Source organism: Vigna unguiculata, chromosome 11 (genome assembly GCF_004118075.2).
Source record: "Vigna unguiculata cultivar IT97K-499-35 chromosome 11, ASM411807v1, whole genome shotgun sequence".
NCBI classification, from domain to species: Eukaryota; Viridiplantae; Streptophyta; class Magnoliopsida; order Fabales; family Fabaceae; genus Vigna; species Vigna unguiculata.
In genome coordinates this window covers 23556413-23628501 of record NC_040289.1, presented here as the reverse complement: position 1 = coordinate 23628501, position 72089 = coordinate 23556413, and the positions used below count along the sequence as shown (strand labels likewise).

Genomic DNA, 72089 nt, shown 5'->3' with positions numbered 1-72089 from the left:
GTTTAGGAAGTCCAGTGGAGTGTGCGAGTTGTGGCTCGTACGACGAGGTTTCAGGTGATTGCCCTCTTCAGTGCATTTTGATAGAGTTTTGGTAGTCTAGGAACAACTACAAACTTATGTTTGTTTTGGGAAGCTCCACTTGGTGTCACGGTGAAATGCTGTGGCAAAGTTATTCCCACGTGTGGACTATGAGGTGGTGGCCTGTAGTCGGAGGGGCAAGTAGACACTCGTGCAGCAAAGATCGATCATTGATCTTACCTAAAGGGTATAGAAATGATAGACGTCTAATGGAAGTTTGCAAATGGAGATCTAAGGAAAAAAGGGAGGATTATACTAACCCGGGTTATGTTATAGAGATGATGTAATTTATATTTATTATGATATGTGTTCGATTTATTTAAATAAGCTCACTCTATCTGTGTGTGTTTGGCGATGATCATCTAACTCGTTACATGGGAGCAGATGTTGATGCAGGTGAGCATGCAGATGCATAGAGATAAAGTGGGGATCACTATGGGACAGTTTTCTTAGATTTCATTATGGATTTTTCTTTTGTAACCTTTATTTTGAAGGATTTGTTTTGTAATAATTGAATATTGCGGTTTTAATTACTACTTATGCGACATTTGAAGATTTAATTTTCCTGCGTTTTGGGAAATTATGATAATAAATGTGATGTTTTATAGATATGGCGTTGTATCTGCAGCCTTTTCCGTGGGTGTTTCTTTATTTCTTTGATACAAGGCCAAGAAGTCCAACTACCTGGTTGTCGCTTGTAAGTCGACCGGGAATAAATAGATTGAATGCGTTTACCCAATCTTTCAAACACTTTAAAGATGGGTTCTTTAGAGGGTGGTAAAGCGAGTTGGACGTTCAAACTTTTACACCAATGATGGGAGCACTAAGTTTCCCTTCTTCTGGACTGGCAACCCTTTGAGGTATAAGGAAATGGCGAGGGAGAAATTGTCGGTGGCCGACAAGGAGGTGGTGGATGTTGTGATGCTATTTAGCGATAAGATGCCCGCTAAGGGCTTAGTTAGGGTTTATAACTCGGTTCATCCGATTATTGATATTGAAGGTATCTTTTTGTATTTATGAGTATTATATTGTGTTTGAGTTGACTAATGCATGCGCATTGTTGTTTACATGTCATATGGTGCAGATGGGAAAGAAAAATCTAACACTGTTTCAGACGTTGCGGAAAGAGAAGGCGGGAAGAGTTAAGGTCGCTGGGAACACTGAGGTTCCTAATTTACAAGAGTCCTTGGTTGATGTGCATGTGCACGGGGGGACGAAGAGGAAGGCTGAGTTGTTGACTAGGCCCTACAAAGGAAAAGACGTGAAGAAAGTGTGGGCCGCTTTATTAGGGCCGAGGTCATCTGGTAATGAGAAAGGACCGGAGGCTGGACTGATCGAGCTTTCAGAGACGGTTGTACGGAGAGATATCTAAATCAATGTGTTAGAGACGCTGATCAACTCAATTGATAGTATGGAGCCTAATGCTCTAGTGAGGACTATGGTGGAGTTTAGCAGCAAGGCGCTAATATTGGGGTGTCGGGTGGGGTCCTTCTACCAAAGGGAGTTGAAGGAAGGGAACTGGGCAAAGCTCGAAGAGTTGCAAGGGCAAGTTGATAAGCATGTCGAGGAGAAGGAAGCTTGGGAGAAGGAAAAGGAGGAATGGCAAGAAGAGAGGAAGAGGCTGGCAACTTGGAGAGTACATTGCCTGGACTCGGAGGAGAAATTGAAGGGAAGAATTGCAGATCTGGAGACCGATTATGATGAGTTGAAGGAGAAACATGACGGTCTGGAGGTGGAGCTGGACGATTTGAAGGGTTGCATTATCCAGGAGCACATCAATGGATTCCAGAAGAGGTTACGACAAGAAGCCTTCTTTTACAAAGATGTTGATGTTTTCGATATCAGATTCGATGTTAACTAAGACGTGATTGATGGTCAGCTCGTAGACGAGGTGGAGTCTAGTCTTGAGGAGGATGCAGGGAAGATGGCGGAGAAACCGTTTGCAAATCTTGATGATGTCGTGGCTGCGAAAGATGTCGAACAAGAGGCGACTTAAGATTGTTATTTTAATGCTTTCGATTTGATATTAATTCTAAGTTTGTATTAATCCGTAATACTTTTTCGTTAATCTGTACATTATCCACTTTTTCGTTAATGTTGTTACTGTGAATGTGATTTGATGTATGCAGTATTTGATTTATAGTCCATTTAATTCGATAAGTAGTATAAGGTTTTTGAATGCGATTGTTGTAATAGTTGTGATATAAGGATGTTCAACCCAGGCCGCTTAATTGCTATAAGGATGTTTAAATTCATATACAGGGTTGTCGACTCATGCCGCTTATTTGTTTCAAGGGTAGGGAACTTAAACCATTTAAATTAAATAACAAGTGTTCGACCTAGGCCGCTTACTTGTGGTAAGGGTGTGGAACTTAAACAATTTAAATTAAATAACAAGTGTTTAACCTAGGCCGTTTACTTGTGGTAAGGGTGGGGAACTTAAACGATTTAAATTAAATAACAAGTGTTCGACCTAGGTCGCTTACTTGTGGTAAGGTTGGGGAACTTAAACGATTTAAATTAAATAACAAGTGTTCGACCCAGGCTGCTTACTTGTGGTAAGGGTGGGGAACTTAAGGAATGTAAAGGATGGATGAAGAGGTGATCATGTAATTAAGAACACTTTGTTTTATTCATAATTTTTTTTTGGGTGCCTCATTAAAAACTCCCTGGCCAAAACCCTCATTAGGGTAAAATGTCAGGCGAGGAAAAAGAGTACACCCAGGGTTACAAGTATTCGGTACAGTAAGTATTCTAACTGAAGTAAAATTTGAGATGAGACACGTTCCATGTATTCGGTATCTCTTCACCTGATAATTGTTCAAGCTTGTAAGCACTGCCTCCAGCATCCTCACGAATTCGGTACGAGTCGTCCTAATTGGCGGAGAATTTGCCATCCTTCTTTCTTGGGCTGTTGGCCATCCTCCAAACTAGGTCCCCTTTAGTGAATGATCGCGGGCATAAGTTCACGTTATATTTTTTGGCCACTCTCTGTTTAGCTACTAAGTTGCATATTTGCGCTTTGTCTCTTAATTCAGATAGGAGGATGAGGTGGGTGCACATATTTTGGTGGTTTTGATATGGGTCATATAGTTCTCGACGTATAGATGGTTCGCCAATTTCTACCAGAATCATGGCCTCTGCGTCGTATACTAAGCTAAAAGGAGATTCGTTTGTTGCTGATTGGGTGGTACACCTATAGGCCCACAATACTTTTACTAATTCTTTTGGCCATCGGCCCTTGGCACTATCCAATCGTTTGTGCAATTCTACTAGTATAACTTTGTTGGCTGCTTTGGCTTGCCCGTTGGTCTGCAAATGTTTGACAAAGCTGGTTACATGTTTGATGTCGAGGCTAGTGTAGAACTTAACGAGTACTTTGTCTATGAATTGTCCGTCGTTGTTGGTTATGATCGTTTGTGGGATGCCATATCGACATATGATATCTTTCCAGACGAACTGCTGGACTTGTTGAGCTCTAATGGTGGCTAATGGTTTGGCCTCTATCCATTTAGTGAAGTAGTCGATGGCTACTATAAGGAATTTTACATGGCCTTTTTCCGGGGAAAACAGGCTGAGGATGTCCATTCCACACTTTGCGAAGGGCCATGGGGAGAGTATGGAGTGGAGTTGTTCTTGCTTTTGATGGATGAGGTTGCCATGCTTCTGGCAAGGTATGCATTTTTCGACAAAGGTGTGGGAGTCTGCCTCCTTGCTTGGCCAAAAGTAGCTAGCGTAGAGGATTCTGATGGTCATGCTTCGTGCACCAGAGTGATATCTGCATATGCCTTCGTGCAATTCTTTTATTATGTAATGGGCTTGTTCGGTTGTGATGCATTTGAGGATTGGCTTGTCGTATCCCCGCTTGTATAAGTCATTGCCTATCATCGTGTACCTAACAGCTTTAGCCAGCCAACTCTTCTTAGCGTCAGGAGGAGGGTTATCAGTTTGGAATTATTGGAAGTAAGGAGTTGTCTAGTTGTCAGTTTGGTTCTGGGCTAGGTTAAGGCAAGCGTTTGTTGTGGATGGTGCAGATAGTGTTTGTTGTAAAAAGGATCTATGTCGGCTCTTTAGCTTAGTGCTGGCTAGTTTAGAAAATACGTCGGCCGTGACATTTTCAGTTATGGGGATGTGTTGGATGCATACTCATTCAGAAGCAAACTGGATGACATTTCGGACTAGGTGATAATATTGCAAGATGGTAGGGTCTTTGATCTAGAATTCGTCGTTTAGATGGCCCATTGTGAGTTTAGAATCGGTTTTGCACGTGAGTGTTTTGACGCCAACTTCGCGGGTGAGGGATTAGCCAGCGAGGATGGCTTCATATTCGACTTGATTGTTGGAGGTCTTGAAGGGGAAGTAGAGGAATTTTTCAATGAGGATGTCGATGGGGCCTTCAAGGACAATAATGACCGCTTCCCCCTTCGGATTCGAAGAACCATCAACGTAGAGTGTCCACTGGTCTTCTGCAGGGGTGTGTTGCGGGTCGTTGATGAAGTCGAGGAGGCATTGAGCTTTGATGGTGTCGTGGAGTTCGTAGTAGATGTTGAACTCATATAGTTCTACGGTGAGTCAACGATAGACTAGGCAAATAGGTCCGTGTTGCTAATGAGGGTAGGTGTAAGTATTTCACGTTGTTCGTGTTGAAGACCGATGCCCAGTTTGAGGGTGCGCCCATTAGGGAGTTCTAGGGGTATAGTTTCATTGACATGCTTGAGGCGTGCATCGCGGCCTACTCTAGGGTCCAAATACTCTCCAGATAAGGCTATGTTAGAGCTAGGTGGACGTTCAATGTTGTTTGTTTGAAGGATAGGTAGTTGTGGTCGTAGACTGGCCATGTAGCATTCTCGGGCGAGTCGTTGGTCACCGTGGATGGTAAGGATATCTCCAGATGGGGAGGGGAATTTCATGGCCAGATGAGGGGTAGATATAACGGCACCTAGAGCATTGAAGGATGGTTGGCCGAGGAGGACATTGTATGATGTAGGCGCGTCGATGACAAGGAAACGGATAGGGATTGTTTTGGTTTGAGTGCCATCGTGAAAGATGGTGTGGAGGTCGTGTAGCCATGAGTGGTGACCTTCTCCCCGGAGAAGCCGTATATGGGTTCATCATAGGGAACCATGGTAGTGGTGGGAAGCTGTAGTTTCTCGTGTGTCGTCCAATATAGGATGTCAATTGAACTGCCTTGGTCGATAAGGACTTTCTTAACTATGTAGTTTTCAAGCTCGACCGTGATGACCAAGGGGTCATCCTACTGGTGATCGACGCCATGGAAGTCATTGTTTGTAAAGGTGATGGGAGGCATGCAGCGCCTGTGGTGGGAGTGGGTTTTGTGGTTAATGGACTGGAGTTGGCGAAGAGGCTTCTTTCTGGCTGAGGAGGTGGATCCGCCACTAGCAAAGCCGCCAAAGATGGTGTTAATTGTGCCGCGTAGTGGGGGATCGGTCGGGGCAACATCAGTGTGGGCAGGTTGGAGGTCATGGCTGGTGGGTTGGTGAGGACGTTTGTTGTGGCGAGAATCGCGAGGAGGTGTTGGTGGTCGGATCGTGGAGGATGTGGATTGTCGTCTCTACGGATGAAGCGACGGAAATGGCTAGCACGAACCAATTCTTCAATCTTATCTTGGAGTGCTTTGCATTTGTCGGTGGTATGGCCATTGTTACGGTGATAGCGGCAGTATTTGGTCATGTCAGTGTTGGAAGGATTGTATGTTTTGCGCGGTGGTGGGATGAGGTCAGCTTGAAGAGCTTCATCAAGAAGGCGGGATCTATGAACATTCAGTGATACGTATCTGGTGAAGCGAGGTTTTCGGGGTTCTCTAGGTTTGGGATCAGGCCGTGAAGGTGGTTTGGGGGGGGGTAGCAGAGGGTGTGTAGTCGTTGCAGAACTTTGTGTAGAGGGTTTGCATCTCTTCCATGCGAATATAGTCTGCAGCGTGGAGCTTCAGTTCGTGCATGGATGCGGGTGGGTGTAGGTAGACATTGTTGACGAATGGGCGAGGTTTGAGAGTGAGTGCAATATATTACAATATCATCTCTTGGTTAAGATGGGCTATGTAGAGGGTGACCTTGCTGAAACGGTCGATGAAGGTCTGCAGCGTCTCATCTTGTTCCTGTCTGATGCCGAGGAGAGAGAGGGTTGTGATTTGATGTGGACGGCTGCCGGTGAAATGAGTAGTGAACATGTGGGAGAGGGTGTCAAAGTAGTCAATGGAGTATGGAGTAGAGTTCTGAACCATTCGAGTGCGGCCAAGTCCGAGGTGGTACCGGCAGGTGCTACAAGACCTGCTTCAGTTTGCTTGGTGACTTCAGCTCTGCTGCACGGAGAAACCATCTTCGAGAGAGTGCAGGTTGATCTGTAAAGTATTACTTCGTGCCCCACGGTGGGCGTCAAATGTTCCTATGGAGAACAAATAAGAAATGTCAGACACAAGTGCTACCTTACCTCAATCCACAATCTCCTCAATAGGCTTCCTTCCAGTTGACATATGCTATCTATTGGTGTCTCGGCTTGGACCGGGTTGGACCCAAGAGGGGTTACCTGCAAAGAAGACTCTGATGCTCAAGTCAGCAAAGAATTCTCAGGAAAGTAAAATCTCGTGATTAAGGGATTAATGAATGCATACCTTTAATTGCTGGCGTCCACGCGTATTTATAGCTTACTAATTAAGTCTAATCACGTTTTGGGTTGGGCATTTGTTTGGGTCGCAAGTGGGCTTGGGCCAAGCCCAGGACCCCTAGATCGATCATTGTGAGCATTAGAAGCCTTGCAAGTAATGTTCAAGTGTATAAGGACCGTTAAGTTCTCGTTTCCTTTTCTACAATAGACGGCTAAGGCCGCCTACTCTCGTTCATTTGATTTATCTAGTAACTATTCGTATCTCTGGGTTATGTAGGTAGGTTTTGTTGTTATATTTATGTTAGGTCGTCTAGGTGCGGTACAATTATCATTTATGCATATTTTTTACTTTAATAAGAAATTAACAAAAATACAATTCCAAAAACTTAATATTATGTTGTATTCGATCAAATACTTCTCACTAAATTGAATTGATATAGATGAGATATCATCTATTTAATTCAAATACTACCCCATATGCCAATAAAAAGTAATATGAGATATTTCATAGAACCTATTAAACAAATATAAAATTGTTTCACGGAAATTATTAATGATATATTCTAATATTAAAATTTGATTTTTTTATATTATAATATATATATATATATATATATATATATGTATATATATATATATACATATGTATATATATATATATATATATATATATATACATATGTATATATATATATATATATATAAAAGACCCACTTTATTTCTATTCCTTTTTTGTCCTAGGTTTTAAAGGCCTACCCTATGCAGATGGGCCTGATGGCTGGCCCATAGGGTGCCAAAGCCCCTAAAGCAGCCAAGACCCCAATTCTGCACTCACTTTGCCAAAAACAAGGTTTGACTCATTTCCCTTTTCCAAAACAGAAGCTCTGCTAGGGTTTACATCTCCGTCATCTTCAAGCTAGCTCAACCTCGTTTCTTCTTCACGTAAGTTGTACCTCACTCACCTTCTTCCATTTCCAACTTATTTTTCGTGATTCCAACTTAGGGTTATCCTTATAACCTTGTTCCCTCTCTGTCCATCATCTTTCCAGCTCTAAAATCTGCTCTGGAAGCTACTGCGTTCGTGGGCTTAGGGTCGAAATAGTTTGCTAGCTCTTTCCAGGTAAGGAAAGTTGGGGTTACTAAGTTTAAATCGATTCTTTACCATTTTTGGGCTTATTTCGTGTTTTTGATGTATGTATGGTGTATGTGATATCTCGTATGAAATCTGTGTTTTGCTCCGATGGAATATTGTTGTTGGCCTGCGTGAAACAGTTGAGGGTTCTGGTTTTCTCGCCCAAGCGAGTGTATCTCGCCTTAGCGAGATCTGCAGCAACTCGCCCATATTGGTTGCACGAGTTGTCGCTCAAGCGACGGGCTCCCGTTTTGAGCGAGAGTCTATCTCACTCAGGCGAGGAGGTCTTGCCTAAGCGAGAGAATGCGTAAGTCACTATGTCACTCTGCTCGAGCTCTCGCCTGAGCGAGAGGCTCTCTCTCGCCTAAGCGAGACCTTTGAGCCTAAGCGAAGAGCTGGGCGAGGGTGCTTGGCCATTTGGTTGTTTCTCTATTCTTGGATGGTTGGCACTTGCGTGAATTTAATTGTTATGTTAAAAGCATTGGATGAATGATTATGCATGAGTGATGTCGTTCATGGGTTGTGAATGATGGATTTGGTATGATCTTGGAATGTGATTTAAATGAGATGGTTGGTATTAAAGTGGCATGGTATTGGTATGAGATGAAATTTTATATTCATGGATTGGAAAGAATAAGTTAGTATGGATTCAACATGTGATATAAATGATGTAACATCCCTAAGGAATATTACTTAATTAAAATAAACAAATATATAAAGTGAAATTCAAAAGTCGTAATTTTATTATTCCCAAAGCGGAAAAATTTAAAATGTGTAAACGTGCGCCAAAATTTATATGCAAGTAAATCATAATATCGATACAATTCCAAAATTTCAAAACATAATGAAAGCATGGTAGAAATATCCCTAGCTCTAATCCCAGCTAGCCCTCACTTCGTCGCCTAAGCACCTTCAGCATCACCTGTATCATCACTTGCTCCCGTGTAATGAATTACACGATCATCGCCAATCACAAACAGAAAGAGTGAGCTGATAAAAATTAGAAATAACAGATAAATTAACATAATATATATAATAAGACACCCATCTTATTCATTCTACTTAGTTCTTGGCCAAATCCCTAATTCCCCAAGGCTTAACAGCCTTTAATACACATAACATGGTTAGTCCTAGACTCAAGATTTATGATGCTCACACGAACTTGCCCGCTCGTGGTCCTGCCTATACGAATCTCCATGCTTGTAGTCCTACTCTACGGACCTGCCCGCCCGTAGTCCAACACACATGATTCTCCAGCTACGTACCTCCCCGCACGCAAATTCTCTCAAGTGTGAGCTGAACCATACAAACCTACCTTGGCCATATCCTCACATGAGAGTAACTGGATATGAACCTTTCCGCTCATATCATCATGTGTTCCTCACCATCCATGAACGTACCTGCTCATGGCCCAGCATCCCCTGATTCATGTTCGCATCAAATTCCTCCAAACAACACACACATACCACAAATCTCACTTAGGCAAGAAGCTTTAGCTCAAGCTATCAAGCCTGACTCACTTAAGCTAGGCTCTCTCGCATGAGCGGGCTTGTGACAGTGACAAAATACGAAATCTCGCTTGGGCGAGGCCATTCTCGCTTAGGCGAGGGCACCCTTTGCCTAAAACCAAGTCTCTCGCCTAGGCGACGAGTCCTGCAACCACACGCAATCCCTCTCGATTTCTCGCTTAGGCGATTCACTTTCGCCTGAGCGAGATGCCTTGTCGACCAAAACCTGGGCTTCCCGCTTGAGCGAGACGTTCGAGCAGAAACAAGTTCAAGTCTTTGATACCTTCGCCTAGGCGAGCCTTGCTCGCTTGAGCGAAATTATTAGAGTTTCTCACTGTTCACACACGTAAAACATCATAACACAATGCCAAACCACAAACACAATGCCAAACCACAATTTGCCTATTACCCAACAACCCAATTGTCTATTTTTACAAGTCATTCACCAAAACATGTTATAAAGCCCGAATTAGACTCTCAAAACGTGAGATAAGACCATACCCAATCATGCATTGCAGAACCCTTATCTTATTCATACAAAATTTAAGGGGTTAATCAAGCAGTGTGCAAACCCCACAAAATTCCAACCTCATCACATAGAGCACGAAAATTCATGGCACACAAGCATCAAATTAAGCAATTTATTCGTGAAATTTAAAATCAAAGCATAGAGCTCCCCTAACCCGAAAATCCTTGCTCCAATTTGATCTTCTAACCTTGGCTTAGTGATACCCAAGAACCCTCCTTTGCTCTCCCAAAACAACTACAGCTTTTCTCTCAATTCTAACTCACTCTTCCCTTTTGAATTTCGTCCTCCTCTCAAAACTCTAGGTTTTTCAATCTCAAAACCTTTCCACTGGCCTTATGTTGCCCTTTTTATATGTCCTTAATTATGGTAAAAATGGTAAAACGAAAATAATTAAAATTATCCTTAATGATTTGATATTTTGGGTGTTAATGGTCATTTAAGGACCTTTGGTGGCTGCCTTTTCAGCCCCTTTCAGGATGTCTAGGGTTTCCCCTCCCCTTTCATATTCAAGTAAAGGTAAAATTTAGCAAAAAGAGATTTTTAATTTCGTCCTTAATAAGGTTTGAACCCACCACCATTCAAACACAAAGCAAGTGCACAACCATTTCAACCAATCATGTTTCGTGATAATTCCTATAATTTTAGGATTTCATTATCACTACTCCTATTCAATCATAACCTTAGGATATTGCACAAAATAAAATATCATACAATTGGCATGCATAGGACTCGAACCCAAGTCCTTTCACACAACCAAGTACTCTCAATCACTTGAGCTAGTACTTTTCCACATCACAACAATTAACATTAAATTTCATAAAGGCTTCTACTACCCGCATTTATTAATAATTATTTATTTAATTATTTTAATTCTTGAGTCTTACATTCCCCCCACCTCAAAATACTTTCGTCTTCAAAAATTCGACTTACCAGGAAATAAGTGCGGGTAGGATTGCTTCATGCGATCCTCCATCTCGTAGGTCATCGCCTGAGTGGTCTCATCCCAGAGGACATTCACCGTCCGAATCTCCTTTCCTCTAAGCTTCTTCACTTGATAGTCTAGTATTCTGACCGATCCCGTATTCACTGTCCGATCCTCCTTGATTTGGATGTCATCCGATTCCAGCACATATGAGGGATCTGCTACATATTTCCTCAACTTTGAAACGTTAAATACGTTATGCAGGTTCACCAGATGCGGTAGCAAGGCAATGTCATACGCTATCGTGCTTATCCTCCTCAAGATCTGATATGGCCCAACAAACCTCAAAGTTAACTTCCTTGATTTCATAGCCCTTCCAATGCTGGCAATCAGTGTGACTCAGAGGAACACATGATCTCCTGCCTCAAACTCCAAAGGCCTCCTCATCTTATCTGCGTAAGACTTTTGCCTGCTTTGAGTTGCCTTCATTCTCTCCTGAATGGCTTTGACCGTCTCAGAGGTCTGTTGTAAGAACTTTGGACCCAACACCAGCGAGTCACCATCCTGATTCCAACACAGCGAGCTTCTACATCGACGTCCATATAAAGCCTCATATGGTGCCATACCAATACAGAAGTGATAGTTGTTGTTGTACGTGAATTCCACTAATAGAACATCTCACTCCAACTCCCTATATGATCCAGCACACAAGCTCGTAGTAGATCCTCCAATGACTGGATTGTCCGCTCAAACTGCCCATCCGTTTGGGGATGATATTCAGAACTCATCTGCAACTAAGTCCCCAAAGCTGTTTGCAGAGACTACCAAAAGCGAGAAGTAAACCTCAGATCTTTGCCAGCACTCCACGAAATCTAACTACCTCTCTAATGTACAACTCGGCCAGCTTGTCCATTGACATCTTTTGATTAATTGCCAAGAAATGTGCACACTTAGTCAACTTGTCAACAATTACCCAGATTGTGTCATGCCCTTTAGTAGATCTTGGTAAATGAGTCACGAAGTCTATGGAGATACTATCCCATTTCCACTGCGGAATATCTAGTGGCTGCAACGTAACACCTGGTCTCTGGTGTTCAATCTTTGCCTTTTAACACACCAATCATGATGCCACAAAGTCGGCGACAACAATCTTCATTCCGTTCCACCAGAAGGACTGTTTTAGATCCTTGTACATCTTAGTCATACCTGGATGTATACTAAGATGGCTTTTGTGACCCTCTTCTAGAATTTTTTTCCTTAACCTCCAATTTCCTGGTACACATACCTGGTCTCGGAAATGCAAGATACCATCTGCTCCCATCCTGTAGTCTTTGCCCTTCTTAGTACCCAACCAACTCACAAACTATTGTAGCTTAGTATCCTTCTTCTACTCACCTCGGATCATTTCCAAGATGTCACTGGTCAATGTCATCACATTGCACCTGATAGAACCCTCCTCCAGCTGAATACCCAAATTCATATCTCTGAGCTTCTCAATTAATTCCAGCTCTTTAACCATCATTGCTGACACATGCATCCTCTTTCAGCTCAAGGCGTCCACCACTACATTTGTTTTACCTGGATGGTAAACTAGCTCAAAATCATAGTCCTTGAGATACTCTATCTACCGTCGTTGTCTTATATTCAACTCCTTCTTATCAAATAGGTACTTTAGGCTTTTGTGATCGCTGAAAACCTGGAACTGGGAGCCATATAAGTAATGTCTCCATGTCTTAAGAGCGAACACTACCGCAACCAACTCTAGATCATGGGTGGGGTACTTATTTTCATGAACTTTTAACTGCCTTGAGGCATAGGCTACTAGCCTTTTCTCCTGCATCAACATACACCCTAAACCCTGATAAGACACATCGCAATACACCTCAAATTTCTTACTTGTGTCGGGTATAGCCAATACCGAAGATGTTGTCAACCTCTTCTTCATCTCCCCAAAACTCTCTTCACACTTCTTTGTCCAGGAGAATGGTTGGTCTTTTCTAGTGAGTTGGGTCAAAGGACTTACCATTTTAGAGAACCCCTCCACAAACCTCCTGTAGTACCCAGCCAATCCCAAGAAACTCCGTACCTCGATTACCGTTCGTGGCATTTCCCATCTTAACACTGTATCAATCTTGCTGGGATCTACCGCAATACCCTGTGAAGAGATCACATGCCCCAAATACTGTACTTCTTCCAGCTAGAACTTGCACTTAGATAGCTTACCATAGAGCTTATGTTCATTGAGTATTGCCAATACAACTCTCAGATGATATGCATGCTCCTTCCTATTCTTGGAGTAGATGAGAATGTCATCTATGAACACCACCACAAACTTGTCCAAATAAGGCCGAAATATCCGATTCATGTAATGCATGAAGACTGCTGGAGCATTAGTCACTCCAATTCACTAGTGCAAAATAAGTATATTAGATCAGTTCTGGAGCGCATATTAGATCAGTTACGCAACCGATCTAATATCTTTTACTGAAAAGAAAAAAAAAACATTTTTGGAAGTGACCATGTGAAGGGGCAAAGCAGAAACGAATCACCAAAGACCACCAACAAACCACCACGGACCAACATCAATGAACCACCAAGTGAACCACCAACGAACCACCATGGAAAACACCGCACCCCAACCGCAAACTTGACTAAGAGACTTCACGAAACACCATGGTGACCAGCGACACACATTCGGTAAAGCAGCGGCGTCACAAATTTGCTTCATTTGCAAAGGAGATGGAAAAACACCAAGCACCGAAAAAAACCCTAGGCATGAGAAAATGAGGGAAAAAAACACTAACTTGTTGCATTGGTTGTTAAAGAGTGGCATGGAAGAGAAGAAGAAGCTTGTTGAAGCACGATGCGATGGTGGTAGGGCACGGCGACGGTGGTCATTGGCGCTTGGAAGAGAAGAAGAAGCAATGGAGGCGCAAGAGAAAAGACCAAAGCAAGCATGAGAGAGAAGACGAAGTTTGAAAAATGAAAAGGGTTTTCGCAATTTGTAGTGCAAAAAACATATTAGATCGGTTGTTTTTTTAACCGATCTAATATGTACATATTAGATCGGTTCTTTATATAATCGATCTAATATATACATATTAGATCGGTTCTCCCTATAACCAATTTAAAATACTTTCCATAATTTACAAAATTGCCACCGTGTTTTAAATTAAAATCGGTTCCGCTTCAAACGATCTTATATCCTGTTCTAATATCTCCATTTTGCACTAGTGTTGCATTACTACATACTTGTAATGTCCATATCTCAACCTGAATATTGTCTTCTGGACATCTTACAGTTTGACCAAGATCTGATGATATCCAGACCTCAAGTAAATTTTGGAAAACACACCTACTCCTCTCAATTGATCAAGCAAATCATCGATCCTCGGCATTCGGTACTTGTTCCTTATCGTCAACTTATTCAACTGCTGGTAGTCTACACATAACCAAGAACTCCCATCCTTCTTTTTTACCAGTAACATAGGAGCTCCCCATGGCGAGGCACTTGGTCTGATAAACTTCTTCTCCAAGAAATCCTCGATCTGCTTTTTTAACTCTGCCAACTCTGTTGGTGCCATTCTGTAAGGAGTTGTCGATACTGGACCTGCTCCAGGGATTAGATCAATAGAGAAATCTATGTCCCTACTTGGTGACAATTCAGGTATTTCGTCGAGAAATATGTCGGCATACTCGTCCACCACAAGTATACATCTGATTTGTTCTTCTGAGCTCTACTTTTCTCTTTGAGCCACTATCAAGAAACAAGTAGCTCCATCTTCAATCTCTTTCAAGGCTCTGTGAGTGGAGATCAACTCAATTCCCTCTAACTTTGGAAACACCATAGTGCATTGTCCACAATCAATGATTATGTCATTGCTTGACAACTAGTCCATTCCCAAGATTACGTCTAGTCCTTCCAAAGGCAAGCACACAAGGTTCACCTTGAACCTTCGACCCTCCACTTCAATTAAGCATCTAATACAGGCAGAAGTTGTTGAAACCTATCCAGATTGTAAGATCCACTAAATTTAAATAATTAAATAAATAATTATTTAATAAATGCGGGTAAGAGAAGCCTTTATGGCATTAAATGCTAACCTTCATGATGTGGAAGAGTACTAGCTCAAGTGGTTGAAAGTACTTTGTTTGTGTGAGAGGACTTGGGTTCGAGTCCTATTTATGCCAATGGTGTGTTATTTAATTTTATTATTTTTTCTAATGACATGTTTGGAGCGTGATGAGCAAGTAGATAGTTTTAGATGTATAAATATTGGCATGAAAAATGACTTGGTTAAGTTGGTTGTGCACTTGAATTTCAATTGTATGGTCATGGGTTCTAACCTTGGCTTGAACAAAATAATTTTCCTTTTTGTAAAAACTTAGCCTAGCATGGAAGTGAAAAGGGCACGAAAACCCTAGAGTACATGGCAACAAGGGTGGCTGAAAAATAGAAGGCATTAGGCCATTAAGTGATGATTAATGATGGATGGATTAATTGCTATTTCCGTTTTGGTGCAATCAAACCATATTAAGAGCACAATAAAAATCGAATTATGAGTAAGAGAAAGGGTTTGGTGAGGCTGTCATTGTGGTTGCAGAAGGCTTGACTTGAGGGAAAGGTAAAGGAGGACATTGGTGATCAAGGGAGACCTTGCAAGAGTCAAGGCTAAGCTAAGGAAATCCAGGTTAGGAGAGTTCCTATTACGTGTTTTTAATTTTTGCTATTGTATAAAGATGTGTTCTGGATCATGGTTGAAATGTAAAACTTTTGAATTCTTGTTTGTTCGGGTTTTCTTGATTTTCCAGAAACTGCCTGGTGGCGCATGAACTGCCGCCAGGCGGCGCATGCGTTTTGCACCAAGTTTCTGGGTTTCATTATGAATCATTGGGCAGCTGAAGAAGACCCACTAGGCAGCACGAACTGGGTTGTCCAATTTTCTCTGTTGTTAATGTTTCTATGGTGTGATGATGCTGGAATGGAGTTTCTATTGTGTGTTGAATCATTGGCTTGATGAATCATTATTTAAAATTGTATAGTTGCAAAAATTGCATGAATCTTTGTTTGATTGGGTATGAGAGGCTACACTGGAATGGGTGATGAGATAATATGTATCATATATGCTGATTGGTACTCTGTGGAATATCACGAATGAAATGTAAGATAATATTGAATTGAATAACTTGTTTGTTAATGGCAATGTGTCAAACGCATAAAAGGGTGGTACTTGGGGGAGTTAGGGCTCCCATCGTTGCAGGAAGAATCTGGATTAAATCCAGAATTTTGGGAGCCGCCTGGTGGCTAGTAGCTGCTGCTAGGCAATGCCCCGTTAAGCTAGAAGTGTGAATATTGTGTGTATTGTGAGTGATTGTGTGTGCGTGGGATATAACATGAAAATGAAGGAGAAGGTAATATCGAGATATAGGTGTAAGTAAATAATTTGCATGCTGATATGAACCTCCGTTATTAGAAAACTGTAACTATGTGATATATATGGTTTGGTTAAATGATTGCGAAATACTCATGTAAATGATGATGATTGAGTAATAGAAGATTTTATAGTTATGGAAAAGTGGGTTTGACGTTGTGAAACTGTGAATACTTTGGGAATGAGATTGTGTCTGGAGCATGATTGAATAGATGTCTGAGCAATAATGTCGAAACTGCGCTGACAAGAATTATATGAAATTCTGACTGTAAAATTATAAGACTTGGAGTACATTGAGTGTATGTGGCAGGTTAAGAGTATAAATTGATGAAAAGTACATGTGCATGATGATAATTGAATTGGTATGATTTAATTGTGTAAATGTGAATTGGACATGAGTTATTGGATATGTTGAGTTAGGTTATAGCATTAGGTCTGAAATACTATGATTGGTATGAGAATGATGTATGGGATGTTTGGGGTCTCTTAAGACCTAAGAAAATGCCAAAAAACCAGTAGCATTGCGCTACTAGTATGGCGCTTGGCGGCACGGGGTGAGCCGCCAAGCGGTAGAGTCACAAATCAGAGGTAGTATTCACTCTGCGTGCAGGGTGCCTGGCGACATGGATGGTTTCGCTAGGCAGAATGGTGAAACAGAAGGCTTGGAAGGAGGTTGGCGCCTGGCGGCACGAGATGGGTGTGCCAGGCGATGACGGACAACGAGGCGCCTGACGGTAGGGTGAAGTCCGCTAGGCGGTGACGGTGCAGTGATGATTTTGCTAGCGCTCAGCGCTTGGCGGTGTGTTATGCCCGCCAGGCGATCTGGACCCAGATTCCACCTAGCAGCGTGAGATGCGCGCCATGCGGTTTTGGTTCAGTGATGGTGCGCGAGGAAAGGTTTCTACACCGCTTTAAGGGGTGTTCATGATGTGATGCTTTGGTTGGGGGCCCAGTTATGAGTGTATCTTGTATTGGGGTAACACGTGACCACTTTAGGTTATAGCCATATGGTTGAGGAAGTCCAGTGGAGTGTGCGGGTTGTGGCTCGTACGACGAGGTTTCGGATGATTGCCCTTTTCAGTGCATTGATAGAGTTTTGGTAGTCTGGGAACAACTACAAACTTAGGTTTGTTTTAGGGAACTTCATTTGGTGTCACAGTGAGATGTTGTGGCAAAGTTATTCCCATGTGTGGACTATCAGGTGGTGGCCTGTAGTCAGAGGGGCGAGTAGACACTCGTGCAGCAAAGATCGATCATTGATCTCACCTAAAGGGTATAAAAATGATAGACGTCTAATGCAAGTACTGGAAATGGAGAAGTAAGAAAAAGGGAGAGGAATACTAACTCGGGTTTTTATGTTGAGAAGTTGTATTTAATAGTATATTTGTTTTGTTTTATTTAAATGAGCTCACTCTATCTATGTGTGTGTGGCGATGATCATGTAACTCGTTAGATGGGAGCAGATGTTGATGCAGGTGAGTAGGCTGACGCATAGAGACGGAGTGGGGACTTCTTGGGGTTTTCATGGATTTTATTTTATTAGACTATTGATTTATTGTAATAGTTTTATAGTCAATTAGAATTGTAATACGATATTATCGCGAATTATTCTATCTGTTTAGGCGCGTTGAACTTAAGGTTTTAAAATTTTCCCGCGTTTTGGGAATGGTTAATAATAAATGACGTTGTTTAATTAAATTTTATTTTGTTTTATTTTTAATAAGTAATTTTCGGCTAGGACGTTACACAGATGTTGGCGTAGATACTAGTAATTCGCATCCCAAATCACGAGTCAACAATCCCAGTTTTTTCATACAATCATGGGATATGAAGGAGTGTGAAGCTTCTGAATCAAACAACAGTAACACACTGTTACCCCATAAAAAGCAATAGTCAAGAATAAGATTACCTGACCGGGTGGCCTCTGTATTGGTCATGGAAAATACCCGGCCTACTGCTATCTATCTCTCAGAAGAAGGTGGCTGAGATCGTGAACCAGAGGCGGTCTTCTTATTAGGACACTTATTAGCAAAATGTCCCGACTGATCACAAGCATAACACTTACGAGTGCTAGCACTACTTCCCCCATTGCCCGTCGGCTGAGTACAATCTTTCCTCAGGTGCTCCCCCCCAAGTTATAGCATCGTAGCCTCTGAGAAGCTGATTGGGGTCTACTGTAGGGCTTCTTCTATTGTCTACCCTCAGTGTTGATCTTCTGATGTCGACTGACCCTGTTGGGCCCCATCTTCAGCTGCTCGACGCTCTTGGCCTGCTCAACCAAGACGTGAAACTCTTTGACCCTCCGTGGCACAATGAATCGCTGCAGCTCATGTTTCAGCCCCCCTCGAACTTCCTACAGTGCCATTCCTCAGTAACCGTTTGCGAGTAGAACCGTTCGCGCTCATGCTTAGCGTTGTCGGGGAAGTACTTCTCTAAGAACCTCCTCCTGAAGTTAACCCAGTTTACCTCTTCCTCATGGGTCTACATCTGCTGTTGCATCCCATCCACCAGTACTTTGCCTCTGTCACCAACAGAAAGGTGGGAAAGGTGATTTTCTGAGCCTTAGAGCACTCTATCACCCTCAAGATCTTCTCATATTAACGCAGCCACGCATTTGCCTCATCCGGGGTGGCTTTGCCAGTAAACTTCGCCGGCTTGTGGCGCATGAAGTCCTCCATCGTCACAGGTCTGACAGGGGGAATCATCGCCCTTGGCTGTGCTACAACGGGCTGCATCGCATCTACCATCCTATGATTTGCATTCGCGATTTCATCAGCCCCAACATTATTCATACGCCTCCTATTTGTCATTGCATGTGCACGCCACATTTTTCAGTTGTTAACATTAAACAACTCCAATTATAAAAGGAAACATGCAATTGTTAACAATCAATAACATACACAAGTTCCACAGAGGAAACACGATCAGCTCACTCCCAAACTCCCAAAAATTTTAAAAACATTTGCTCTGATACCAAATGTAACATCCCTAAGGAATATTACTTAATTAAAATAAACAAATATATAAAGTGAAATTCAAAAGTCGTAATTTTATTATTCCCAAAGCGGGAAAATTTAAAATGTGTAAAAATGCGCCAAAATTTATATGAAAGTAAATCATAATGTCGATACAATTCCAAAATTTCAAAACATAATGAAAGCATGGTAGAAATATCCCTACCTCTAATCCCAACTAGCCTTCACTCTATCGCCTGAGCACCCTCAGCATCACCTGTATCATCACCTGCTCCCGTGTAACAAATTACACGACCATCGCCAATCACAAACAGAAAGGGTGAGCTGATAAAAATTAGAAATAATAGATAAATTAACAAAATATATATAAATAAGATACCCATCTTATTCATTCTACTTAGTTCTTGGCCAAGTCCCTAATTCCCCAAGGCTTAGCAACCTTTAATACACATAACATGGTTAGTCCTAGACTTAGGATTTATGATTCTTAAGGAGTGAGTTTATACTCTAATCCTTTGCTCGTAATATTATATTGTGTGACGTGTCATTTGAGTAAGTCTAATTATTAAATGGGACGTTACAAAATATATATATATATATATATATATATATATATATATATATATATATATATATATATATAACCATAGTTGTTTTAATATTTATTCACAAATATATTCAAACAAAAATGCAGTCAAATTGTTTTAGTGACATACTATTACATAATGTTATATCATAATATTTAGAAAAAACTTTAACAATTGTTATAATATTAAAAAGCTAACATTAAATCATACGGTTACACAACAATTAGTTCCATACCATTTACCATTCAAACGAAAATTAAAATAGTATACTTGAACAACAGAACAATTTAAAAGTAGTACTAAAATATTCAAACACAAATTACATTGATATATTTATTGTTCTTCTTAGCTGTGCCAAATTTCAGAACATTCCAAGCTATGTATCCATTTTCTTTACAGAATGTTCTTCTACTTGCCCACTTGATTTAACAGCACGAACGAATTCCATCAGTGTTAACCAAATAATACCATTTCCTTTGTTGATCCAGAGCAGTACCAACAAAAGAAGACTCCAAATACTATCTCCATGCAAAAACAGAGAATAACAAATTATAGCAATCAATGTAGAAGGTCTTATTAATCTAACTACAAAAAATAATATAAATTGGACCAGTTATTTTCTTAAAATGTGATAATTTTAACCGTCATAATTTGCGCTAGTAGCAATTTCCAAAACAACTACAATTCATATCTCCACAAAATATAATGTAGCAGTTTCAAATGAATTACTACAACAACCACCATTTTTTATATTGTATAATGCGGCAGTTTCTTGGGGTAAACTATAATGGTTAAAAATGCCATAATTTTTTAAATGTAAATTAAATATATTGTAAACAGTTACATTTAAAAACACCACAATTTTGCATTATATTACAATGGTTATAATTTCCACTATTATCAAAAGACGTAATTAATATATTTCATAATTTATTTTTATTCACTTATATTTATAATTTCATCATTTATATATATTTTTTGATAATGAAATTTTAAAATATATAAAAAATAAGGATAATACAAAAAAATTAACAAATATTATCTTTCATTAAACATAATAAAATTACATCAAAGTCCATGTTCGAATATAAAAAAAATACAAGGTTACATGTTCATCATGCAATTCTACAACTAAAGTTTTCATCTAATTCTAATTTTTTTTGTTTTTGTTCTTGCGGAGAACAAATAAGATATGTCAGACACAAGTGTTACCTTACCCCAATCCACAATATCCTTAGTAGGCTTCCTCCCGGCTGCTATATGTCATTTGTGGATATCTCGGTGTGGACCGGTTTGGACTCGAGAGGGGTTACCTGTATAAGAGACTTCGACGCTCAAGTCAGCCAAGAACTCTCAAAAAGTCAAATCTCGTAATTAAGGGAGTAATGAATGCGTACCTTTAATTGTTGGGGTCCATACATATTTATAGATTATTAATTATGTTTAGTCACGTCATGGGCTGGGCCCCTATTTGGGTCGTAGGTGGGCTTGGGTCTTAGGCCAGTCCCCTTAGTTCGATTATCGTGGGCCCTTAGGGGCCTTGCTGGTAGTGCTTTGAATTTGTCAAGTTCTTGCTTAATTATCCTAAGTTAGCGGCTTAGGCCGGTTACCCTTTAACGACTTAGGTCGGGTACTGTTACTTGTTCATACATGGTGATTATTTGCGTCTTTGGGGGCTATGTAGACAGATTTTACAGCTATAATCAAGTTAAGCCGGTTAGGAGTGGTACAGTTTTCACCACTTCATCTGATAATATCATTTAGAGATGACACACCACTCCGAACATCTGGTGCCTATAATGAACAAAGAATAAGAATATAATTAATTGAATTAAATAACAATACAATAAATTTAAGTAATATTCAACCTCAAAAATAATGTTTCTTTTAACTATAGTGGTAAAAAATGATATATGATTTATTGAGTAGTGAGAATTTAAAAACAAAAATGAAAAAGGGAACTTACTCCCAAGGGACATCAACCACTACTAGAATCCAATCTCCATCTTTATGATATCTAAGAACATATTCAGAGCCAATGAACCATCACCAAGATCCCTGAAAGCTCTATCACTACATCCCTCTGTTCGAGCAACTCCATGTGAACTAGTTATAATAATATGATAAGTAGAACAAAAATGATATTTGAACATTTTTTTTGAACTTAAATTTGACATGGCTGACGTGGCACGCCATTTTTTATTCAAACATTAACTTTCTTTTAATGAAAGAAAACCATTGCACATGTGGGAGTTAAATTTTGTTGTCCCAAAAACCAAACGATGCAGAGATAGAGAGAGAGAAAAGGCAACGCAGAGAGAGAGAGAGAGAGAGAAAGAAAAGGCATAGAGAAGCAAAGAAGTAGTGCTTGCCGGAGAACACATCGGCCACTAGAAGTCATCCACGGCGAGGCTTCCACCAGTTTTGGGTTCCAATGTTGGCCGCGATTTTTTTCATACATAATAAACTCACAATTAGTTTCATAAGTGGGGAGTGCAAGAAAACTAAGTGGGGAGTTCTGTTGGATATTTTGGTTCACAAACACAGTTTTTTTAAGCAATGGAAATTTCAAATATTTTTCGATTATGTTACAAACCCAATCACTTTATGATGTTACAAATATTTTTCCATGAAAACATAATTCGTGGTTGGGTTATGTCGACGGTGAACCTATATGGTAATGCAAAAATTATGGATATTATTGGTAAGTGGTGAGTACAATACTACTTTATGGGGAGTTTTCATGAAAACTTAAATCAAAAAGGGGTCAAAAGTGGGGACTCAAAAATAATTAGGTGGGGAGTTATGTTGAAATTTTTTGTTCATAAACCCAAGACTTCAAACCAATGACAAAGTTATGCACACCACAAAGTGATCAAAGTCACGTTCGAATGCTAGATAATTCCTTCCATCAATACATAATTCACCATTGGATTTTGAATACGGTGAACCTATATAAAAATGCGATAATATGGATATTATTGGTTCGTGGGGAGTCAAGAACTCTTTAATGGGGAGTTGTCATGAGTATTTTGGTCTTCGACACCCAACTTTAAAGAAATCAATCTTCATCGCTAATTACATTTCCTCACACAACAACCTTAACATAGTGTGTCTGTATTTCCATCACCATCACATTCCATGATGGGTATACAATGTTGGCCACAAAATTCTGATAAAAAAACTTTAAATCAGAAATGGGTCACAAGTGGGGACTCAAAAACAATTAGGTGGGGAGTTATCTTGAATTTTTTGGTTCACAGACCCAAGACTTGAAACCAATTATAAAGTTATGCGCACCGCAAAGTCAACAAAGTCACGTTAGAATGCTAGATAATTCCTTCCATCAATACATAATTTGCTACTGGATTATGAATACGGTGAACCTATGTAGAAATGCGATAATATGGATATTATTGGTTCGTGGGGAGTAAAGAACTCTTTAATGGGGAATTGTCATGAGTATTTTGGACTTAGACACCCAATTTTAAAGAAATCAATCTTCATTGCTAATTACATTTCCTCACACAACAACCTTAATGTAGTGTGTCTGTATTTCCATCACCATCACATTCCATGATGGGTATACAATGTTGGCCACAAAATTCTGATAAAAAAAATTAAATTAGAAATGGGTAAAAAGTGGGGACTCAAAAACAATTAGGTGGGGAGTTATCTTGAATTTTTTGGTTCACTGTGCAAACACTTCCAAACACACCTTTCACTTGAAACCCAAAACTGGTGGAAGCCTCGCCGTGGATGACTTCTAGTGGCCGATGTGTTCTCTGGCAAGCACTACTTCTTTGCTTCTCTCTGCCTTTTCTCTCTCTCTCTCTTTCTCTCTCTTTCTCTCTCTTTCTCTCCCTCTCTCTCTCTCTCTTTGTTGCTTCTTTGCTTCTATAACACTAACACTCACTGTGCCTTTTCTCTCTATGTCTCTGTGTCCTTTGGTTTTTGGGAAAAAAAATTTTAACTCTCGCACATGCAACAGTTTTCTTTCATTAAAAAAAAGTTAATGTTTGAATAAAAAAAGGTCATGCCACATCAGCTATGTCAAATTTAAGTTAAAAAAAATGTTCAAATATCATTTCCGTAAGCAGAATTATCACCATCCAACCAGCAAACATGAAATTAAATGCAACACCAATACTTATTCCTAACATTAGCATAGGCTAGAAGAATAAAGTCATATCATAATTTATAACTACCGAGTCTAGTTTTGGGCGTAGAGATTATAAATAAACTTGTCTTCATGGGTATTGCCCGAATTCGTCCCCATTTTGACGAAGAATCCTTGCTTTAACTGGGTATGGGTATGAGTATGAGTATAGGAAATCCCTGACTTTTTCAATTGGGTATGAGGATGGGTATAGGCATTACATATCCTCGCCATAATATTTGTCCCCGCCATATCTCCGTCTTCGTTTAAATTATTAAAATATTAATAATTAATTAAGTAACCATATATATATATATATATATATATATATATATATATATATATATATATATATATATATATATATATATATACTTTCAGCTTAATACCAAATTTGGTCCTCTAATTTCATTTGAATTTTTAGAAAGATCCCTAATTTTTCATTTGTTCAATTTAGTCCTCCAATTTCTTAAAAATGTTCAATTTATTCTTTTTCATTAAATTGATGTTAACGTCGTATCCGTACAGTGTCACGTGTCATGTTATTGTCACATGACAGTGTTTGTTTTCAATTTGGTCCCTTAATTATAATGTTTATCAAATTTGGGCCTCTCTTTTCTTTTTTAAATGAAGCAATTGGTCCTTCTCCAATTTGAGACTAAATTAGTAATTAAACTTAATTACAACTTATATAAACATGGTAATATATTTTTTAAACATTTATATATCAAATTTTCCACCTAAATATTTAAATTATTTTTTTTTTACATTTTTACATAAAAAAATTCCCTATTTAAACTTATAATTTTTTTAAAATATTAAAAATGTAAATGTAAAGTGACACTTGTAATCTTTAAATAGTTTTAACGTTACAAGTGTCACTTTATATTTACATTTTTTAATATTTTTAAAATATGATAAGTTTAAATAGGGCTTATTTTTATGTACAAATGTAAAAGTAAAATAATTTGAATATTTAGATGTAATGATTTGATATATAATTTTTTTAAAAAAAATTTAACATGTATATATAAATTAATATATAAGTTGTAATTAATTTTAATTACTAATTTGGTCTCAAATTTAAGAGGGAACAAATTACTTCATTTTAGGAAAATAGAGGACCAAATTTGATAAAATTATAAATAAGGGGACAAAATTGGAAACAAGCATTGTCAGGTGACAATAACACACTACAAAAATAATTGTTTTTAGCGGGGGTTATATTTGGCGTTTCAGGGGATTTTAACCCCCATTAATGGTTTTACCAGGGGTTTAAGCTTCCCCTGGAAGTGCAAGCGTGGCTAACGGATTACCGGGGGTTTTTAGCAACCCCTGGAAATAGCGCAACTTACCGGGGGTTTCAAAAACCCCCATTAATACATAGGGTTTAGAAAACCCCCATTAATGCATGGGGTTCTGAAAACCCCCAATAATGCATGGGGTTCTGAAAACCCTCATTAATGCCTAGGGTTCTGAAAACCCCTAATGCCTGGGGTTCTGAAAACCCCACTAATGCCTGGGGTTCTGAAAACCCCCATTAATGCCTAGGGTTCTGAAAACTCCCACTAATGCCTGGGGTTCTGAAAACCCCCACTAATGCCTGGGGTTCTGAAAATCCCCGTTAATTCCTCGAAAACCCCTATTAATACCAAAAAGTTAGTGCTCATATTATTATGACATTGTTATAATGCTAAAGTTGTACTTTCCTGGTAATTGATTTATTTAATTAATTATTTGAGTACGAAAAGAACCTTATTCTATAAAATTTCCTATTTATTACTTAACATTTTGGTATCAATCAATACAAATAAGCAAAACCTTCAATGCCACTTCAAAATAAGCAATCAATACAAATATTCATTCAAATGATACCAATACAAATATTCATTCAAATGGTACCAATAGTGGACTAGCAGTCATAATGCTCTTAACATAATAAGTGTTGGAGAGGTAACATTTGAATGACATTGACATAATAAGCAATGCACTATCTACCTACAATAAAACCAAAATTAACCAAAAGTTTCCTAGAAGCATATTTGTTGACAAATTTCAAAAGTAAACGAAATATATCGTCTAATGCGGTGTTGGATGTTGATCATTTGTTTCTTCGTTAGGAACACTTCCTTGATCAGATACCTAACATATGAAAAATAATGATAATTAATAACTTTCCAAATAATAATATCAAACATATATTAATTTAATCAAGATTTAAATATTACTGTTGGTGCATGATGCACAGTAAAATCACGAGGCAACTCTCCTTGATAATTTTGTACCAAAAAATTAACCATTGCCTTCATTTCATTGAGTTGGGATGTCAATGTAGAAACCTATTTTAAAACACAAAATTAATTAAATTAATCAAAATAATCAAAATAGAGAAAATAACTCTTATTTTCTACTTTTGAAGAAACAAATGGAGCTCTTTTGACAATCTTGGTTTACATAACATATTACTTTAAACATATTCAAACGTCAAATTTGATAAAAGTAATGCATAAAAGTTAACCTGATTTTGTAACTGAGCATTAGAAGGATAACTTGAAGATGCTCCACTATATGAATGACCCTTGGAGCCAAACACTTTAGATGGGCAAGGACCCAAACCCAAACCCCTAACACGTCCACAGTGCTCTTGGCTTCCGAAAGCAAAAGCTAAGGAATCAGTACTTGATATTTCTTTTGATACAGATGATGATGATGTTGATTCATATACTTGAATTTTTTCCTACAAAGAACATAAGAAGAAACTAATTAAAATAACACAAAGTATGGTTGACAATTATAGACTTTATTAGAATTGAACTTACACTGATTTCCCTCGCTTCATCACTCACAAAGGCTCCATTAGCATGTTTATGTGTTGCTATCCATACCTCTCCTCTACTAACCTTGTGGCCACACTCTTTTTCCTATAAAATTAAAGAAAAAAAATATAACACATAAAGCCAAAAATTGAAACAAAAAGTTCACATCAAGATATGTAGTATTATCACCATTTCATCTCTTTTCCTTGCAATGCTCTTAGATCCACATGTGTGAGCAATGGTTTGCTTTGCCCTATTATCTTTGTTTTTCAGAGCATGCTCCTAATCATCAACGTATAAAAATTAATAATCATTAACTTGAACGATGTTGATGAAAAATAGTTTCAATATACCTTTGTTTTTGAATTTAGTCGATAATCCACAAAAGAAGCCCAATGATCTCTATCTATTCCTGCTGGAACCATTGTTATCAATTAATCTCTAGTACGTGTTCCATCATTTCTAAGTTGCCACAATTCCTATCGGTGGTCTCTCCACTTTATGTTAAGTGATTTGAGGATGTGACTTATATGAACATCAGAATGGACATCAAACTTAGCCTTCAAAACATAAAACAGTTAAAATTAACAAGAGTTATAGTATAATTAAATCATACATTAAGCTTTTACAATGTTGACCTGAATAGTATTCTTAACTACGTCTTCTTTATAATCTTTAGGAATCTTCTTCCAACTAGAATAACTAATAGGAAGAGAATTAGAGTTTCTTGCAATGCTACCCAAGAACCTATTCAATAATGCTCCACCATCTGCAATTGGTTGACCCTCATTATTCCACTGCACAACAATCCTTTCATTAGGAGGTAAATGCCACACATCATTGGTTCGTAGTTGTTTTGTAATTCTCTTTCCTTGATCATCTACGGAATGTGAGAAAACAATTGTTACTAATTTATTATAAATACAAATATATGTATAATATATTATGTAGTACTTTGTATATAGTTCCTTACCAATGACATTAACAAACCATGCTCTTTTTCGGGTTGCAGGCCTTTGTTCATCTACTTGCAACTCAGTCTCCTCATTTTCTTCCTCTTCATTTTCAGAATATGAATGTGATATAGTTGGTATTGTTGGTTCAGAAACATGAAATGATTGATATGGTGGCTGAGAATTAGATTGAGGCGCAATTGGGGGCTGGCTAGTTGAAGATATCCTCACTTTCAAGGTTCCTGAAAATAAATTGGTTCGATATTCCTAAAACTGAATATAAAATCAATTTGATATATACAAAATCTAATGTAAAACAAATTATATACATAATACTTATTCATGAAAATTGATAAAACAAATTACTTGGCCGAGGTGCAGATGGAGGTGGAGGGCAAGCATACTTAGGACCTTGTTGAATACTTGCTTGAGATGCAGATGGAAGTGGGGGGGGGGGGGGGAAATGAAAATGTAGGACCTTGTTGAATATTTACTTGAGATGTAATTGGGGTTGGAATTTGTACTTCAAGTCTTGGAGGTTGAGTACTAGGAAGTGAAGAATGAGTACTCACTTCTTCAGATTTTGACTTAGACTTACTTGAGGTTGAAAAGTTCATCTTCAAGTCTCCTAACAATAGATAAATATTGATAAAGTTAGATTGGAAATACTTAGATTGGATCACTATAAGTCTATTTAGAACACATGCTAATAATTACTTGTATCACCTCATTATATTAACATCATTTATAATATATTTTCAATACCAAATGTCTGCATGCTCACAATAAAGTGGGGAAAGTGGTCTTATTCAAGAGTTGAAGGAGTATTGTGACCATGAAGTGAAATTAAAGTAGATTCGTTGCAGCATAAATATGACTATAAATATGACTATGTAAAAAGTATTACAAGCTTTGTAATATTACACATAACAGTAGTGACTTTAAATTATTTGCACTTAGTGGACACCATTACATAACAGACCAAGACTCATAATAAGTAGCGAATACCCTGCATGCATAAAGGAAGATAAGATATAAAAAATAAAGAGATATAAGAAAGTAACTATTAACTACAACATATAAAATAGTATCATTCATAAGTCAACTTAAGAACAACCTATTTCATCAATGTACCTAAAGAAGAAGATATAACGAGATTTTGTGACAACAAAACCTGACATCTCACAAACCAAAATAAAAAGAAACAAATAATATTTACAAGTCACATCAAAGCTAATATTTAGACGTTCAATAGTCATAAACCATAAGCAATGTCAGTTTCTAAATGATAAGTAATAGAAGAATAATCTGCAACCAAACAAATTTAAGACGTAGAAATATCCCAACAGTTTGTAAATGTTAAAACCAATGCAAACTATTCAATGGGAGAATTAATGGTACCAATGCCTGAAGACAGCTATTGCAGAGATGGAAAGATGGAAACAGTATCTCAAAACAAATTGTGGGCTAGCAATGAAACAAAACCAAAACAGTATCTGAATGGTGTGGTCAACTAGAGTGATCATTTATAGGCTAACCAACTGTTTAAATTGTCACTGGTTGTGTCTGTAGTTTGTTTCCTTCATGTATCACTAAAGGTCATGTGATTGATCATTCTTTTAAGAGGATTGAATTGCCTTGCGCTTGTTTGGATCACCTTTCTTTGCTTTAAATTTCGGCCAAAACTGTTTTCTTAGCATTTTGTGGGGAGTGTATGAGATTTCAAGGAGCAAAACAATCCAACTTGACAACGCCACTGATATAGCTGTGTAAAAAGCTAATTCTAGCTCTCAGTGGTTTGTATCTCTTATTTTAGAGATCCCATTGGAACCTTACTGAGGCCAAAAACTTAGTTTTAAATGTTTTAGAGAACTAGAAGCTTCATTTTAAAAATGTAATTTTTGCCCTCCTTATTGCTTGACTACAGGGAACATAGTTTGTCTACTATTTAGGTCTTACTAGGTCACTATTTTATGTTTAAATTTTGAAAGAAAGTCAGTGTTCAAAACATTATATGCCAATACACTTGCTATCAATTTAATGTTTTAGTCACTTTGATTTATAACCTACTTTTGCACCAACCTCTAACCTGTATATTCCATCCATAAAAAAGTAGCCTAGATTCTCAATTAGGAGTTAATAAAATCTAAATGACATAGAAAGCAGGTTTTAGTTTGGTGTGTGAGAATCAATTCAATTTAGTACAGGAGATCTAATTGATGTAACTCAAATAAATGTTTTTAATTGGGAAAATAAAATAAAAGCTTAAGTATTTTCCTTCCATGTTTATATTTAGTTTATACTATGAATGTGAATTTTTATTTAAGTAGTCAAGTTTATAGAATGTTACCTAGCATCATTCTTATATTTAGGGGGGCATATTAGGAAAAAAATCTCAATTTAATATTTCTGGAGGAATAATTGTTAACTTTTTAGAATGGAAATGCTACTCCCCCACCCTCACATACACTTTAAAGAGTAGAGTTTCAGCGGTCCTTTATTATAGATGTTCAGAAGTATTTTTATTTTATGTCAATATAAATATTTAAAGATAGTAGACCCTTGAAGGCTTCAGTAGCAAGCTGCAGTGTATTAAGGAAGTGACATAATTACCTGAATGAGATTGATGATGAGCTGCAGGTGTAACTACATGTCCCCATGTAGAAGATTTATTGGTTGACATTTTCTTCTTGGTTGATATTTTCTTCATCTTCCGGTGGTCTACAAATAAGATAAACACATCAAATTAAACAATGAAGGATAATAGTTTAAGATGAATTAGTAAAATGACTCAACAATTGAAAAAAGGAAAAAAAACCTTGCTAGTTGTATATTTCCATCCTCGTTAGAAAATAATATTTCTAGGTTTTGTTGTTCAAATGGCTCACATTCATGAAAGTTGTCAACATCATCTCCACCCATGTTGTATAAGTCTCTAGGCTTTACATGTACAGGTATGCACCAATTTTTATCCAACTCATCGTCTACATAATACACCATTTGAGCTTCTGATGCCTTAATGTATGGCTCGTCATCATCATTATCACCAGTATGGATTAAGCGTGCAAAACTTACTAATGTAAATCCATACTCATCACTCATAATCCCTCTAGAAGTAGTTGTATTAGCCCAATTACATTTGAATAAAACAATTGAGAATCGACCATGGTAGTTTATCTCAATTATGTCTACCAATCGACCATAATACGGCCCACCTCCAAACTGCATTTGATTATCACTACTACTTGCATAACTCCTTATCCCAAATGTACCAAACACTCCACTGTTTTGTGTTTTAAGCCATAGATCACGCTCCAATATACGAAATTTGAACCCATTAACATTGTAGGCACTATATCGCTTTGCACAATCAATAGGACCCATGGCCAAGAACTTTAAATCATCTGAATGGATATCAAATGATTCATTCCTTATCTAAAACACAAAAAGTAAGAATCATATAAATTATAACATACTCATAAATCAAAGATTTCTAGAGAAAATATACATACACGACGTGAAAACCACTCAACAAATTCTTTATGAACCCTTTTGTCTATCACAGAGGAAGATCGTGTGCGGCTTCTTAGTTGTGTTCGTATAATGCCTCTAAATTCCCTATGTGAAACACGTAAAATATGTTATTTAATGTTAAATGAAAAACCAAATATATAAAAACACCTTGCTCTATAAATACTTACTGTATAAATGGGTCAACTATGGGGCAATTTGTTAGCACATGACGATGTGCTTGCAGCTTTTCCTTTGTAGATAGAGTGAAATAAGTAAAACTCCCAACTGGTTTTCCGATTGGTGGGAACAATGTACTTACATTACAAGACACATTATTAGGTTCATCATCAACACGATGCAATCGATTGAATACAGTCTCAATTCCATCTAAATATCTAGAACAAAATGTTAAAGACTCTTCAGCCATGTATCCTTCAGCTATTGATCCTTCTGCTTGTGCTTTATTACGGACATACGACTTCAATTTTCCAAGATACCTCTCAATGGGATACATCCATCGGTATTGGACGGGTCCTCCAAGCTTAGCATCTTCCACTAAATGAACAATTAAATGAACCATGACCGTAAAAAAGGAAGGAGGAAATAACATCTCCATGTGACACAATGTGAGAACAATTCTACCTTGTAGTTGGTCAAGTTCATCCATTTTCAAAACTTTATTACACAATTGTCTAAAAAACAAACACAAATCAATCAAAATTGAGCAAACTTCATTAGGGAGTGTCTTTCTAATTGCCAAAGGTAGAAGTTGCTCCATCAAAACATGTGAGTCATGACTTTTTAATCCTCCAAGCTTACGTTGTTTGACATCAATGCATCTACTAATGTTACTAGAGTAGCCATCTGGAACTGTTATGTTCTTCAAAGTTTTGAGAAAGATATCTTTATTTGCATTTGTCAATGTATATATAGCAGGGAGATATCTACCATTCTCATCAGGCCAAAGATCAGGTCTAATACCCCAGAGTTGTAAATCTTTTCGTGCTTTTAGATTGTCTTTACATTTATTTGAACTATCATTCAACAATGTATACACAACATTATCACATACATTTTTTTCAATGTGCATGACATCCAAATTGTGATGCAATAAGTTGTCTACCCAATAAGGAAGTTCAAAAAATATACTTTTTTTTCGCCATTGTTGAGTGTCTAACTTAGCATGATTAACTCCCGTTGTCTTTTGGCCCGTTCTTCAAGTAATGGTTCTTTCCCAAATTCAACATTAAGATTCTGAACTTGTTGTAACACATCATATCCTGAGATCGCCAAAGGTGGATTTCTATTTTCTATTGTTCCATCAAATCTCATTCGAGCCAGTCTAAATCTATGTCTTCCATCTAAACAACGACGATGACTCATGAAACAAAATTTACCACCTTTAATAAGTTTCTTAGGAGTTGTGTCAAAATTACATCTAGGACATGCCAACCCAGTATGTGTGTTCCATCCAGATAAGGTTCCAAGACCCGGAAAATCACTAATGGTCCACAATATAGCTGCATGCATATCAAACACTTCACTTCCATATGAATCAAAAGTTTTGATACCAGTGTTCCATAGCTCTTTCAACTCTTCTATTAGTGGCTGTAAATATACATCAATATCATTTCCTGGAGCTCGCTTTCCAGGAATGATCATGGAGAGAATGAATGAACTTTGTTCCATACACATCCAAGGCGGAAGGTTGTACGGTATGAGTACAACTGGCCAAATACTGTGGCTAGTGCTTAGATTACCATATGGATTAAACCCATCCGTAGCCAAACCAAGTCTCACATTTCGAGGGTCTGAGGCAAATTGAGGATGCTTAAAGTCAAATGTCTTCCATGCTTTAGAATCTCTTGGATGCCTTAAGATGACTTCATTTGTACTTCCCGATGAATGCCATTGCATATGCTCAACTATTTTGGAAGACATAAACATCCTCTGTAAGCGTGGCTTCAAAGGAAAATACCTCAACACCTTTGCAGGAATCTTTTTTCTTTTATTACTTGTAGCACCAATTGTACCTTTTCTTTTTGCCTTCCATCTAGACGTTTTACATTTCTTACAAAAGTCCCGATTTGCGTCTTCTCCAAAGTACAACATGCAATCATTCAGACAAGCATCGATTTTGGTGTAATGAAGACCAAGCTTGTTAATGATTTTCTTTGCTTCATAGAATGAGCGTGGAATTTTAGCATGTTCAAAGACATCTGCCAACAACTCTAATATCATGGACATTCCCTTGTCACTTATTTTGCAAAGACATTTGATGTGATACAACTTGATCAAGAATGAAAGTTTAGAATATTTATCACACCCTTCATATAAACTCTCTTGACCATCTTTCATTAAATCAACAAAATCTCCAATATCATCATTCCCGGCATGGCTCGACTCTGGACCCATTTCTTTATCGTCCACCGTGTCATTGCTATATTGATGATACCCAAATGCATCATTAACCATGTCAAACATTGGATTTATTTCATTATCTTCTGGCGGCATTACACGTGTTTCATCAGTCACATTTACTCTCCTCTCCCCATGTAGAAGCCACATTGTATATCCTCTTGGAAAAGGTTTAAGAATCAAGTGCTCGTACACTAATTCACGATCCTGCCATTTGTTAAAGTTGCATTTTTGACATGGGCATACTATTTTCCCCCTTACACCACTATTAGCAAATGCAAAGTCCAAAAATTTGTTTAAGCCATCCATATATTGAGGTGTGTTTCTTGGCATGTCTATCCAAGATTTATCCATTGGAAATAGGGTCTGTTCAAGCCAAAATAATTCATACATTATTTTAGGATAACAATAATGAATATAATAAAGGAGAATAATGAATTCTCCTTTCCTATCTAAAGTAAAAATTTGTTGAAAAAACCATATGTATATATAATTTTTGTGTGAAGAAAGCAAAGGTGAGAGACAGAAACATGTAGAACTATTATTACTGGTGTTATTATTAGTAAATATTAAGACCAAAATGGTTAACTAGTTGTACCGGTAGATAGAAACTTAAACATTATTACAAATATGGAATGAATTTGGAATATATAATAAAATAGAAGGATAAAATATAATGATTAAACTATAATACATAATATATAAGGATAAGAAATTCTTACATTAACTATATTTCCAGAAACTGAATTAGTTGGTGAATTTGCAAAGAGTCTTCATCCTTTTCCTTCTTCACGTATTGTTGTATAATAAAGATGAAAAGGCATTGATGATTAAATTAGAGTCCCAAGAGAGAGAAAATTCCAAATAAAGTTCAAGCTTTCTTTGCGTTTGACATCAATGCTTCTTCTGCTACGCTCAAACACAAAGCCAATGTTCAAGGAAAGAAAGTTTGCATGTGTGAACTTTGTTTTCCAACATCAGACACAGACAAAGATATATGGAAGGTTATGAATGTAACTATAATTCGAATGTTTTCTCTGTACAAATGACATAATACACAAAAATAAATATTGTTTTTTAAATTTTACAGTTAAAAAATAATATCTTAATTGTGTCATCTATTCTTACTGCATTTATATATATATATATATATATATATATATATATATATATATATATATATATATATATATATATATAAGGTTATGAATGTAACTATAATTCGAATGTTTTCTCTGTACAAATGATATAATACACAAAAATAAATATTGTTTTTTAAATTTTACAGTTAAAAATAATATCTTAATTGTGTCATCTATTCTTACTGCATTTATATATATATATATATATATATATATATATATATATATATATATATATATATATATATATATATATATATATACTAATGTTAGAAGAGATGTTGAAAGTATTTGTTTTAAAAGGAGATGCCTATTTTGGAGACAACACACTTGAAATACAAAATATTTATCATAGCAACATATATACAATTTTTAACATGGAGAGTGATGTTAAATAGGAAGTCTATCAAAGATAATTTAATTAGAAGGGAATCACATTATACAAAACAGAGCATGTGAAATGTTATGAATGTAACTATAATTCGAATGTTTTCTCTGTACAAATGACATAATACACAAAAATAAATATTGTTTTTTAAATTTTACAGTTAAAAAATAATATCTTAATTGTGTCATCTATTCTTACTGCATTTATTTATATATATATATATATATATATATATATATATTAATATTTAATTGTGAATTTTAAATATTAACAATAATTGAATGATATATAATTAAGATTACCAAAAATTTTTTTTAGAAGATGACAAAATGAAGTAATACTCGATAGAGATTTTAAAAGATTAAAAAGATCTATCTCATATTAAAAATCATGCATATTTGAATGTTAGAATTTTTGATAAATTTGACTGATTTTGTATTTCATGAAACAATTTCCCTGATGTGGGACTTTTTTCTATTTACATTAAAATGATAAATGAAATAAGAAAATAGTCCTTTTTCCAAGTGACCCCAACCATTTATTCATTGTGCATGTTGCTTTCATTTCACTTCTCATTTAACCACATATAAACAACTAGAAAACCATTATCTTCTTACACAGAAATGAAAGTTCAAAATACTCATTTTTTCTTTCATGAAAAATTAATTAATCAGTTCATTCCCACTGATTAAATAAATTAAGTTATATGTTCGCTGATGAAATGAGTCAAAACATCATTTTTTTTTCTCATTCATAGGAAATGCCAATATTGAGAATAAAAAGATGGGTTCCACTACTACTACCAATTTCTAAGAAAAGTACTATATATATATTACACAGTTTGTTTTTGCATAGCTTCACTAAATTAATAAAGCTTAAAATAGGGAAAAAAGTGGAAACTATCTAAATTCAAGAAAGTGTTCAAAGACATCATATAATCTAGATGAACTGTTTTACCAAACACATCATAACAGTCATAGCAATAATTATAATAATAGGATGTAACAAAAATGATTATTATATTGAAATGATGCCTTTAAAATCACAATAGTTAATTATGGTGTTAAACCTTCTTCAGTATATGGTTTCTGCCTTCTAAGTAGAAGCAGTAAAAGACAAGGCATTGAATGTATGCATAAAAATCTCATAGTTCATGAAATGGATATTGCAAACATAGAGGAGCTGAAGCCTTTCATGTCAAGATCTTTAATGTCTTGTTGAAGAACTTTGTTTCTTCTCTTGCTTTGTTTATGGGGTTGTTATCTTTAGTGTATTCTCTAACTTTTTGGCTTGCCTCATATAAATTATATACCCCAATATATTTTGGAGTTGGTGTGGATGTTTTGAGTGCCCTTCAATACATTTCCCATGTGCTTCTCTATTGTTTCATCCCTAACATAATTTTCAAAACGTTAACCAGATAAGATAAGTATCTTACTATCTCCCCCATGTGCTCACTCACCTTCTATGTTAAACAAATTCTCATACTTTCAAGTATGAGTATTGTTCGATCCAAAGTCTAACGAGATATTATTGGATATAGTAGAGTAAACATTCAAATATGAATATAAATCTCACTTATTTTCTTTAAGGTTTTGAATAGAAATCGATGTTAATTCTGATGTGAATTAGGCTTAGATCACAAATGTGATTTCTCTTTAATGAACCACTCTTCTTTCCTTTTTTCCTTGTTTTCATTTTCTCCTATCTGATAGTACTTTCAGAGATAGTGAAACTCATTGCTACCACCACTACTGTAGTAGCATTTAACATGGTACACATGCATGCAAGGACTTGGAAAATGCATGAGAGTGTTATTATTAGTGGGATTGGTCCTAACATGAAGGCTAGTATAACATCCTAGACAAAAGAACATCCAATAAAGAATAAATGGGCAATTAATGTGAGGTAGTTAACAATACCAAAATCTGTAAAACAAGGAGAACCCACTAAAGTACTCACCAAGTATCCCTTTATTGCAAGGCGTAAGCAACTTCGTGAACCATGCCAACGAACATTGTACCAACTATTTAATTTTCAGAAGTCAATAATAAGCGTAAATAAATGGTGGACTATTATGTCTCTATCTTTTTATAACAGATACATTAAGAACACAATGAGAAATATAATATTCATGCATTTCTTTCATCAATCCAAATGCAGATAGGTTTTTCCTCATTGTTTTCTAAGCTATGCTAGGATGATATATATGCAGATTCTGTAGAAAGTTATAGGCCCATGTCCTTCATATTCTCTGTTTTTTTCAGAAGTTTTATTCTACATTAGTGATCTTAATTGTTCTTTCTTCCCTTTTTCTAACTCCTAGGTGAAGTTATTGTAGCAAAAAATCAAGCACTTTCAGCTTTGTATAGAGTTTCAGGCTAGGGTAATATGAGTTCATACTAGATAATAGGCAAATGTTGTTGAAATGTTGTTGTGCATCAATAAATAATTTTGAAAATAACTATAGGTAAATCTAATTTCTTCAAGAAATATTGTTGTGCATTAATTTGTAATTAATATTTCTTGCAAATTTAAGAGATTATAAATATTTTTTATACAATATATATTACAGACAGGAGGAATAGGCAAAAAAGTGTGATAGGATAATTGATCTATGCATTAGTTACTCGCGAACAAACTCACAAATTCGATGGTGTTCTTGAATCTCTTAAACAAGCTAGAATATCCCTACAACACAAAAATATTTTATTTGAAAGCTACTGTGCAAATCCTTAATAATCAATTACGATTGGAGATGAAAAAAGAGTTGAACAAAGAAGTGACAAAGCAGAAAAAACTTTTTCAGTTTTCTCCATGTTCGTGAATGCTTTGCTCACAGTTTAGCAATTGAGTAAAGAATCATAAAAAAACATATATGAAAGGTTGAGTAGCAGAAAAGAAGTTGAAGATGATGATAGTTAGAAAATAAAAATGAACAGACCTCATCTATGATGCAAAACAAAGACTGAAACTGATAATTAAAGAAAGTACCAGAAGAGCAAAAGTTGAACGCACTCCGATTGAACGCACAAAAATTGAACGCACTCCGATTGAACGCACGAAAAGAGGAGCACGAAAATTGAACGCAATGGCAAATCTGAACGCACTCCGATTGTATGGCACAGTTACTTGGCAAAATCGCACGTAGTGACAAAATCAAAAAGAGAAATGAAATTAGAGTAAAATCGAAAGCAAAAATCGAACGAAATAGCAAATGAAATGAAAACGAAAGTGAGATTGGAATGCTGGAAGACGAAATCGAGAGATCGAGACAAATCGAAAGACGAAATAGGGAAAGACGAAATAGGGAGATGAAGTATGAAAATGAAATTGGAAGCAAGGGAGAGTAATATCCATTACCTCAAGCGGCGGTGGAGGAAGTTTCCATGAAAGAACGGTGGAGAACGATGTGCAGCGGTGGTGGAGGACGGTGGAGAGTGGAGAACGATCTTCTCCTCTGAGAAACGACCACGCTACAAAAGAAAGCTGCAGCTCTGAGACAGTGGAGAAGTGAGCGAATGATGGAAGATGTGCGACGGCGGCAGAGGACGGTGGAGACACGACCACGACAAAGGAAAGCAACACCGCACTGAGACAACACTGCACTGATACACTACTGATTCTAAAACATTAAAAATTACAAAAGAAAAAGAAAATAAAAAAATTAATTAAAATTTAAATTTTACGGGAGTTTTTAAAAAACCCCGGTACTTAATTGGGGTTTTTAAAACCTTCGGTATATTATATCTTAATGGAGGTTATTATAACCCCAACTAATTAACCCCTTCTAAAATTAAATATTTTTGTAGTGACATAACACGTGACACTGTACGAACACGACGTTAACGTCAATTTAACGGAAAAGACTAAATTGAACATTTTTTAAAAATTGGACTAAATTGAACAAATGAACAATTATGGGTCTTTTTAAAAATTCGAATAAAATTAGAGGACCAAATTTGGTATTAAGTCTATACTTTCTATTTTTTATTTATTCTAATTATTTGGTTTGCCATGAAACTCATTCGCATCTCCAATATATTTTTCATCTTATCATAACCTTTATGTAATTATGTTAAAATGATGTATGTGAATTGAAAAAATTTTGTCTCACATTTGAATATTTTTATTATTTTTTAATATTTTTATTTATTGTATATTTTCCTTTCACATGAGAATGTTTAATACTCTCAATTTAAATGTTTAATAGCATAAACCTTTCATTTACAAGATAATATAAAAAAATATTTACTTATTATTATTAATTTTTGTTTCATTTGAAGAACTTTTGTTTTGCTAAAACAATTTTCGTTATTTCTCAACCATTGAGTATGTATGTTGATATTTGAAAAGTTTTCTTAAATCTCCAAGGTATTTTTCATCTTATCATACCCTTAATTATACATTTATTTTCCTTTGTACGATTTCTTTCAATAGTCTTTCAAATTGTTTCTAAGACACACAATTGTTAATTTTTTAATATTTTTATTTATTGTTTATTTTCACCATGTACAATATTATTTCGATATATTTTATCTAATTATTTTTTATTTTCTGACTCATTATTAATCATACTGTAATTTTTCACTATAATTGTATAAATAAATTTTATTTCCTACAATATAAAAATTTAATGTAATTGCCATGAATATTTTTTTTATCGATGTCCAATATACATTGAAGTTCAAAAGATACAAGATCTATGTCAAAGTTTTATTATTATGTTTATTATTTGTTCTTTGCATCATTTTGATCAAGTAATGTATTATAACTTTTATTAGTGTATAAAAAAGAAATTCATTAGAATTTTAAAAAATTGAAGTAAACAAACATTTAAAATATATTTTAATTTGAATATTTGTTTTCCTTTTATATTTTTAAAATTTTATCAACTAAGTTTAATTAATGTTTGCAGTTTGCAAATTTAATAAATGTTTTGATTCTCATGAAATTTTGTTTGGTATTCTAATATAAAATGTAAACAATTATAATTTATTTAAAAGTATTTGATATCGAAGAAACAATCATCCTCTAATATTGAATATTTGATAATATTATGTTTCGTTTGCCGTTATTTTTTATTATTTTGTAAAAACTAATTAAAATTAATATTAAGAATAGTAAGAAAACGGGTACGGGTATGGGTACGAGATTATACCCGTTACTCTGTGGGGATGAGGATGAGACAAAAGTTTGATACCCATTGTATTTGGGGATGTGGATGAGGATAGATTTTTTCTACGAAGATGGGTATAGGATAGCGAAACCCATCCCTGGTGCCATCCCAAAATTAGTAAAAGTTCAAACAAAATTCTGGCACTTCTATTTTTAATTTGTGTTTATATGATATTGATTTTCCCTTATCTAAGAAAAATGAGCTTCAATCACATGCTTCCAAGTTTTTACTTGAAGGAAATTATTGGATCCATATTTTGTGTATATTTTAGGTAAATTAAAGTAAAAGTAGGAAAGAACTTAAAAAGAGTAAACAAGAAATCAAGAAACAGAGAAAAAAATGAAAGAATTTTTGTAACAGTTCGCTCAAACCAAAGCAATCTCGCCCTAGCGATAAATTTTGTCGTCATTCTCGCCTTAATGAGAAAGACCTCGCTTGAGCGAGAGTTTGTGCAGAGGACAATCAAGTTAGGCATTTCTCGCCTAAACGAGAGTAGCTTCGCTCAAGCGAGAGGACTTTTCTTCAGCATGAAGTACTTTCTCGCTTAGGCGAGAATCAGGTAGCTGAAGCGAAAACTCGTGTGGTATAAATATTCCATGAATTAAAAAGTGAAAGAGTGGAACTAATCTTCAAAAAGCTTTGGAGAACATCGAAGAAGGTATCACATTTTTTGAATTTTCTTCTTTAGCTATTAGGATTTCAGTGGCTACCATGCGTAACTAATCTTTTCTCTTGGGATTGAATGTAATCGATTAAAACTTCACTAGTATAGGAATAACATATTACATCAAGTTGTTTGGACATATTACATCAGTTTTATAATCGATGTTGTATCAGACGATGTAATAAGTGAAGACATATTGCATCGATTGTCAAAGAACTGGTGTAATAGAGAAAATAAATATTACATCTGTTGTTCATGGGAACCGATGTAATATCTTGTATTTTTTTTATACATAATAGGTTTTTCTAGCTTCTAAACCAAAACCTGAAAGCAAGACATTCTCCTTTCACTTTCTATAACAGGGTATATACATATTAAATATATCAGTCAACAAGAAATTACACAAAAATTAGTTAAACCAATTAATACGTGAAAAAGAAAATCAAATGCACCTTAATTAGAGCTATTACCAAATGTAAACTTACAAAGAATAAATGCAACACTTTAACTTGCAATCCTTTTCATGTTGTTTACATTTTTTTATCTCCTATACTACAGGTAAAACAACAAACACAACAATTAAAACAGGGGTAAAAAGAAGGCTTTAGGGAGGAGAAAATGAAAGGAAATTACAGATTTTGGTTCCTCCTTCATATAGTTTATAACATGACAATTCACCCTTTTCATAAAACTAAGCCAAATGATTTTCTATTTTTGTGATTAAAAATCATTCTAGATATTTGTAAGATGATGCGAGAAGTAAGATTTTGCCATCATATTATTACAAATTTACCAAATGACAAGCATCATGTTTCTCTTTTGGATCATCATGAAAATCATCTACCTCAGAATGCTCCTCATCATCACCAACCACTCTTGGACAACCTACAGGGAAGCTAAAACCATATTATCGTTATACTCATATGTTGCCATTGCTTTTGGTTTTAGACCAATAGACAAAGACTCTATGTTAACTAATCAAATCGACTAATCTTCTCCGGACATAAATCATCTTTGCATACGAGATCAGAATTTCCATAATGAATTAGAAGATTCACATAATTTCTTATATGATCGCACCATCGGATACAAAAGGGGACACTTTTCTTTGTCCATTGATTCACTCTTGGCCGTGATTCGAACACATACATATTCTTGAGGCATGTATCCATCTAAATTGAAATACTTAAGTATCGACAAATTATTCAGAGGGCAATTGACTTTTAGGAGGATAGAACATGCTAAGTTCCAACAATTCTATGTATCTTCTTTTCAAATTTATCAATAATTAGGTAGCAGGAAACTATTCAGAAGGAAATGAGAAATTGCAAATAAAAATTTAGGAAGATAGAACATATCAAGTCCCAACAATTCTATTAGTATTATCATTCCACATCATTGCTTCATAAGTGGTTCTAATTCATATATTCAGAAGCGATGTAGAGGAAACTCAAAAAAAAGTAGTGTTGTTGTGTAATCATGACCCACCACGATCTCTTTCATGAAAAATTGCAAATCCATGCCCTCGAAACCCCTTCCATGATGCAGCGCTTTGTTTTTTGGCTTGAAACAAACCCTAGACCCCAACAAAAGCCACAAACACCAGAAATCTTGCAGGAAAAAATGCCTACACCACCACACTTTAACGCACAACACCTCAACACAAAAACCCCTTCCATTAGTGGCAGGGAAGAATGGCGTTACTGGTGGTGGCTCGGAACAACGTTAGAGAGGCACAGGTTGAGCACGATGCAGTGGCCGCCTAGGATTAGGGTTGAGCGCGATGCAGCGGCGACATAGGGCTAGGGTTGAGCGGCGACGATGGTACTAAAAAAAAAACTCCTCTAGTGAAACAATGGAGACCAAAAACAACTCTTGTTCAACGTTTCGAATGAAGAGATGCGTTTAGAACTAAATGAGGCACACAATCATGGTAAATGTGGTGTGAATGAGACACAGGTGAGTGATAACTGGTGAACCCAAGCGCGAGTGAAAAGAGAATTCGAAGGAAAGAGAAGAAGGGAAAGGCGCATTCTTTGAATAAAAACTAATACAACATTGGTTACCCACACAACCGATGTAATATTGTTTCCAATATATATGGAATTGCCATTGTACTATCTATTACATCATTTTCTTAATAAATGATGTTATATGTCGTTGTTATATCTATATTTTGCACTAGTGAATGAATGTAATATAGTGATATTTATATATAGCATTTCTATTTTTACTCAATATTAATATTATTGTTTTGTTCTTAATGCTTGATTTTATCTAATCAATAGACTCCTAAATATGATTTAGATTTGACTGGAAGTATTTTTGAAAATTTGATATGAACAATGATACTTGATATATTGTGATGCTAGGAATAGATTTCAATATATCAATTACTTATAACACTTGAACATAATACCAAATAGCTTGTTGAATATGTGAGGAATCAATATTCAGGGGACTAATATTGTGAATTTTATACGTGAGGAATCAATATATAAATGATTTTATACGTGTTGCATAAATATTGGTAAATTCAGATGTTGTGTGTTTATATTCATCCATATTATAGACAAGTGAGATAGATGAAATTCAATTCAAGTTTCTCTTACTAAACTTTTGCTAAACTTTCTTCTTTTACTGTATTACTTTTATACAAATTTAGTATTACAATCGACGATGAATCAAATGAATATCTTTATATATATGTCGGTTAACATAATTATTTATTTTAATTGAATTCATTCTTTGTAAGATCGATACTCTTACTTAAAAGTAATTATACTACAGTTGACTATTAGTACGTTTGCAAAGAGATAAACACCATACCACAAATCTCAAACCAAACTTCATCTCCTGCATTTAGACCAACATGACGATACCATGAAATAGGTATGTAGCAACAAACATAGCCTAAAAAGTGACTAGTGTGAAAATGTGCTTGTTAAACTCACAGGCCAAATAGGGTCATCGGAAAGATCTCCTCCATCGTGCCAAAAGAAATCCATCATACTAATCAAAACTCCTTGTCTTTCTTTGGCAGCAAAACTGCTGTGGTTTTGGTTCTTCAAAACTCTTTCTCCTAAACTCACATTGTCTTTCAAAATAAGTGCAACACCAAGAAGGCTAGAGCCCTTAAATTTAAGATATATGCAACTTGAACCTGCCACCAAAACTGTAAAAGAATGTGTTATGAAAAAAATATCCTAGGTCAAATATTCAAACAAATGGGTCACATGTATTTTAACTACCCACCTGACATATAGTATATTGTAGAAAACATTTTGATGCATAATTGGCAATACCATTAGCATAAACCAACTCAAACATAGTGAAAAGGGAAAATAACAATACATTTATTACCTCTATTGAAGTTATGTTGCTTAACAGAAGACTGAGCCCAAAGGCTAAAGTAAGAATTCTATCAAGACACACAATTTGTAAGAAGCATTAATAGTTACTAAAAATAGCCACAAAATGTATTTAAGCATCATAGTACATAGAAGTGGTGCGACTGGAACGCCTTCGACTAGTACCTATTATCAAGATGTGTAGCTATGGGCTTGTTCATAAATGGTGGGTCACATCTTAAGATGTGAAAATCTACAAGATACATGATTTCAAGGCCACTCCCATGTACCTTTCACCCTTCCAAGTAAGCTAGATTAGTTCTCATCTTTCGTTTTAATTCATGTTTGATTAAGCTTTTATTTATTGCCAACAATTACCTAAAGGCTTAACTCGTACCTAACATTTTATACTCTAGCTTATTGAAAGAAAATTTGATTAAGATATATCTCATTACTTCCAAAATATATGCGGACCCAAACATCCAACCCTTCCTGTGTTGTAGGGATTATCGCCTGAATATCGGTCAGGCAGACCAAGGACAAGCGGCTGCAGGTCACCCGCTACAGACGAACATTTCCTTGGGTTGTTGATGTGACAATCTCTCTGGAGTGCTTTCAAGGAACTTGCGACCAAACGACCCCCGCGTTTATTTCCAGTTGAACTTTGTCTCCACTTTTATGGAGACATCCGCCAGGTTGCACGGTTCTCCGGTCGGGCGGCCACACTAAAACTGGACCAGTAAGTTAAAAGTGAATTAAAGTAATATAAGTCAGTAATCAAGTTTAAAAAGCAATTAGGTCATGATTAAGAAAACCCTAATCACAAGTCCATACCAAAAACTATAAATAGAAGTTGTTGAGGACTTTTATTCGCATTTATTCACCAGTGCAGGAAGGCCTTTTGGCAGCGGTTATTTTTCATATTCTGCACCGGTTCCCGGACCGAGGCATATTGAGGCGAGGCCAAAGGAGGATAGCCTTTGGCCTCGGTTGCAACCCGAGGCCATAGAGCCCGTCTTCTGCCTCGGTTCCCACGTACCTGAAGCCATAGAGCCCCTCTTCTGCCTCAGTTTTCTGGCCTAACCGAAGCCAAATGTGCTCACGTTTTTACATTTTTAAAAAATTCGCTCATGTTTTGGCCTCGGTTGGAGTAGTACCCGAGGCCATATGTCACTTTTAGGCCTCGGTTGGAGTAGTACTCGAGGCCATATGTCAATTTTTGGCCTCGGTTGGAGTAGTACCCGAGGCCATATGTCACTTTTTTGGCCTCGATTGGAGTATTACCCAAGGCCATATGTCACCTTTTTGTCTCGGTTCTGGTATGAACCGAGGCCTAATATGTTGTTTTTTTTAATGCGATTTCTGTTTTGGTGTTATTCCCACATTTGAACCTGCAAATTTATTCAACACCCAGCACATACCAGAATAGAGTAGAACAAGATATTTTATAATGCATCCACAATTCAAATTCATTTAAAAGACAATTACAAATCGTTTACAATCAAGATATATGTCCTAATCAATAGTATTGTACATTTCAATTATATATTTGGCACATGCTATCCTACCAAACTTGATGGACTTTGCGGGAATTGCTGCAGGACTCTTGAATGTCTACAAAATAATAGATTAAGTTAAGTTAGTATATAAAAAGGAAATATTGCAAAGTATTCGTTTTAATTCAAATATATATTACCGTTTCCCAATTTGTTGTAATATGAGCACGCACAATGGTTGTCATCCATTACATTATATAGTAACTGCACTCATATGAGCCGGTTTGTCTATTACACTACATTATATGAACAATGTTACAATTAATTAAGGAAGAAAATCAAACAAAAAATTATAAAGATATGGATAGAAATATCAAACCTGGAGAGAACACCATACAAGACCTTTTGCCTTAGCCGTTGATCTCCCTAACAACATGTTATGTGCAGCAATTGAACTATGATATAGAGAATAACTTAGGATATTTTTATATAACATGTCATATTCATAAGATTGATATTGAGGTTCTTACCAATCTATCACTTGTCTAAGATGGTTGGGGGGAGGGCGATGCAAAGAGCAAAACCACACAGCAAGGTTCTCCCTTAGGGAAACCACAAGTAACTGCCAATGACGCCTGATAAGAAAATAAATTCATTGCTATGCATTAAAATGACTGATTATATTCATAAGTTAACAAAAATGACTTACCCAACAACATAAGGGACAAAATAAATTTCTTTTCCACGTTGAAAGCATTTGGTCACATATGCTTGGCTGTCATCAAACTTGTTGCCTTCATGGGTGAGTTGGGGGTCTATAAATCCATATAGATCATTCAGCCCCATAGTTTTAGTGACACCAGACAGATACCTAAACCAAAAATTGATTTGATATAAGTAAATAGATAAATATATCAAATAACTATATATAATGACTAAAAGACTTACATCATCCATAACTGAATAATGGTAATATTGAGTTCTTTCCCCGTGCAAGCTCCAAGACATCTTGGGAATGCAAGTAAAGTGGCATGTCTGTATCTTTCCCAAAAATGTTAGCATCCCAAGAAACCTGCACCGGCTTATCAGCTATGATTTCTGCAAGTTGGAAATTTAAAATTAACATACACAAAACAGAAAACCAAACAAAAACGCGTTGAAAATTTACCTTAAAGAAACCGCGGCGCGACAATTGCGGCAAAAGAACGAAAATGTTCGCGTGGTGGTGGAGAGACGCCGGAACACTTGCAGAGAGATAGAGAGAGGGGCGACTGGCCGGAGCAGCGTGGCCAGACGCGAGACGAGACGGCGACAGGGGACTCGCGTGGTGGTCTTGCATGGTGGTGGCCGGACGCGAGACGAGACGACGGTGGCAGGGGGCTCACGTGGTGGTCTCGGGTGGTGGTCTCGCCGAAAGTCACAGAGAGAAGAAGAGACAGACGACAACAACGCAACGGTGGCAGTGGCAGCACGAGAGGCGGTGGCAGTTGCAGCACAGAGCTCGCGTTGTTGGAGTGGCCGAAACTTGTAGAGAGTGGCCGAAATTTGCAGAGAGTGGCCGAAATTTGCAGAGAGAAATGGAGGAGCAGCTGGCGCGCGCGAGGAAGAAATGGGTTCTGTTTTTTAGCCCTAATTAAACCATATGGCCTCAGTTCAATTTAGAACCGAGGCATATAACCCCTATTTGGCCCCGGTTGCCTAACACTCGAGGCCTAAAACACCTTTGGCACCGGCTTTTCCCCAACCGAAACCTATAGGTCGCAACGTCAATGGCATTTTTGAAATTTCTAGCAACCCTTTTGGCTTCGGGCCTGTTGGACCAAGGCCTATAAATGCTTTTGGCACCGGTTTTTTTTGAACCGAGGCCTATAACTGCTTTTGGCCTCGGGTTTTGTGTGAACCGAGGCATAAAAGTTGCCTTTAATTTCAAAATTGCCACCGCACCGTTATATGCTTCGGTTCCTCGCCAACCGAGACCTATAAGGCGAGGTAAAAACGCAATTCTGCAATAGTGATTACAGCATTTATTGCCATATCCCGATTGGACTTGAACTGACTTAAGTATCGAAACCTCTTATACAGGTACCTCAATCGCCCGATTAACCGAGTGGGAAGCAACAAAGGAATCGAGAAAGAACCGAACAGTTAGCTAAGGAGAACATCAGATAAAAAAACTTAAGAGTAATTTGAGTGTTGGAATAGATGCTTAGTCCCTGTACCCGAAACACTTCCTATCAAAACAACAAAAGAACTAGCAAGATCACGACTAAAGTCAGACGAACCAAGAAAGTTGAGCTTTGTCTAATGTGTGATAAGACAAAAACTTAGTGCCGAACTCACGGGAACCATTCTTTGAATAGATGGCATGCATCTACCAAAGATAAAGCACTCTGACCTCCCACACCAACATCAACCACACAAACCACATTGAAAGAAAACTAAAGATTGCAGCTCAATCTCCTCAACAGAACTTACAGATCCAAAATATAAAAAAAAATGGAAAAAAGAAAAGGAAAAAAACTTACTGAAAATTGTATTGTAGCAAAAATGGTGTGTGATGCCGCTAATTATTTGAATCACTCGTATTGTGTTATAGAGAGAACAACTGAAGACAAGGGATATGGAGTTATCGAGGAGAAAGAAAATATCTCGTTAACATCATTGTTTTGATTATAGAGTATTTAACAAAAACCGTAACCCTAAATTAGAGATTTATCAATTAAACTTACATTGAACCAGTACAGAACAACAAAGGGGACTACCAACTTCGATTTGAGAATATGAGAGTGAACCTCAGGGAGTGGGTCTTGAAAACAACAGTAATTTTCTTAGAGGTTCGAAATGTAAACTTTCGTCTAACAAAAAAATTTAGAGGGAATTTGGCGTGGGAACTTGAATTCCAGAAAAATTTAGTATTCAGATTTGTCAAAGAATGTCACTTAAAACCGTTATATTTTACAAATAAAATACGACAATTTTGTAATATGAATAAAATGGCAGTCAAATCCACCATATTTATATGTAAAATGTGATAGTCTAAAAAATGTCATATTATAATAATGGTTGAAATAACTGTTATAATAAAATTGTTATAATTTACACGATTTTTTTTTTGTAATGTATACATAAAGAATATATCGCAATTAATATTTTTAAGAAAATTACAAGCTTTGACCTACTAACTTTATTTTCAGATTAAGAAAACGTCTACACCGTTGAAAAGTGAAAGTCTTCTTCATCATATGCATCATCAGCCTAAGTACTATTACTATCATCCGTATTAATCGATCTCAACACTTGATAAGGAAAATGCCCTAAACTAAAATTTGTTCCCATTGACATAGTGAACATGTATAATATAGTTTGTTTCCAACTCATAAAAGTCCATCAAGTGTCCAATTCCAGATGTTATAAAAACCCATATTCATACTCAGTTCTTTCAATACAAAGCATATGAACCCTACTTTCTGGCTCCATCAATTCAATCATCCTCTTTGACAAATATGTATCCCAGTATTTAACAAAAAGTTCGTCCAAAGAGGCATAATCCTGTGAGACACAATGATCAAGTACCAACAATAGTATCACAAAATTAAATAGCAGATCACGCAAAAAAATAATAATAATTAACACTAACATTCAAATTATGGATTTTAATTGTAAACCAATTGAAAAACATTTTCTAGCTAAAATGTTCCCAGAGCAGACAACATTTCCACAGGTAGGAAATATTCTATTTCAACATACGACGTATACCTAATGCTAAACTAGAACATTCTGTCATCCAAGAAAACTGTCCCGATATAGTGTATGTTTTCCAACTTATAAAATTTCAGAAATTCATTACACTAGCAAAATAACCCTTTTCAATAAGACCCCTTTGAAAATAAATTTTCAACACATTGCCCATACGATCTTCGAAATAATTCACTCCCTGTTTCAATTTATCCTTCCAATAATGCATAAAAGTATCATTAAATTCGATGTATTCCTGTTGATGAACAGATTTTTAATTACAACATAAAAAATTTACAGTAACGGTGAAACTCCAACTCAATCGACTAACATTACTGGAGAAAATTAATAAACAACAATTACCTTCCCAGGATGAAAGCATGATAACTAATTTTGGACGTCTTTGCTGAATACTCCTTCTGATACAACCATGAAGTTATCCTTCCCTTTTTCTCCTAGGCTTAAAATTTGTCTTCAAGGACCACAGATACAAGAAACAACTTTTGCCTTCTTAAAGTAATCTTTTCAGTATATTACTCCCACTATCTACAACTACCAATTCTACAATAATAATAAACAATTTTTTATTTTACAACTAATTTAAAAAATATAATTTACGTATCCCTCTAAAATTGGAATAACTAATAACTATCTAACATTTTAATATATAAATAACATAATCATAATAATAATATTTTCTGAAATCAATTTGTTACTAACAAAGGCAAAAACATAATATGTTGTTATTTAATCTAAAACAATATCTATGACTAATTATAAAATAGTTTAAAAGAATTATTTAAAAATATAATAGGTTGGTAGTCCATCTAACATAATATCTATTAATAATAATCATATTATTATTGCTAAGCAAATTTAAAATCATCTATTAAAACATATAGTATATTATGATTCCATTTAATATAACATGTTAACAAGAAACAAAATTATATAACTTATGTTTTAATAACAGAATACTATATGAAAGCCTATTATAACAAATTCAAATATTATTTATTTTACATCCATACAAAATTTTTAAATATTTGTTACAACAAAATAGTATCATTTTAAATATATTGTTTATGTAATAAATGTATCAATACATCTTTCGTAATACTAAAATATCAATAGTATCATTAAAAATGTGTTGTTAGTGTAAGGCCGAGTTTTTCTACTGTCTTAATTTTGAAGGGCTGCCCCAATCTAATAGGTCTAAGGGTTGGCCCATGAGGCATACAAGGCCCCTAAGGCAACCAAAACCCCTCACTTTTGTCATTCTTGCGAAAACAGTTCCCTACACCCTCTTTTCTTCTCACAAAATGCTCTGCTAGGGTTTAGCCCTAAGTCCTCTTCGAGCTAGCTCAAATCCATTTTCTACTCCACGTAAGTATCTCTTCCTAGCTGATATTGGTCCCCATTAATCACCCTTCGTATTTCCAGTTAGGGTTTCATGATAACCCCATTTCTTGGTTCTGTTCCACTTTTTATTTCAGCTCTTTAGTTCGTTCCTAGAGATGTTGTGCCTGTTGTCGTGCCGTCAAGGTCCTTGCTAACCCTTTTCCAAGTAAGGGAAGTTATGGTTTGCGTCTTAAGCTATATTGATGAGTTTTGTGGCCATTTTTCGTGATCTTGTATGCCCGATTGTAGTTATGATGCTATGAATATGGACTGTGTGCTTCGTGCGATTAAATGTTTGATCTGTGCGTGCGTGAACAATGGAGGGTTTTGCTTTTCTCGCCCAAGCGACTTGTGTAGCCTAAGCGAGATTAGCAGTACTCGCCCCTTTTTGCCTGCGGGAGCTGTCGCTCAGGCGATGAGCGAGAGCACGTCTCGCTCAGGCGAGGAGGTCTCGCCTAAGCGAGAGTGCATGACATGGCCACTGTTTCTCTTTTCAAGCCCTCGCCTAGGCGAAGGGAGATCGCCTGAGCGAGACTCCTCTGCTTGAGCGAGAGGCTGGGCGAGAATGCACCAAGTTCTGTTTTCTCTACTATTCTTGTATGATTAATATATTTTGGATGATTTGGTTTGTTTAAAGCATGAGATGAATGATGTGTATGTATGGGATTGGTTCATGGATTTAATATGATGAGATGGTTATGGAGTTGATATGAAATATGAAAGGGTTCATGGATAAGCAATGATGTCCTTGACATGGTATTGGCATGAGGTACAATTTTGTATTGTGGATTTAGGAAGGATGAGTTGTTATTGACTCAACATGGAATATGAATGAGGGATGGTTACAAAAGGTTGATATGAAATTGATGTGTGTGATGAATATTACGTGATTGATTGAATATGTATAGTATGTGGTCAATACGTAATTCCTTGAAATCTCTAGGTGAGATCTCAAGGTTGTGCTTTAGTGGTCGGGACGTAATTCCATGGCTCTTGTTAATGGGAGTTCATGGTGGTGCCCCATCTATATAATTTAGTAAGGATTCAAGGTAAGGATGTATCTTGACACTCTAAGGAGTGAGTCAGTCTCACTTAGAGCAGACTGACTCTTGTGGTGAGAGTAGCAGGAGGCCTAAAACCCATTAAGGGCTAACCTTGTGTATGGGGGATTGGAAACATTGTAACACTTGTAACACATAGCTCGGGGTTGAGCAACTCAAGGGTGAGCAGAGATATCAACCACAAGTGCAAGCATCTGATGAATTCGACTAGATTATATGTATCTGGATGAGTCGAGTCGAGTCGTAATGTATTGATTGGAAGTTCATAACATGCTTGGATGATTGTATGAGTAGTTGACTGTGAAAGTATACCTGATTACATGATAAAATCACTTTTAGCTCTAGCTTACCCTTCTGTTGTTTGTTGTATGTTTTATATGTGTCGTTCTCTCTTTTGCGATGATCATCAACTTGTTGATGTGAGCATATGCGAGGAACACCCGTGGTCAACAAGGAGGTGATGGTTCCGCTGCTTAGCCATCTGGGCTGGATTTTACTACTTTGGACTTTCTTTTGGGGCTATGGCCCATGTACTATTCTATCTTTTAATTTTCTGTTTTGATTAGTGTTGCACTTTGTATCTGATTTAGTTTTGGCATCGTGGTGGTATGCCTTGGATAATTGTAAGGAGTTAAGTTTAAACTCCAGGAATGCGCCATTATATTATATTAGTGTTATGCTTCCTTTAATTATGTTTATTAATTAAATGGGGTATTATAGTTAGTGTAATAAATATATCAATACATTTCGTAATATTAAAATACTCAAATCGATCTTTTAACTAATATAAACTATAACCGTACAAATTCAAAAGAATATAGACAATAAGATCCATGCCTACGCACATGTCTTATTGTCTAGTTTTTTTGATAAAATTATGTGTTTAGATGAATTTGGGTCTTTTAACAAACTCAACGAGAAAGAGAAACTAGTCACTCATTTCTTTACTAAAGATAATTTTGTTGAGTGAAAGTTATAATTTTGAGGGACACTTTTCGTCGTCGTGAGAATTCTATTAGGGCCAAATAAAATATATTAACGAGTTTTCAAAGTTTTGCGACTTCTACGTGAGAAAGATAATTTTTAGAAATATTTGATAAAGTAGACAAGTCCTTTAAGTTAATGGAGCTTAGATGATTACAAAATAATTGCTTTGTCAAATGAGCAAAGTCTCTTGTTAAAAGTGAAATAGTATTAGGCGAGTTAAGAAAGAATGTCTAATACAACTGATGTAATGATAAACATGTTTTACAAATAAAAATGTATAGTCTGTATATGTGTCTGCATTATTGATATTCAAGCTTCATAAGTTTGGCATATACAATAGTTCAACTCTTAGCATTGGACGAGGCTAAGCAGTGAATAAGTCAATGCATTAGACGACATAACTAATTAGACAACCTATGTAACTAAATGTCATAAGGCGTTAGATGATTCAAGGTGTTAGGCAACCCAAGAAAACTAATGTATACAACTTGTGTGAAAAAGAGTAAATGCTTTATTCAATATACTTTTAGAAAATAACATGTTATATAATGAGGTGATTTTTTTTGTTATGTTCCATGAATTTGGAATACAAAAGGATACGTGTATATCCTAATAATTGTATACTGTAAAGATAAGTTTATTGTATTGAAGATATGTCCAATATGTTGGTTATTGCGGTTTCAAAAACAGTTAATGGAAGTAGTGTTGATTAAGAAACAAATTGTCCCTGCTAAGATGTTTTGGTACTTGCTTATAATAGCTAGTTTTAAACCAATATTTGCCATTAAAGGAGGACCAAAGATTGGGGAAATTACTCCACTTGGCCATGCTTGATTCGTCTACTACACTAATCCACCCTCTTTGTCTAGTTCTACAGATAGCTTATTTTAAGGCTCTTCTTACTCGTTTACCCTCATGGCCTTACACACTTATATGCACATTTTGTGTACCCTACTAGCACTTAGCACATAAATCTTTGTCCTTACAATCTCTTCAACTAAATAAGTTTTCGTCATCGAAGATGTATTCCCGAGGAAATCACTTTCACCATATTTATTCGTTTTTTTCTAGTAAGGTTAGGTGTTGCAGGCAACCTTCAATAAGTGAACAAAGTGGGGGTATAAAATGGAAAAGGGGAAAGGTGCTACTTTAATTTGGGGTGATCATAGATTAAATTTTTATTGATCAAATCCACGTCCATTTTAGATCCAAATAATTTGATCAGATTTTTGATCCAAATTCATTTTTTTCAGTAGAACTAGAATGATTTTTTTTTTTAAAATCTAGATCCAAATATTTGGATCAAGATTTAAATCCAAATCCAAATATCTGGATTAAGATTTAAATCCAGATCCAAATATTTGGACCAGGTTCAAAATCAAGAATATATTTTTTATAAAAGAAATTTAAATTGAATTTTCTAAAACTTGTATTTTTAGGGCCAACACCATTGAATTTGGCAATTTTTTTGTCGGAGGAAACTCGGCCGAATTTCAATATGGGAGGGACTCGAATGATTTTCGGTCGTGGCTGACTAGCCAAATTTTGGGCCAGGGTCAACTCATCCAAATTTTGACCAGGGCCGACTTGACTAAATTCGACCGAATTTTGACCGAAGCCCACTAGGCCGAACATGACAAAATTTTGGTCGCAACCGTCTTGGCTTAATTTGGCCAAATTTCGTCTGGTGTCGACTCATCCCAATGAGATCAAATTTCGGTCCAGGATCGGCTAAGCCAAATTTTGGTCGGGATAACTTGACTGAAGTCGGCCGAATACGACAAAATTTCGTATAGGGTCACACCGACTCAAATGAATGTAGCCAAATTTTGGCTAGTTCTTCTCTACCTTTAGCCAAACCCAACTAAAAATTTAAATTGAAAATTTGGATTACATTTGATGGGTTATCCCTATTTGAAAATCTAGATTTAAAGAAAATTTGAGTTTTTTCCCACCCGAACTTTAATGTTAAATATTGAAAGAAATTAAAGGGCGATTGATGAAGAATATTACAAAGGGTGCTCTTTATTTCAATTTCCATATAAAATAATTGAAAAGAAGAAAGTAAACAAAAAATACTTAGTGAATGACCATGAACAACTTTCAAATTTAAATCAGACATCTCAATACAATGGTGATTAATTGGATCCGGTTTTTTCAAACATATTTTGTATAAAATATCAAACACTCAGGGTTGGCCACCAAATATACATATAATGGAACATAAGTATATGTCCAAATATCATATTTATCAACGAATAATAACATGGCATGATTCTAAAATGGAAAAATGATTTTCTGACAACTAAAATTTGACAATTTTCTCTTACAACATGAGGTGACATCTTCTAAGTGGCTATCCATTTTTCCATTTACTTATTTCTATATATTCTTAAATCAGTTAAAAGATGACACTTCAAATTGTAAGAGAAGTTGTCAAAATTTAGTAGTCAAAATATCATTGTCCTTCTAAAATTGATATCTCACAATCAAACTGAATAATATTCTTCCAGACATATGTATAGTAGTACGTGTAGAGATCGTCAGAAACTTTTCTATTTTCCATACCATTTATTTTATTTTATTTTAAATCATTTATCTTGCCTCAAGCAATGTCTCAGACATTTCGTTGAGAGAATACACATCCACATTTCTTGAAGAAGAATCTGTCATGGTTGTCAAGTTATTTCTTCCCGTGTAAAATCCAGGTTGACTTGGCTCAGGCAATAACTTTTCGCCATTCAACATTAAAACTACTGAAGACATGTTTGGCCTATCCTCTGGTCTCTGTTGTACGCACAACAAACCAATATGAATATATCTTAATATTTCAGATGGACCATCTCCAGTGTCAACTAACTCATCCATTAGTTCCATTGGCCTTTTTTCAATCCATAGTCTCCATGCCTATGAAGAAAATACATGAAAACCATCAATAGATGTTAAAAAATTGATTTTTAGTCTAATTTAACCTTATAAAACCAATATGTAACATGAGGTATGCACCTACTTATAAATTATAAATTGATCTTATTTAACCGATGTGGAACTTCCAACCATGTTATTCAAAAACTACCAATGAAAAAATATTCAGTGTTTCATGAGGGATCAGGGTGTTATTAAATTTCACTTTTAACTTACATGTCCAAGAAGATTTAGCTCATTGTGTGGGTCACGAAATCCTCTATTCTTCCTTCCACTGATTATCTCCAGTACAATTACCCCAAAACTAAATACATCTGATTTAATTGAAAATGATCCATGCACAGCATATTCGGGAGGCATATAACCACTGTGAAAAAAAAGCATTACTCAGAAATGAGAATTTAGATTTGTACATAAAATGGGTAAGAAAGAAACAAGTATAGAAAAACTTACTATGTTCCCATCACTTTATTTGTGTTTGCTTCATCTTGATCTAGGTTAAATGCCCTAGCCATACCAAAATCTGATATTTTTGGTTTCATATTGTTGTCAAGAAGAATATTACAAGTCTTGAGATCTCTATGAATGATTTTTAGTCTAGAATCTTGATGAAGATAGAGAAGTCCTCTAGCAATTCCATCAATAATTTCAAATCTCTTTGCCCAATCTATTGATGAACTTCTTGCGGAATCTGAGAAAATTCACCACCATGTTACGAAAAATATCACAAATATTGGAAAAATTAGATTCTAACAAAAACCCCACCAAAAATAAAGTAATCCAAGCTTCTATTTGGCATGAATTCATAAATTAGCAGTCTTTCATCTTGCTGAATAGAACAACCAAGAAGCTTTACAAGATTGCGGTGTTGAAGTTTTGCAATCAACAATACTTCATTCTTGAACTCATCTAAACCTTGTCCCGAAGTTTTAGAAAGCCTCTTAACTGCAATTTCTTGCCCATCTGGTAATATTCCCTGACAATAATTTCATAACATTGAAGTTATTTCTTTGTGAAGATGAATGATAAGTAAAATTTAATTCATACCTTGTACACCGGTCCAAATCCCCCTTGTCCCAATTTGTTACTTTCAGAAAAGTTATTTGTGGCATTGGAGATGTATAAAAAGTCGAATATTGGTAAATCAATGTCATCCTTCTTATTCTTGTCCTTCCAGTAATTTGTTTCTGCTACTTGAAATTGTATCAGATCTTATGCAAAACAAAGATATAATTGAAAATAATTTTCTGTAAAGTGTAACAAAATTCAGAACATAAAAATGAAGATTAGTTGTTATTACATTCAATCATTGCTCAGTTTAAAGTAAAATATAACACAAACTGTTGTGGCAATATTTAATCATTATGAGTTCACCTGCTTGCTTGAGTTTATTCCTGTTGAGGCAAAATATGGACCCAAATACTACAATGGCGATGATGAATATAGTGCAACCAAGTATAATTCCTCCTATCTTCCTGTTGAAGGCGTGATCTAAAAGATTAAGAACATAACCAACTAATAATCAACAAATACACAATTACACATTGGACCATTTACAAAACATATAACTAGAAACAGATATATATAGAAATTCTTGTTCAACTTAACCTTGAGAACATAATACATGTCAATATTTTGTGGATGATTTCAAAATCAATAGGGTGAAAAGGAAAAAGGAATAGAGCAGAAATTGGGAATGGCCGCACCGCGTTCTCAGTTTAAGTAATGAAATGAAACGATACACAAATTGATTTTCGTGAATCTTACCATAGAAGGTACTTTTTTTAGCACAGTTAGTAGCGACAGATTGTATTTTTTGTATCTTAATGGAAAATACTATGTTAAACCTACCCTACTATATGTGGGGTATACTTATTTCTTCTTTAAAATTTTCATTTTATTTGGAAAGAATTACATAATGTTTGGGTTTGGAATGATACGTTTTCGGATGGTGGGATCAACCCATTTTGTAAAATTAGGTTCATATTTACAAAATCATCCAACTTAACTTCGATTATTTTTCTACACCCTTGTGTACATTTTTTTCTTTTCTTTCTCAATTATTTCCTTTTATTCTTTATTAATCATACATAAGAGTTGAGGCACACATTTGTAACTACAACTAGGATGATAAGAGGACAGGTGGGTGTGGTCCCTATATATGCATAATCATTAAGACAAAAAGTGTCTATAACGTCACCTAGTTAATCTCTCCCAAAGAGAACACGGACGTGAAAAATAATTGATGGCATTTTTGTAAATAAAGCATCAATTTTGACGTATGTCCAAAAAATCTCTAACGTCCTTTAACGTCTGTTACTGATGCGCCCGATGTCCCTCTAGCTTGATGTTTGTTCCCCATGCGCCCGACGTCCCGTAACGCCGGTTTCTTCACTAATCTGACTTCCTTTAACGTAGGTTTATATCAGAACCGACGTCCCCCTTCATAAATTGACTCACAGCACCGCGAAAACCTAACTGTTTCTCTTCTCCGCTAGCCATCTCTGTCATTCGCCGGCCAGCGCGACCTTCGCAGGTGAGTTTTCAACCATGAATCTTGTTGGGTTTTGATTTGTGCACTGATTTAAGCATTTTGAACCGATTGGATTTCGTTTTGGTCTCCATTTTACATAAATGCAGGGTTTTCCCTCTTTGCACCATGAATTTTTTCGTCGACAGCCCACCCTCCTCCATCTACATCCTTGTTTTTCTACAAGAGGTTAGTTTTTCATTTTCCTCTAATTCATGTATGCATTTATTTTATATATTATTTTGGCTTATTTTTTTATTAGGAAAATTATGATTTTGATATATTTGGAATAAAATTTAGATTTATTATAAGATGAGTTGCATGTTAAAATGATTTTAATGTATTTTGTTGGTTTTTTTGCTTATTTTTTTTATTTGAAATTTTATGTTAGTTGATAAATTTAATTGATAAATAAATTTTATATTTATTATTAGATTTGTTGCATGTTAAAATATTTTTATTTTTATTTTTTAATATTATTATTGCATTGTTATTTTATATGTGAAGATTTATTATAATTTTAGTTCACAATATTGAGCGAACCTTAGTTCACATTTGAGATCTAGTACAAATGATTAAATTTTTAATTGTTTGTATTAGATTTTAAATTGTCTGATCGGACAGTTTGAAAAAATTATTTTTCATAATTGCCTATATCGTGTATATTGAAGTTTATGCATAAATTTGATAAAATTTCGATTGAGGCAATTTATGTTGTTCTCTGGATGCATACTTGATTGTGATCATGATTGATCTCTTTCATTTCGTGTACTTTAGAGACCAATGCGAAATGCTGTTGAAATTTTGTCAAATTTATGATGTTTGACTTCTTCGTATACATGTTAAGAAATTATGAAAAATAATTTTTTCGAATGGGTAGGGTAGGGTCTTACCTTGTGAGAATTAAAAATTTGAGATTGATGAAGTTTTTTACGAAAATAGTATGGATCAAAGTTGGATGAATGAGCGTCACATCAGTGAAGTGTATGAAAAGGGGGTTTCTGACTTTTTGCAATATGCTCAAGAACATGCAATCTCTATTAATGGGACATATTTTTGTCTTTATGTTCGTTGTCTTTTCATATTCGGAATAATGAGAAGTTATACACTTTGGACTTGACATGGAGTAGTATTAGACCAGCCTACGACGTCACGAGGAATAGATTATGTAAACCAATGGATGGATGATCATTTAGAAAACATGGTACGTGATGTTGGGTAAGAAAATTTTGAAAAAGCTCATTTATTTAATTCTCTTAAGTCTGATTCAGAGGAAGAGTTGTACCCAGGATGCGCTAACTTTACACGATTGTCGGCAACTTTGAAATTGTTCAGTTTAAGAGCGAGGAATGGATGGACCGATAAAAGTTTCACAGAATTGTTGGAGTTGCTAAAGGAAATGCTTCCATAAAATAACATGTTACCTATCCGTAATTACGAGGCAAAGAAAATTTTATGTCCAATGGGTTTTGAATATCAAAAGATACACGCATACCCCAATGATTGTGTTTTATACAGAGACGAGTTTTCTTCACTAAAGGTGTGTCCAACATGTGGTTTATCGTGGTTTAAAAAGAAAATTGATGAAAGTGGTGATGAAGACAAAGATGGTCCACCTGCTAAAGTGATATGGTATATTCCTATAATACTTAGATTCAAATGATTTTTTTTCCATTAAAGAAGATGAAAAGAACCTGAAATGGCACATTGATGGAAGAAAGTGTGATAATCTTCTTCGACACTCAGGTGATTCTCCATAGTGGAAGAAGATTGATGAAACATTTCCAGACTTTGGTGTAGAGCCAAGAAACTTAAGACTTGGACTTGCTACAAATGGTATGAATCCTTTTGGTAACTTAAGTAGCAAACATAGTTCATGGCCAATTTTGTTAATGATTTACAATCTATCTCCTTTGTTATGCATGAAGAGAAAATATATGATGTTGTCTATGATGATATCGGATCCTAGACCACTTGGAAATGACATTGATGTGTACCTAAAGTCGTTGATCGATGATTTGAAATTGTTGTGGGAAGAAGGCATTGATGTGTACGATTCATATTGTCAAGAAACTTTTTGTTTGCGTGCAATGTTCTTTTGCACCATAAATGATTTCCCAGCATATGGAAACTTGAGCGATTACAATGTTAAAGGTCATTTCGCATGTCAAATTTGTGAAGAAAACACAAGTTATATTCAATTGAAACATGGTCAGAAAACCGTGTATACAAAACATTGAAAATTCCTTCCTCGAAATCATCCTTACTGGACAATGAAAAAAGCATTTAATGGAAGTCCTAAGAATAAAGTTGTGACGAGACCCTACAATGGTGAAGAAGTATACAATCAGGTGAAAAACATTGATATTGTGTTCGGTAAGCATCAAAAGAAGAAGACCACAAAGAAAAATATTTGGAATAAACGATCAGTTTGCTTTAATCTTCCATATTGGTGTAAATTTGAGGTACGACATTGTATAGACGTGATGCACATTGAAAAAAATGTATGTGATAGCGTCATCGGGACTTTACAAAAGGTAAAAGGAAAGACCAAGGATGGAGTAAAAGCACGACAAGATTTGGTGGACATGGGTATCCTTTATGAGTTACATCCACAATCAATTGGAAGACGTACCTACTTGCCCCCAGCCTGTCACAGTCTTTCTAGAAAGGAGAAGCAAAATTTTTATCAGTGTTTAAAAAGTGTGAAGGTTCCCCAAGGTTACTCTTCAAATATTAGTACCCTTGTTTCTATGCAAGATTTAAAGTTAGTTGGTTTAAAGTCCCATGATTGTCATGTGCTGATGCAACAATTGTTACCAGTAGCTATTCGAGCCATCTTACCTCCTTCTGTTAGAGGTATTATAACATGTTTGTGTATGTTCTTTAATGAAATATACAAGAAAGTTATTAACCTTCGAGTGTTAAATGATTTGGAAAATGAGACCATTACACTATTGTGTCAATTGGAAATGTATTTTCCACCCTCATTTTTTGATATCATGGTTCATTTGATAGTTCATCTAGTTAGAGAAAATCGATTATGTGGGCCAGTTTTCTTGACATGGATGTACCCAGTTGAGAGATACATGAAAAATCTTAAAGGGATATGTCAAGAATCAATATCGACTTGAAGCTTCAATTTTAGAGCAGTACATTGCAGAAGAAGCCATTGAATTCTATTCAAGTTATATGCCAAGTTGTGCACCAATTGGAGTTTCTAAGAGTAGACATGAAGGTAAATAAGAAGGCAAGGGTGTTCGAGGAGTGAAGATTCAAAGTGTTAGTAGAAAAGAAGTTGATCAAGTCCATTTGTACATCTTAAACAACACTGTAGAAGTTATTCCTTACAATTTCACAACACATTGATGAAATGAAGTCTGCACACCCACATATGAGTGAAAAATGGGCACTTAATGAACATAACAAAACTTTCTTATCATGGTTTAAGAAAACAATTTACGCGATTCCAAATGTTTCTAAAACTCTATTGAGGCTAGCTCATGAACCGAACACTGATGTGATCGCATATGGCGGGTACTACATAAACAATTATTATTTCTATTCAAAGATGAAAGATGACAAAAGTAAAGTTCAAAATAGTGGGGTTACACTTAAGCTGAAGCTGTACATTTTGCCAGTTCTAAGGACAAAAATCCAATTACAACATCCATGAGTTACTTCGGAATAATACAAGAAATATGGGAAGTTGACTATGTAACTTTTAGAGTGCCAGTTTTCAAGTGTAAATGGGTTGATAGAAATTCCGATGTGGGGACAAATGACCTCAGCTTCACTTTGGTGGATCTTAACAAGATGAGTTATATGGATGAACCATTTATTGATGCCATTCAAGTGAGACAATTGTTTTATATCATTGATCCAACCAATCAAAAATGGTCAATTGTATTAGAACGAAGAAGCATGCACAGAAATTGTGATGAATATTGTCTTTATCTACTTGAGACGACATCTTTCTCATCAACAACCATTTAAGACAAGGTTGATGACGTAACTGATGACATTCATGTTATTCGAAGTGATCACAATGAAGGCATATGAGAGAAAAAAATACCTTATTAGGTGTTTATTTATTAATATTTTCACATTTATAATTTTATATTTTTCGTGTAATATAGTAGAGGTAAATTAGTATATTTTCCTTATTAACATTTTCTAATGATGTGTTTTTCAGGTATGACGAGCTTTGGGTCAACAAAGAGTGGACAAGATAGATCTATGACTCGGTTGCCGAGTGTCACAAACCAACGACTTGGTAAACAAAGGTTGCTGGTCGAGATTGATCCCCAATCGAATGATCTTAGTGGCCTAGGGGAAAATGATTACCGTAGCTATATAGGGATGTTGTCCAAAAGAAAATCCCTATTGTGATTGCTTCGTGGGATGACGTCGCGAAGGTCGACAAGAACCTCCTATGGCAAGATGTTTTAGTATGTTTACTTAAAGCAACTATATTGTTTATTATCTTATATAACACATAACTTATTTGTTGATTTTTGAACAACAAAATTTTTGATATTGCTCCAAACATCAAGCGAATTAGGAAGAAAGTGTTATCTCACATAGGCACCAGATGGAGGGACTTCAAGGCAAGGTTCACAAATCTATATGTGTTCGGAGACAAACAACATGATACTCCTTGTATAAAGTACTCAATCTTTGAGGAGGATTGGATGTATTTTCGTGCATGTAGAGAGTGTGAGGATTGACAGGTTTGTTTATAGTGACATTAGTCATACATTTTTGAATTAAAGTTAGTAAATAGTGTTATGTGTGTGATAGGAAAAAAGGACAACAGCCTAAGAAAGACAAAGGTTTAATGATACACCTCACGTACTCTTTAGAGGTAGTTATGCATTATTAGAGAAAGAAATGAAAAAGTCTCGTGCACAAGCCTTAGGACTTGAGTCCCCTAACGAAGTACCTACAATTCCTAGGTACGAGCTGTGGAAGGCTGCAAGAATAGTAAGTGCATCACGTATTTGACACCCATAGTTCATATGCTTCCTCTTTATGATTAAACTTGCTTATGTGGTGTAGGATGAGTTAGTTGAGAAAGAGACTCAGGGTTCGTTTATTGGTCATGGTCGGGACGATATACTGACAACAACAATTGGAAAGCCAGAGCACCCATGACTTATTTGTGGTGTTGGAGGTTTCATTGATCTTCGAGATTACTTTGGTCATCCACAAAGAAGGAACGAATCCTTAAGTCAAGAGGCCTTGAGGAAGATGGAGCAACAAATGGAGGAAAAAATGAACCAACGCATGGGAATTACGGAGCAACGCTTCATGGAACAACTTCAACAACAACAACTTCAACAACAAACACTTGAAGAAAAGCTTATGTCCATGCATCAGTAGAATATGGAGATCCCCACTCAAGCTCCTACAGAACATCGTGTGAGCACAAAAGGCTCATGCTCTGCTGCAGATCATATTGACTACACAAGTCAGTATGAGTTATTGGTTGATAGAGATCCTCCACACGTAGTGGCCATAGGACGACAACTTCAAGGGGGCAGACTATCCATGGTGTTCCTTTACTGCCCTAGTACGCGCGTGTGACAATTGATGAAATTCTAGATCCCCATGCTCAAGTGCCTTTGCCAACATCAGAAATCCAATTCATTGGGGAAGCTTTAGGCACATTTATAGCTTGGCCTAAAGCATTGATGATGCCATACTTTGGCCCACAAAAAGTATCATGGCATCATATTCTTAGTAGTCCAATTTTACAATTTATAAACCTTTTGATCTTATACCTTTCAAAAATCTTTATTTCAATCCACCCGTCCTAAAAAGCAGCATGTCAGGCGTCAATGTGTTATACATGAAGATGATGACATGGTAGAAGCAGAAGATGAACCTCTAGGGAAGCTTCTCACAAAATTACACAAATTGAAGAGAGGACTAATAGTGCTCTAGTGGGAGTTAAGAGTATATAGCCTCCACTGTCATGTTCCATTGTACATCTATCTGAATAATGCACTAGAGATCGTTGCGGGAGACAAGATGTTAAATATTTCAATTTTACAACCATGGTGCATGTAAGATTTTTTATTGTATTCTACATTTAGAACATTGAATTGGTACTTTTTAATTTATACCTAACAATTTTATTGTAGGTACATGGACAAAGTAATTGTGGAACAAGGCTCAACTTCCATGTATGGATTCATTGAACCTCAGACCATTCAAGCTTCTAGAAACTCACCTGATCACGTGAAAAGTTATTTGCAAACATGGATGGCTAAGTCAAACAGAGAGATTTACATTGCGTGTAAGACCTATAGAATTTAAGTAATTAAATAAATAGTTAATTAATAAATATGGGTAGAGAGAGCCTTTATGGCATTAAATTCTAACTTGTATGATGTGGAAAAGTATTAGCTCAAATGGTTGAGAGTACTTAATTATGTGAGAGGACTTGGATTCAAGTCCTATGTATGCCAATTATATGTTATTTATTTGTTATTATACTTTTATATATGTGATCATGTTGTGGAATGATATAATCCATGAATTAAATTAGTTAGTAAGAAACATGAATTGGCTTGATGGTTTAGCATTGACTTGGCATTGGAATGGTTGTGGGTTCAAACCTTGGTGAACCTAAATTAAACTTTCTTTTTGCCAATATTTCCTTTGGCATAAAGGTGGAAAGGCATGGAAACCCTAGATGGCTAAGGAGCAGCCAAGGGTGGCTGAAAAACAGACAATAAAGATCCAATAAATGGTAATTAACATCACCAGTATGTCTTGATTCGTTTTTGGTAATTAATCTAGTAATAAGACACCATTTAAAAGGCCAAATTGTGGTAAGAGGAAGGGTTTTGGCAAGGTTGTGATTATACTCAAAAATAAAGCACCAAAATTAGAGAGTGGTGAGGTTTGAGTGAAGAATTGAGGTTGATTTGAGGAGAACTAGGGAGAGCATTGGTGTTCAAGAGAAGACCACAATTATCAAGCTTTTAAGCAAGGAAACCAAGTTAGGGAAGCTTTACTCGCTAATGTATATGTGCATGAATATATGTATGATTGATTGTATATCTAGATGCTTGTATTAGATTAAAAACTGTACAATTTCACGTTTCTGAAAATTTTCCAGAAACCTCCTGGTAGGTCTTCAAAGCCGCCAAGCGGCTCATGCCATTTCTATCTGATTTTGAGTTCTAGATGAGGAATCGCCTGGAGGTACGAGCCTGACCGCCAGGTGACATATGTATTCCAACCCAGATTCTGGGTGTTTGGATGAAGGGCTTGGCGGGGCTGATCAAGCCGCCAGGCGACGCGAGCGATATGTATCGATATTGATGATTTTGGGGTTCTGGGTGATTTCCAATCGGGGAAAAGTCTGTGATAATTGTTGAGGGATGATCAGATGTTGAAAATACTATTATATCGTGTAATTGAAGGTTAATTTGAATGAAACAGTGCAAATAGGTATTAAGGTTGGAAAGTTTGGGAATTTGATACTGCGAGACAAATTGGTGGTGTAATGTTAAGGGGAAATTTTATGGAATAGGTGTGGTTTGTATATTGGACTTCATGTAGGTGAACTATCGTGAGAATTGGGAAAAATTGGACTCTCGTTGGTGCAATGCAGAATTCTGGAATTTTCCAGAACTGGTATACCGCCTGGCGACGAATCAGAGAAGGAGTTACTGTTTGGTGGGTAGATGTATTGGAAAGTTGGGGTCTCTACGGAAGTGGACCTTTAAGGAAACCATGTATGAATCATTAGACAGAAACTAAGATTTGTGTAGTCATGCATTGATGGTATGAATTAACTTGGGGTTTCAATTGGGAAATTTGATGGAATCAATAAGGAACATATGGCAGTAGGGGTATGAGTAAACTAGAGTTCTGTGGAAATAAAATTTGAGTGTACAAGGGATTTAGCCACAGGTCTGAGTACGCTGGAATTAGTATTAAGGAGTGGTTGGAGACTTAAATAATACTGTAAAAAATGTTGGGATATAAGTGGCATGGCTATGGAGAGCACACTGTGAAACAGGAAGTGTGAACTTGTGAAACCTTTGGAAATGTGAACCTATTTGGCAAACATGAGTATAGAGAGAAATATAGTCAAGGCACTAATCTTGGGATTTTGTACCAAAATCATTTGAGTGTGAATGGTATAAATGTGAATCAACTGAATTGAGGTGATAAATGTTATAGTTTATAGATCCAAGTTTGGGCTACAGACTATTCATAGGACTTGGAATTTAGTACTGCGTGACCTACTAGTATGGCGCCTGGCGGAGGTATTGGAACTGCCAGGCGATAGCTAGGAAACAATGGGCTTCTAGTGCGAGTGACGCCTGGCGGAGAGGGAGGTTTCGCCAGGCGATAACGACAAGGTCAGGGGGCCCTAGAGTGCGTGCGCCTGGCGGTATGGGCTGTCCCGCCAAGCGGTATCTGCGGCATTGGGATTTCTAAGGCGTTTGGTGCCTAGCGGTACGCATCCCCCACCAGGCGGTTTGGAAGCTGGCAGCGCCTGACGGTACGTGTCCCACGCCAAGCGACTTTGCTCCTACAGTCTTGGGTTGCTGGTTCTGCATGCGTGATCTAAAAGGCTTTTGGTGATGCTTGAAAGGTGGGGTTGCTAGTGTTCCTTGAGTTGAGCTCGGAACGTACCCCTTGAGTTGAGCTCGGGATAGGGGTTAAGCACGTGGCATTCCTCGAGTTGAGCTCGGAATGGCATTCCTCATGTTGAGCTCGGGATGGCGGATGAACACGAGGAACCCTTGAGTTGAGCTCGGGTTGGCGAGTGTTGCCGGTGTGAGTGTGCTTGTTATGGCCAGTACGGATGGGTCCAGATAGATTGCCCTCCTCAGTTAATAGTTGAAGAGTTTGGTAGTCTTGGGACGTTGCGAACTATGTTCGTATTTGGGAACTCTACCTGGTGTTACGGTGTATGATCCATAGCAATGGTTTCCCGCACGTGCTCTATCAGTTGTGGCCGATAGGTATGGCAGCATGTCATCTTAAAGTACTCACTAGGACATGTAGAACGTGAATATCATGGTTGTGGCCATGCTAGATGGAATCAAAGGAAGGTAATTCTATGATGGGATTGGGCGATATATATATATATATATATATATGTGTGTGTGTGTGTGTGTGTGTGTGTATGTGTGTGTATGTGATTAGTATATGTATATGTGTTTTATATGATTAATTTGTTAAGCTCACCCTATTTTCTTGTGTTTGGTGATGATCGTGTACGCGGTACACGTGAGTAGATGATGTTGATGCAGGTGGTTTTGGTGAAGCTTAGGCACGGAGAGGGGATAGCTCGAGAGTTTTTATTATTATATGTTTTGAAATAATATGTAAACTCTTATGAGACTATTTAGATTATTTTCGTTTTACAAACTATGGATTTCAGATTATATTTGGAAGTAATAAAAATTTAATTTTCCCACGTTTTGGGAAATGAGGCATTATTAAATGCAGCGTATTTATTGTTTTTATTTTTATTAAAAATTCGTAATATCCTGACGGGATGTTATATTGTGCCGTACATTCATGGGTAGGTGTTATTGCTTGTAATATTTTATGAGTTATTGTTGATTATTCAACTAAGTACTTGTGATTGATGATAGTTCTCATTGGCAACTATTGGTCATCATTTCAAATCAATGCACAATTGTATGGTTTTGTTCATTGCAATTGAAGATTATAAATGCTTTAAAAAACATGTTACAAGAGTAAGTGTTACTTTTTTTTTCATATCATATGTATTTAGTTATTAAAACTAACCTATATTTTATGTTTCCAAAATTTCATTACAGTTGTGGGTAAGCCCAAAGCACAAACGATTAAAGTATTATACCCAAAGGTTATAACTCATTCATTTACCAAGTTATTATTTTCGCATCTCAGCTTATGAACTTGATATATGTGATTTTTTTTTCATCTTTAGTGTAACAAGCAAGAAGATTCATGGGAATGTGGGTATTATGTCATGTCTTGGATAAGAACAATCATTCGAGTCGCAGTTAAAGATGAATGGATAGAGGTAATAATATATGTATATATCTTTAAGATATTATAAATCATATCAAACTTTAAACAATGATATTCAAACATAATGAATTTGTATTATCTTTTCAGCACTTCAAGAATCCATCACCTCTATCGGATGACACTATCCAGAAACTAAGACAAGAGTGGACAACATATTTATTGAAATAATGGAGTTAGGCCCTAGAACATTAGAATTTTATTTTAAAAACTTTGTAGATCAATTTCGTGATGAAAGTTTTAGTTTTGTTATAATTTTAAAAGTTTAAAGAACTCTACAATTATGAGTTAAAATTACCACATTGCTGGAATATAATATGAACTCTGTTCTGAGAATTTTCTGTTTTTTAAGTGTGGGAATATGTAATACAGTGAAAATTAAAACAAAAAAAACTGCTGAAATTGACGTTTGTCCTTGCACTGACAAACGTCAAAGGACGTCGGCTGTAGCACTACCCGACATCCTTTGACTTCTGTCAGTGCAAGGACAGAAGTTAATTTCAACAGCTTTTGCCCTATTGTTGGCGCGAGTTGAACATCGGGTGGAGATCGAACTGACGTAAAGGAACGTCGGACTCTTATTTCCGACGTTAGCTAACATCAGTTTTTTTTTAGACGTTTATTTTAACGTCACCATATATGACGTCGGTATTTTTGTAGACGTAAAAAGCTTAAAATAACCGATGTTATAAGCACTTTTTGTGTTAGTGAATATGGGTAACCTAACATTCGTACACATACCTCTCCTTAAATGTTTAAAATATTAGTTAGTTAAATAGTTTAATAAAAATATATTAAAAAAATTAGCAATATAAACTTAATATTATTAAGGGTTTAATATTCAAAGAATATATATTTTATTTTGTTTTAATATATAAAAAGAAATTATGATTGGGTAAATATTGAGTTAGGGTACAAAATAATAATTAGATAAATGTTGAGATATGTTAATTCAATGAAATTAAGGATTGTATTTCTGGAAATACAACAGTTTAAATGAAATCACAGAATTAGGGTATGATAGAATTAATTAAGAATGAATTGTAAAATAAAAAGCATACCTTGGAATTTTGAAGCTCCAATTCGCAGATAAAAATCCTGTCCATCCTGTGCTAGTATCCTGAAGTCAACAATGTTATGAAACCATTGCAAGCAGCCACTTCCGTTGGCACTGATATCCAATTGAGCATAGGCAGTACAAGAGCAGTTGCTCAAGCACAATTTCTGGCACTCATCAAGACTCATTCTCTTATCATACCAAGATGAAGATGTGTCTGGCAATTTCATTCCCTCGTACTTCTTAAAACTATCTCCCTTGTTGCAATCTAGAGGTATAATTCGATCACAAGTTGAATCTGCAACGTTCGATCGGAATCCACTCAAACATTCACAGTGTTGATGTGCTCCACTCACATTGCAAATAGTGTTCGCACCACACATACCATATTTCTCACACTCATCAAATGAACCAGTGTATAGAGGATCCCAACTTTTACTCTCATCTGACCATAATAAACGCATTTGATACCCTTCTGGGAGCAATCTGCTTCTCAGTTTAGTTGAACTATTCAAGAGTTGAATCTCATAAAAGATTTCATCTTCATTCATAACAAAAAGGGATTTTGTTAAAGGATGAGTAGTTCTTTGTCCAGGTACTCCTGTGACTCCAACACCATTCCAAGAGCCTGGTCTATAAACTATGTCATCATTAGAATCCTTTGTGATAACTAGTTGAGGAAGGCCACGAGTATCAACACCAAATGAAAATTCACCTGGAGTAGGATCGTTGAGGGATTTCCAAGATCTTAAAGCTCGGTAATGACCAGTTTTCAAGTTTATTCCAAGTTTCATTCCTGGAAGCAAAGTATCATCTGGGTAATCAAAGCTTTGCCATAAGAAGTTATTGTGGCCATCTTTCACAACCATGTTTCCTGATTCCAACAACTCCACAGCAACTGGTTTGCTTGGAGTGTGTGATGCATTTGAGGACCATATTTTGGCTCCTGTGCCACTTTTGATACTAAGAATTCCTTGATCACTGTCTAGTTCTAAGACGCCGGAGTGGTCTTGAAGTGGTGTTTCTTTGTTGGCCACCCAAACAACTGTTCTTGGGGATATGGTTTTGTACCAAATTCCAAGGTAACGGCTACCGGAATTTGAAGGGCTGAAGAATCCTGCTTCAAAGGTTCCGTTTGTGGAGACAAGAGTTACATTCTCATTCGTACCATCTTTCAAGGGTTGGGTGGGAGTAATCATCTCCAAAGTGGAGGACATGGATAACAGAGAGAGGAACAAAAGGCACACACCAAACATTTCGAAGCTCTCCATTGATTTTGGTACGATTTTTATCATAAACAATGTGGTTCGCTCTGAACTTGGTACATAAACAACAAAGAGGAAAAAAACATAACCTATGACACGGTCAAGAAAATTCAAAAAGTGAAGACTGTGTTTATTTGTGGTTAGTTTAGTGCGATGCACTATAAAGAAAAACAAGGCTGAATAAATACTTTAATGACTATTAATTCTAGGGTAGGTGCGGCAATTGATGAGAATCTCAATGCATTAACTCCAACGGGTAATTCTGGATTTGAACCAACTCTCTGCTCATAATTCTATATAAAGTTGTCTCTAAATGATTTGACAAGTAACTGAAAAATGGTAATAAGCATTAAAAACAAATTGGACCACCCAAGAAGTTAGTGCCTTTTAATTAGAGTTTAACAAACTCTAATCTACGAGATTTTCTGTCTCAAAAAGTTTAAAAAGAAAAAATCGAGAGACTGTAACTCAATCATTACTCTTCAACACTCAGAACTTTTTTAATTGGATCATAGATGTGAAAACGCGCAAAAATGTAAGAAATGATAGGGTTGAATCGGGTATTTAAAACTTTTGAAAGTGATTTGATGAAGTTTTAATTGATAAAGACACCTAAAGCCATTTTCTTAACAGTAGTACCCTGTGAGGAAGGTCTCTTCAGATGCAACTTGAAGCTGACAGATTCACTACCATTTCAAATCTCTTTTCTGTAGAACTCTCATTCTGTAGTAGCTTCAGATTAATAATATACAATTGAAAGAGATAAATATAAAGTGAGATTTAAACAATAAAGAATTATATTCTTTATGTTTTGATAATTACTTCCCGTATAATAAATAGCATGTATGAGTGAGGTTGATGCATGTGACGGTCCCTACACCAATGAATACGTCAAAAAGGAAAAAGAAATTCCACAAAATTGAAGGTAAATAAATAGAGGGATTCTACTCTTGAAGATGGGCACCGGAGGCTTTCCCAGGTGCTGTTTCCCACACCAAACAGATGTAGAAAATCGTTTTGTAGATTTAAAGAAATAATCAGTGTTGTATATACAATTTGTTTCCACCGTACCCAAGAGTCTCACATGACTTAAAAATCAAAGCTTAAGGCAATTTATGTTGGATATTAGATTACTAGCACAAGTACTCACAACTAAAATAAAAGATGAAAATAAAGGAACAAAAACAGATAATAAGCAATGAATATAATT

General features: G+C 36.0%; 2 protein-coding genes across 21 annotated transcripts; both read right to left on the bottom strand.

Annotated features, from left to right (window-relative positions):
• Positions 1-25752: 25752 nt before the first annotated feature.
• On the bottom strand, positions 25753-38806 carry LOC114169299. Of its 18 annotated transcripts, none has more exons than XM_028054388.1 (15): positions 38537-38806; positions 38168-38304; positions 37820-37864; positions 37136-37199; positions 34366-34552; positions 30326-30433; positions 28079-28340; positions 27733-27954; positions 27398-27639; positions 27113-27319; positions 26949-27041; positions 26763-26864; positions 26462-26680; positions 26172-26282; positions 25753-26085 (listed from the first exon to the last, which is right to left on the bottom strand). In XM_028054388.1, the coding sequence occupies exons 10-15, from the start codon at positions 27182-27184 to the stop codon at positions 26023-26025; spliced, it is 660 nt and encodes a 219-aa protein (XP_027910189.1). In that variant the 5' UTR covers positions 27185-27319; positions 27398-27639; positions 27733-27954; positions 28079-28340; positions 30326-30433; positions 34366-34552; positions 37136-37199; positions 37820-37864; positions 38168-38304; positions 38537-38806; the 3' UTR covers positions 25753-26022. The 18 variants fall into 18 exon arrangements, 7 of the variants coding, with proteins under 7 accessions (XP_027910189.1, XP_027910188.1, XP_027910193.1 ...); XM_028054387.1 differs by having other exon boundaries at positions 34366-34549; XM_028054392.1 differs by having other exon boundaries at positions 34366-34430.
• A 16669-nt stretch (positions 38807-55475) lies between these two features.
• Positions 55476-71012, bottom strand: LOC114169296 (G-type lectin S-receptor-like serine/threonine-protein kinase At4g27290). Of its 3 annotated transcripts, none has more exons than XM_028054381.1 (7): positions 69619-71012; positions 57346-57462; positions 57019-57182; positions 56737-56947; positions 56425-56662; positions 56188-56338; positions 55476-55953 (listed from the first exon to the last, which is right to left on the bottom strand). In XM_028054381.1, the coding sequence occupies exons 1-7, from the start codon at positions 70907-70909 to the stop codon at positions 55642-55644; spliced, it is 2484 nt and encodes an 827-aa protein (XP_027910182.1). In that variant the 5' UTR covers positions 70910-71012; the 3' UTR covers positions 55476-55641. The 3 variants fall into 3 exon arrangements, with proteins under 3 accessions (XP_027910182.1, XP_027910183.1, XP_027910184.1); XM_028054382.1 differs by having other exon boundaries at positions 57019-57161; XM_028054383.1 differs by having other exon boundaries at positions 57019-57158.
• Positions 71013-72089: the final 1077 nt, after the last annotated feature.

Bases quoted from the DNA above. Each gene is read 5' to 3' on its own strand.
- LOC114169299 (XM_028054386.1), bottom strand. From the start codon at position 33,997: ATGGATAAATCTTGGATAGACATGCCAAGAAACACACCTCAATATATG.
- LOC114169296 (XM_028054381.1), bottom strand. From the start codon at position 70,909: ATGATAAAAATCGTACCAAAATCAATGGAGAGCTTCGAAATGTTTGGT. The intron at 57,463-69,618 runs GTATGCTTTTTA...TTAATCTTTTAG, and splicing joins TGGAGCTTCAAAATTCCAAG to ATCACGCCTTCAACAGGAAG. The intron at 57,183-57,345 runs GTGAACTCATAA...GTTTTGCATAAG, and splicing joins GAATAAACTCAAGCAAGCAG to ATCTGATACAATTTCAAGTA.